Source organism: Sorex fumeus, unplaced genomic scaffold (assembly GCF_029834395.1).
Source record: "Sorex fumeus unplaced genomic scaffold, SorFum_2.1 ptg000129l, whole genome shotgun sequence".
In the NCBI taxonomy this organism is placed as follows: domain Eukaryota; kingdom Metazoa; phylum Chordata; class Mammalia; order Eulipotyphla; family Soricidae; genus Sorex; species Sorex fumeus.
The window spans coordinates 6,270,495-6,340,214 of record NW_026606186.1 but is presented as its reverse complement, the minus strand read 5'-3'; the positions used below and the strand labels follow the sequence as shown (position 1 = coordinate 6,340,214).

Below are 69,720 nucleotides of genomic sequence, written 5' to 3'. Positions count from 1 at the left end.
CCCTGGTGGGGAGGCCTCAGGGCTGTGAGCCTGGAACAGCCCCCCACCCCACCCCAGGGACTCCCTGCCGGGCAGGGAACCAAGTGAACCCAGAAAAATAGAAATGAGGGGGCCAGAGAGATAGCTCAAGGGTTAGAGCATTTGCCTCTCACATGGCCAACCTGAGCTCGATCCCCAGCATCCATATGATCCCTAGAGCCCACCAGAAGTGACCTCTGATCACAGAGCCAGGAGTTAAGTCCAGTGCATCTCTGGGTGTGGCCAAAGGACAAACAAATAAATCAAAAAGAAACCACTTTGCAATGCCACTCATTTAACCTGCAAAGGACCCGCTAGGAAGGGGGACCAGGCTTCTTCTCTATGACTCTCCAGCTGTCCCGCTGACCCTGTCCTTCCAGCCATGACTACTGCATGCTGGCCTCTGGCCTCGAAGGGCACCCTCACCCCTCAGAAGGTGATCACTTCCCTTCTGCTACTGTGGAAGCAAATTCCTCTTCAAGAAGTCTCCAAGCAGCCTGCAATCCGGATGCTTCCATCAGCATTGGGTTTTTTTCCCCCCCAGAATATTTATTCCTTTTTTTTTTAAACCAGGTAATGCTTGTCTATTTTTAACAACTCAAATATTATCGGAAGGTTTAAGAAGTGAAAGTCACAGGTATTTCCCTCCTCCGAAGGAACAGCTGTCAACAGTATGGGACATATTCTTCCAGTCTTCTTCTATGCAAATATTAATAACACACACAAACATCCGAACAATTGTTAGCATGGCAGAAGCGAAGCATAGCCTACACCTTTAAAAACAGAATTTCAACACATATTCACAACTTTGTTCCCACAACCTGCCTCTTCTTTTTAATTGAGTGCTATAAGCTGACAGTTTGGAGGCGTCCCCTCCCCCACCCCCCAGTTCCTGCGCTGAAAGCAGATCCCCACAGCAGCGAGGGGGCAATGCACCAGAATGGGGTCCCAGTTAGGGGGATTAGCGCCTTTCCCTTCTTCGTATGCAGCTGGGGATCAAACCCAGGCCCTCACACCACATCCCTCTTCATTTAATTTTCATGTTTATTTGGCCAGGGTGGGGGGGGGGTGAAGAGAGGTGGGCCTCACCCAGAAGTGCTCAGAAAGGCCATACACAGTGTCCAGGATAAAGGGTGGGCTGCAAGCAAGGGTCTTAATCCCTGTTTAGTATCTTTTAAAATGAGACCCCCCCCCCAGAGGGCTGGAAAGATGGTACATGGGTCAAGGTGCTTGCCTTCCACGAAGCGGACAGGACTCTAGATACCATGAATCATGTGGTCCTCAAAGCACCCCCAGGAGTGATCCCTGAGCACAGGAGTAACCCCTGAGCACCAGCAAGTGTGGCCCCCAAAACAAACAGAGTCCCTAGAAAGCTCCCCCACCCCCCAACTCTGCCCTCCATCTACGTGAAGTTATTGCAGAAAGACTGCTGCAGGCAAGACGGAAGCTGGGCCTCCCCACACAGCAGGCTGCCAGGACCTTGATGTCAGACTCTTCAGCTTCCAGGACTAGGAGAAACAAATGCTGTTTCTAAGCTGCCCCTCCATGGCATTTTTTTTTTTAGTGTTTATTTTTATTTTGTGTTTTGATTTTGGGCCATACTCTGTGATGCTCAGAGGTTACTCCTGGCTCTTGACTCAGGAATTGCCTCTGGCAATGCTGGGGGGAACCAGACGGGATCCTGGGGAGTGAACCTGAGTCAGTTGCATGCAAGGCAATGCCCTCTCCGCTGTACTGTTGTTCTGGGCCCTATGGCATTTTTGTCAACTGACTGTGTCACAGGTCTCTGGTAATCCAGATTAAAGGTGACCCAATTCCCTACCCATTTCATGGGTGCTTAAGCTGAGTTCAGTAATGAAAAACATCACTGTAAGTGGATGGGAGCAACAGTACAATGGGTGGCATGTTTGCCTTGCACACAGGTTCAATCCCCGGCACCACATGTGGTCCCCTGAGCACCATCAGGAGTGATCCCTGAACACGGAGCCAGGAATAACTTCTGAGCACAACTGGGTGTGTTCACCCTCCCCCCCCCAAAAAAAAGAAAAAAAGAAGCGTTTTTTTGTGGGGGGGGGGGGACGGGAGGTCACACCCGGCAGTGCTCGGGACCTCCTCTTGGCCTTGGTCATTCTTGGCAGTGCTGAGGGACCATCTGTAGTGCTAGGAATTGAACCCAAGTTTGCTATATGCCAGGCAAGTGCCCTACCCACCATCCTGTCCTCTGGTTCCTGCACAAAGGATTTTAAGGGTCCGTCAGAGATCATGCATGTTCACCAGAATATGTTCATGCCTGGATCAGTGGCTGGTTCTTAGCAGGGTCACCAGGGTCACTGTTTGCTCTGAGGGAGTCACAGGCAGTGGTGCTCAGGGCCTATTACTGATTCTGGGCTCAGGGATGACTCCTGGCAGTGCTCGGGGAACCAGATGGGGGACTGGGTATTGAACCAGGGTTCGCTGGGTGCAAGGCAAGAACCTTAACCCCGGAACTGTCTCTCTGGCCGTCAATGGATGACTTTGGTTGAACCACCAAAGGCCCGTGTTGCAGACTGGATGGAGGCCTCCAGAAATCAGCTTCTACAGGGCAAAATGTTCCTGCAAGAGAAACACCACCAGTGCAAAGCGTTTCTGGATTGCCCCATTGCCTTCTGGGAAAGATTGAACCCCAGAGATGGAATGAGTTTTCTGCACAACTGCAGGAGCACCTTTGGGAGGGGTCATGAACTTATCCCATTTGTCCCACGCAGGGTGTGGGACTCCAGGCAAGGTCCCCCCCGTTCCCCACCACCACCACCACCACCACCACCCTGCTGGCTGGAGGCGCCCTGGCCTGGTCTGAGAGGGAAAGCTAAGATCCTCCTGGTTGGCTCAGCCTCAGTGGCCGTTGCTGCGCCCCACCCTGCCCCCAGCCCCTTGGCCTCCCAGCTGCCGTGCACACAGCAGTTAAAGAGGCCTTTGAAGTCTCTGTCTGCCCCATCTGCTGGGGCATGGCCGCTCCATGCCCTCTCCTCAAAGGCAGAGCGGCAGCAACACCCTGTCTGGCTTCAGACCTGTGCTGACGTGGCCACGACAGGAGCTGGGTGGGGAGGCAGCCAGGAAGCCGGCGACAGGGAGTGGCCGGGCCTGCTCCTGACCTAAGGGTTGACTCTGTGGGTGGCTGTCCACATGAGTGTGTGGGAGCCCATCGCATCGGAGCATGGAGATGTGGTTGCCCAGCAACACAGGCATCCACCCCCGATATTCATGGGGGCACCAGGAAGTCCAAGGAGTCAAGGTGAATGGGCAGAAAGCAGCCAAGCCCCCGTCCCATGTTTAGACTGCACCCCTGCAGGGAAGATGCTGAGTCTTTTATTATTATTATTATTATTATTATTATAACTTTTTTGCTTTTTGGTTCACACCCGGCGATGCACAGGGGTTACTCCTGGGCTCATGCACTCAGGAATTACTCCTGACGGTGCTCAGGGGACCATATGGGAATGCTAGGAATCGAACCCAGGTCGGCCGTGTGCAAGGCAAATGCCCTAGCCATTGTACTATTGCTCCAGCTCGAAGATGCCTGCCTTTCATTACCTGCCATTCGTTTCACAGATGTGAGCAGAGACACGAAACACGGGGTTAAGGCGATTGCCTCACACACAGCCGACCCCAGTTGGGTGTGATCCCCCGCATCTCACATGGCCCCCTGAACACTGCCAGGGGTCACTCCTGAGCACTTCTGGGTGCTCCAGATAAGTTCATGACCCCTCCTGAAGGTGCTCCTGCAGTTGTGCAGAAAACAAGCGAAGTAAAAATGAAAATCTAAGACAGACATGAGCAAAGTCCCTGCCGGTTGCCAGTTGCCACTGCTCCTCAGAATTCCAGTCTCAGTGCCCCGTGCAGGCCTTGGGACGCCTCCGCACCCCCGTACTGGCCATTTCAGGAGGGAGCAGATTCCAGGAACTGGGAGACTTCTGTCAGGATGAGTTTGAGACTGGGTAAAATGGGCAGTTTGGTAAGTGGACAGAGGGGCTTGCCTCTAGACTGGCAATCAGGAAAGGCCGCCTGGAAGAGGTGGTAGATGAGCCAAGCTAGAATGAGAAGAGGGAACTAGCCCAGGGTTGAAGAGAATGTTCCAGGACAAAGGCCTGAGTGAGCGTGGTACAGAGAAGATCTGGACGATGATGACTTGGAACACGGGGGCACCGAGCTCAGATATGGAAGCGGAGGTAGGGGAGATAAGACAAGGGGTAAGGCATTCGCCTTGCACTCAGCTCACCCCTCTTCTATCCCTGCACCCACACTCCACCAGGAGTGATCCCTGAGCACAGAGTCAAGAGCAAGTCCTTGGGTGTGGCCCAAGAATTGGGACCAAATGATATTGGGTCTTAGAAAATACCACTGAGAGAAAAATAATGTTTTTTTTTCTTTTTGGGTCACACCTGGCGATGCTCAGGGGTTACTCCTGTCTCTGCACTCAGGAATTACTCCTGGCGGTGCTCAGGGGGACCATATGGGATGCTGGGAACCGAACCCCGGTCAGCCGTGTGCGAGGCAAACGCCCTACCCACTCTACTATCGCTCCATTCCTGAGAAATGTAATTTTTCTTAAGATGCATGCAGCAGATGTCAGTTTGATCCCTGGCCTCCTTATGGTCCCCCAAGCTCGGACAGGAGAGGTCCCTGAGCACAGAGCCAGAAGCAAGCCCTGAGCACCACTCAATCTTCCTCCAGCTGTTTAGAGCAAGATGACTGCTAGTCTCAGCCTTGCTACGCTGAATTCTGGGGTGGTCATTACAGCAGAACCACCCCCATTCTGACTGCAGAAGGACAGAGAGGCGGGGCTAGCAAGGCTGGGCCTTTGGAAAGCTGTGAGTGTGTGAGGTAATGAGTCTGCACGAAACCCACGAAACCCATTTCTTTATTTTGGGAGGATGCAGGTGTTCACACCCGGTGCTTCTCAGGGGCCACTGCTCATTCTGTGCTCAGAGGCCACACCTAGTGGGGCTCGGGAGACCATATGTGGTGTCAGAATCATTGTCATGGCAGCAGCCTCATGCAAGGCAAATGTCTTAACCCCTGTGTTATCATCTCTCTGGCCTGAAACACATTTTTTAAAAGAGAATCTTAGATCCCAGAGAGATAATCCAGCAGGTAGGGCACTTTGCTTGCACAAAGCAACCTGGCACCCCATATGGTCCCTGTCAGAAGTGATCCCTGAGCACAGAGCCAGGAATAAGTACTGAGCCTAGCTGAGTGTGGAAAGAAAGAAAGAAAGAAAGAAAGAAAGAAAGAAAGAAAGAAAGAAAGAAAAAGAAAGAAAGGGAAGAAGGAGAGAAGAGAAAGAAAGAGGAACTGGAGCGATTGCACAGCAGGTGGGGCAATTGCCTTGCATGTGGCCAACCTGAGTTCGATTCCCAGCATCCCATATGGTCCCCCAAGCACCACCAGAAGTAATTCCTGAGTGCGTGAGCCAGGAGTAACCCCTGTGCGTAGCCAGGTGTGACCCAAAAAGCAAAAAAAAAAAAGAAGAAAGAAATGAAGAAAGGAAGGAAGGAAGAAAGGGGAGGGAAGGAAGGAAGGAAGGAAGGAAGGAAGGAAGGAAGGAAGGAAGGAAGGAAGGAAGGAGAGAAAGAGAAAGGAAGAAATGACAGAAGGAAGAAAGGAAGGAAGGACAGAAGGAAGAAAGGAAGAAAGAAAGAGAAAGAGAGGGGAAGGAAGGGAGGGAGAGAGAAGGAGGGAGGGAAGGAAGGAAGGAAGGAAGGAAGGAAGGAAGGAAGGAGGAAGGCGGGAGGGAGGGAGGGAGGGAGGGAGGAAGGAAGGAAGGAAGGAAGGAAGGAAGGAGGAAGGCGGGAGGGAGGGAGGGAGGAAGGAAGGAAGGAAGGAAGGAAGGAAGGGAGGGAAGGAGGGAGGGAGGGAGGGAGGGAGGGGGAAGGAAGGAAGGGAGGAAGGAAGGAATGAGGGAAGGAAAGAAGTGAGAGGGAAAGAAGGAAAGAAGGGAGGAAGGAAGGAAGGAAGGAAGGAAGGAAGAAAGGAGAGAAAGAGAAAGGAAGAAATGACAGAAGGAAGAAAGGAAGGAAGGACAGAAGGAAGAAAGGAAGAAAGAAAGAGAAAGAGAGGGGAAGGAAGGGAGGGAGAGAGAAGGAGGGAGGGAAGGAAGGAAGGAAGGAAGGAAGGAAGGAAGGAAGGAATGAAGGAAGGAAGGAGGAAGGCGGGAGGGAGGGAGGGAGGGAGGAAGGAAGGAAGGAAGGAAGGAAGGAAGGAAGGAAGGAAGGGAGGGAAGGAGGGAGGGAGGGAGGGAGGGAGGGGGAAGGAAGGAAGGGAGGAAGGAAGGAATGAGGGAAGGAAAGAAGTGAGAGGGAAAGAAGGAAAGAAGGGAGGAAGGAAGGAAGGAAGGAAGGAAGGAAGGAGAGAAAGAGAAAGGAAGAAATGACAGAAGGAAGAAAGGAAGGAAGGACAGAAGGAAGAAAGGAAGAAAGAAAGAGAAAGAGAGGGGAAGGAAGGGAGGGAGAGAGAAGGAGGGAGGGAAGGAAGGAAGGAAGGAAGGAAGGAAGGAAGGAAGGAAGGAAGGAGAAAGGCGGGAGGGAGGGAGGGAGGGAGGAAGGAAGGAAGGAAGGAAGGAAGGAAGGAAGGAAGGAAGGAGGAAGGCGGGAGGGAGGGAGGGAGGGAGGAAGGAAGGAAGGAAGGAAGGAAGGAAGGAAGGAAGGAAGGAAGGAAGGGAGGGAAGGAGGGAGGGAGGGAGGGAGGGAGGGGGAAGGAAGGAAGGAAGGAAGGAAGGAAGGAAGGAAGGAATGAGGGAAGGAAAGAAGTGAGAGGGAAAGAAGGAAAGAAGGGAGGAAGGAAGGAAGGAAGGAAGGAAGGAAGGAAGGAAGGAAGGAAGGAAGGAAGGGAGGGAGGGAGGGAGGGAGGGAGGGAGGGAGGGAGGGGAAATCTTGGGGTTTGCTCCTCACTGAACCAGCAGAGAAACTGAAGTGTCCTTTAGCCTCTGGGGGCCCTCCAGGGCACCATATCCGTCACCTCTGTCCATCCCATCTGTCCACTTCTTTCCTCAATTGTTTCTTGGGCCGTGCTCTGAGCTGTGCTGGGCCAGGGGAGCAGAAGACTCTGAGTCAGAGATACTGAGTTGCCTCCCGTGGGGTCTGAGCCAGGAGCTGAGGAAGGGGCTGGAATCCAGCAAGCAGAGAGGCCAAAAATGCAGAATCTGCCTGGCAGGTGCCCGGTTGAGGAGAAGCAGATGCTCCCAGACGGGCTCCATGGTGGCTCTTCGCCAGGGATCGCTGGATGGAAGGCTCTGGAATTCACTCAAGGTCAATAAAGATAGAGGAGAGATGGGGTGAGACCTGAGCTGGGGAGCCCCTGGGGGGATCCCTCAAGCCCTATTTCCAAAGGGGTCTCCACTGCTGCAGGATCAGGAAGATCAGCCCCAGGGAGAACAGGGGTTACTCCTGGAGAAATTATTCCTGGTGGTGGGGCTGGAGCGATAGCACAGCGGGTAGGGCGTTTGCCTTGCTCGCAGCCAACATGGCCGATCAGGTTCGATTCCCAGCATCCCATATGGTCCCCTGAGCACTGCCAGGGGGTAATTCCTGAGTGCAGGCCCAGGAGGAACCCCTGTGCATCACCAAGTGTGACCCAAAAAGCCAAAAAAAAAAAGAAATTATTCCTGGTGATGCTCGGGGGACCATATGGGATGCTGGGAATCGAACCCGGGTCTGCCACATGCAAAGCAAACGCCCTACCTGCTGTGCTATCACTCCAGTCCCCTTTATTTCTTTCCTTTTTCTTTCCCTTCCCTTTTCCCTTTCCTTTCCTTTCCTTTCCTTTCTTTTTACTTTTCTTTTCTTTTTCTCCCCTCCCCTCTTCTCCTCTCTCCTCTCCCCTCCCCTCCCTTTCCCTTTTGCTTTGCTTTGCTTTTGGATCTGAGGCCACACCCAGTAGTGCTCGGGCTTCCTCCTGGCTCTGCTCTCAGAAGTGATGGGACTGTGATCACATGTAGTGCCAGGGATTGAACCCAGCACAGCCACATGCCAGGCAAGTGCCCTACCGCCCTGTACTACCACTCTGGTTCCCCAAAGAGATGTTCTAGTTTGTTCATCAGGTTGCCTGTGACCCCTGTGACCTTGTCACCTCCATTCTGCCTGCCACCCAGAATGCAACAAGGACCAGCCCTTCTTCTGAGCCCCCTTTCAGAAAACCTGCACACCCAGACTTTCTAAACACGTTTAACTGCTCCTTGAATAGATCTGATGTGTGTGGGCCAAGGATCTAGAGCCCTGGGGCCTGGGTTCGAGTCCCAGTGCTCCCATCTCCCACCAGATGGCCTTGGCAAGGGGGCGGGCGGGGTGCTGCCAAGCCTCACATCTCCTCTAAAATGGGGCCAACAATTCTGTCTGCACCTTACTGTATTGCAGGGAGAAAGGGTCCAAGGAGAGAACTTAACAGAGGCCCACAAGAAGGCTGGAGAGCTGAGAGCAGGGCTTGGCGTGCACAGGATGTGTCTCACAGAGGACCAAGAAGCTGCTTGACCGAAATGAGTCAGAAAGAGAGGGATAGACATAAAAAGATCGCATTCATCTGGGGGACATAAAGTAACAAAGTAGGAGACTAACACCCAAGAACAGCCGAGATAAGTACCAGGAGGTTCACTCCGTGGCGTGGAGGCCAGCTGCACATGCTAGGGGGAAAGGCAGCTCAGATAGAGAAGGGAGCACCAAATAAAGGGTGTTGGGAGGATCCTCCCAGGAGGGGAAATGCATGTCGAAAGTAGACTATGGACTGAACATGATTGCCACTCAATGCCTCTTTTGCAGACCACAACACCCAAAAGGAGAGAGAGAACAAAAGGGAATGCCCTGCCACAGAGGCAGGGTGGGATGGGGGGGATGGGGGTGGGAGGAATACTGGGATCCGTGGTGGTGGAAAATGGGCACTGGTGGAGGGATAGGTACTCGATCATTGTATAACTGAAACCCAAGCACAAAAATCTGTAAGTCTACAACTGTACCTCCTGGTGTTTCACTAATAAAAATTTTAAAAAAAAGAAGAAGAAGAAGCTGCTTGACGTTTACTCCTCGCTGGGGGTGGCAGAGGCTGCATTTTCCCAGCTGCATCATCAACCCTCCTCCCAGTGCGGGGGGCTCTATTTCCACAGCATCCCCCAGGCCCGCACAGGAGGCTCTGGGCAGGGAGAAGGGTCTCAGGTTTTGCATCATTGTGGTCAGGGCAGGCAGCTCTGGTCACCCCTACCAAGGTCCACCTGCCTGAGACCTGATGAACGGAGTGGGGGGGGGTGTCATGTTGGGGATGTTTGGGAACGTCCTGGCTGTCGGTCACTTCCAGAATGCTCCTGGTGAATGTGGGTCAAGGTTCCCCGAGGCCCAAAGGGGCCCAAGCTGGCCTGGTTGCTGAGTGCGGGGCCCAGTGCCAGGCTCCCAACTTTGCATCTGCTGTGTGTGCCTGAGCAACTCACTTCACTTCTCTGGGCCCAGGACTATTTTTTGGGAGGGGTCACACTTGGCGATGCTCAGGGGCTACTCCAGGCTCTTCACTCAGGAGTCACTCCTGGCGATGCTCGGGGGACCATACGGGATGCCGGAGATTGAGCCCGGATCGGCCGCGTGCAAGGCAAATGCTCTACCCACTGTGCTATCACTCCGTGCCCAGGACTATTCCGTTTGAAGGGAAGAGGCAAGTTTCCAGGTAGGTGTCCTAGAACAACTTACCTCTTCATTTTCTCCTGGAGAAATGCACTTATTTTGCCCAAAAGGACCAGCATAGTGGGGGGAATAAAACATTTATTGGTGGGTGCTCTGATTCTTGGCAGCTCCCAGCAGGCGGTTTAAACGCAGGGTGGAGAAGCCAGCCGGAGGATTCCTCGAGATAAAAGGGTGTCGGCATCTCATCGGCTCCCCATTGGCCTGGCGGGGACCTGCCTGCCAGCCTCAGCGCAGTGGCCAGAGGCTCAGGGCTTGGGCTGCCCTGCTAGGTCGCTCACCGGGGCTGAGCAGAGAGGCTGAGGGAGACTTTGGGTTCATGTCGTCATGTGGCTGTAAGGCCTGGGATGAATCTGTGAGATTCCGTTTCCTCGTGCTGGAAAGGGGAGGAAACATCCCCTGGTGATCACTGCAAAGGACTGAGTGGCTGGTGAGTGGAAGCCATGCAGGCCCGGAGCAGCAGGCCCAGGTGAGGAGAGAACGGGCTTGGTTCTGGGTTTCTCATCGATTCCTGCCCTTTCCTCTGCACTGGGGGCTCATGGAGGGCTGCACGCTGCATGCTGCAGCTGCGGCTCACACACACACACACACACACACACACACACACACACGCACGCACGAAGAGTCCTGTGGATCCTGCACTTTGCTGTCACCTGATGACACAAAGGGCAGTGGCCCTGGGGGAGCATTGTGAGTGGAAAGGGGGCAGCAGCTGACTGTGCCTGTCCTTCGCATGATACACTTTCAGTTTGGGGGGTTTGCCTTTGCCTTTTAATTGAGGAGGAGTTTTTGTTAGCACTGTAGCATTGTCCTCCCGTTGTTCATCGATTTGCTCGAGCGGGCACCAGTAATGTCTCCATTGTGGGACTTGTTATATTGAATACAAGTGTTTGGCATATCGAATACGTCACGGGGAGCTTGCCAGGCTCTGCCATGCAGGCGAGATACTCTTGGTAGCTTGTCAGGCTCTCTGAGAGGGGCAGAGGAATCGAACCCAGGTTGGCCAGGTTGGCCTCGTGCAAGGCAAACGCCCTACCGCTGTGCTATTGCTCCAGTGATAAACACTAAAGTGGTAGAAAAAGTAGTTTTTAAAATACTGTTTTCCTTTTTATAAGACGTAACAACTGGAGCTTTAAGAATAACAAAGTGAGCTGGAGGGAGGGCAAAAGTGGCAAGAGTGTGTGCTTTCTGTGAGAAAGGCCCTCCATGAGTACCACAGGAAGTGACTCCCAAGCACTGTGAGGCAGGAGTAAAACCCAGCACCACCCGTTTTTTTTTATTAAAGCAAGTGGTTAGAGAGATAATTCATGGGTTAAGATACTATATATGCATGTGGCCAACCCTGGTTGGATTCCCAGCACCAAAGAAAAACCAACAGCTGGGGGTATGGTGCCGCCAGCAGGTCAATCTGTACCTGTGAGGCAGTGCAACAGCAGCCTGATAGCACCTTCAGACTTCCAGATACCCCAAAAATGCTGCTGTGCCTTTGGCCAGACCCCAAAAACTTGGGGGCAAAGTTTACCAAGAAAGTAAACGGCCAAAAGTTAGGTATGTGGGAGACACACCCACAAATCACCTCTGGCTCAGCTATATAATTGGAGGCATGGCCTCTCTGGTTCCTGATCGAACTGCTTAACGGCCATGATCCCAGAGACTCAGAAGCAAATCTTGAAATCCAATGGCTTTTGGCAGAAATGCGTCCAGTCCCTGTAGTAGGTTACCAGTGCCAGGCCACCGTAGGTGGGAATAGGTTTCGTACCATGGCCTGTTCTCCCTGTGTCCTGATAGCTGTCATCCTCCAGAGACCACTGGACAGTCAGGTTTGGGCCAGCAGTGACGAGACATGTGGAGCCTCATGGGATGGGGGTGGAGCCGGCCCTTTCCTCCCCACCCCAATGAGACCCCAAGTCGCCACCCATGAATGGCCTCTCTGGCTCCTGATCAAGCTGCTTAACAGCCATGATCCCAGAGACTCAGAAACAAATCTTGAAATCCAGCGACTTTTGGAAGAAATGCGTCCAGACCACACAGTAGGTTACTGTCACTGGGCCACCCCAGCGGGGAAAGGATGCTATCCCTCCACCTGCTCTCCCTTGGCGGCTTGATGGCTGCCATCTGCCAGAGGCCATTGGACAGTCAGGTTTGGGCCCTCAGAGACATGCGGGGCCTCATGGGATGGGGGTGGAGCCGGCCCTTTCCTCCCCATCCCAACGAGACCCTGAGTCACTGCCAATGAACTGCCTCTCTGGCTCCTGATCAAGTTGCTTAACGGCCATGATCCCAGAGACTCAGGAACAAATCTCAGAACCCAACAGGTTTTGGCAAGAAATCCCTCCAGATTTAATTGTTAAAATTTTGGAATTTCAAAATCACACAGCCACTACTGCAACCGCGCGGCATCATATGTTATTCATAACCAGCAATAGAAAACAAATTGTCTTCGGTTGCCTTTTTGGCAGATCTGAGTGTTGGGGTAAAATCCCAAATACTAATGATGGGTCTGGTGTCAAAATACTGAGTGTGATAAAAGTAGAGAGAGAGTAATTTGGAAATCATCTACCCTACAGGTAGGGGGAGGGTGTGGGATGGGGGAATACTGGGGTTTTTGGTGGTGGAGAATGGGCACTGGTGAAGGTATGGGTGTTTCATTGTATGACCATGACTTAAAGCTTTGTAACTGCTCTCACGGTGATTCAATAAATAAAATTATACAAAATGGGGGGGGGGAGTAAGGTGGAGTGGTGTTCATGCACAATTCAATCAGCCTAATCAGTGGCTGAATAAATAGCAGTACTCCTAAAAAAAAAACAAACCCAACAACCAACAGTGTAAAACCATATCTGCAAATAATAGTACAGCAAAGATGAAAGGTATGGCATAGTTTGAGAGAGTGTTTTGAAAGCAGGGACAAGATGAAGGAGAATGTTAAAAAAATACCAAGCACTTCTGAGTTTTTGTTAAAAGTAGGAAAAATGGGAGTCTTTCTCATTCGGGTAAAAGGTGCTTAACAGCTTTGAGCTTTCTATTTCTTCCTTCCTTCCTTCCTTCCTTCCTTCCTTCCTTCCTTCCTTCCTCCTTCCTTCCTTCCTTCCTTCCTTCCTTCCTTCCTTCCTCTTTCCTTCCTTCCTTCCTTCCTTCCTTCCTTCCTTCCTTCCTTCTTCCCTCTCTTTCTTTCTCTCTTTCCTCCTTCCCCTTCCTTCCTTCCTTCCTTCTTCCCTCTCTTTCTTTCTCTCTTTCCTCCTTCCTCTTCCTTCCTTCCTTCCCTCCCTCCCGCCCTCCCTCCTTTCTTTCTTTCTTTCTTTCTTTCTTTCTTTCTTTCTTTCTTTCCTCCTTCCTTTCTCACCCTTTCTTTCCTCCTTCCTTTTTCTTTATTTCCTCCTTCTTTTCTTCCTTCCTTTCTCTCTCCCTCCTTCCCCTTTTCTTTCTTTCCTCCTTCCTCTTTCTTTCTCTCTTTCCTTCCTCCCTCCTTTCTTTCTTTCCTGCTTTCTTTCTTTCTTTCTTTCTTTCTTTCTTTCTTTCTTTCTTTCTTTCTTTCTTTCCTCCTTCCTCTTTCTTTCTTTCTTTCTTTCTTTCTTTCTTTCTTTCTTTCTTTCTTCTTTCCTCCTTCCTTTCTCCCTCCCTCACCCTTTCTTTCCTCCTTCCTTTTTCTTTATTTCCTCCTTCTTTACTTCCTTTCTTTCTCTCTCTCCCTCCTTCCCCTTCTCTTTCTTTCCTCCTTCCTTTCTTTCTCTCTTTCCTTCCTCCCTCTTTTCTTTCTTTCTTCCTTTCTATTTTTTAGGGCACCCCTAGCAATGCTCAGGGATTTCTCCTGGCTCTGCACTCAGGCAGTGCTTGGGAGACCAAATAGGCCGCCAGGGATCAGCCCCAGGTAAGTGCATACAAGGCAAGAGCCCCACCTACTCTACTATCACTCCGGAATCTTGTTTGTATATTTTATGCCTCCAGTTTATACTAGGTGAATTAGAAGAGAGTTAACATTGTTGCTCTGCCCTCATGCTCCCCCTAGCAATACCTGTGCTGCATGCTGGGGCATGTGGGTCATTTTGCATGCAGGCTGGGGTGGGTTGAATAGTGACCCCCACATGGATACACATGGGTGTCGGAAACTGAGAACATGATCTTATTGCACAAAAGGAGTTTGCAGGTGCAATTAAAGATCTTGAGGTAAGATAAGCCTGGGTTACCCCAATGGGGCCAGGGTGGGGGTGGTGGCAATCCAGTGACAAGCATCCCCATCAGGGACAGAAGAGGAACACCCGCCCGACCTGTGTGGGGAACATCATAGGGCACTTCCATGGCCACAGACCCCCAAATGCCCAGAGCCAGGACAGGGGGGAAGAAGAGGAAAGATTCTTCAGGGAGGGCTTCAGTCCAGCCCTCTGTTTTCATGGTCAGTTTGATTTTTCCCCTTCAATTCTTTTTTCTTCCAAAATTTTACTTAGACCCCTTAGTTTACAACGTTGTTCATACTAGCACATCAGGTCTACCGTGTCTCCATACCACACCGGACACAGTGTCGTGGACATCCACCAATGACCATCTCCCCCCCCCCCACCCCCGCCTCCCAGCCCTTGGGCAGATGCAGCGCTGCAGGCTGACTCAGGGCCTGTTAGATTGACCAATTGTTGTTCCCTTACTGTTTCTTTTCACTCCCCAGAGGAGAGACATCATTCTATATATCATTCATTCATTCTCAGCACAACACCCTCTAGATCAATCCACATGTGGAAGTGAGTTGCAGGATTTTATCTTTTTTATTTATTTATTTGGCTTTTTGGGTCACACGCAGTGATGCTCAGGTGTGTTACTCCTGGCTCTGCACTCAGGAATCACTTCCGGTTGTGCTCAGGGGACCATATGGGATGTCGGGGATCCAACCCAGGTTGGCCGGGTGCAAGGCAAACGCCCTACCTGCTGTGCTATTGCTCCTGTCCCCTCTTTTTTTTAATTGATTAAGCTATTGAATTGGCATGAACTCCACGTTACTTTTTTATTTAATTGTATAACGGTGAGATATAGTTACAACTTTTTTATGTTTGAGATTCAGTCATACAATGATGGAACACCATCCCTCCACCAGTGCACATTTTTCACCACCAATGTCCCAAGTATTCCCCCCACCACACATCGCAGTCTTCACCCTGACTCTATGGCAGACAATTTCCCCAGTACTTTCTAATTTGGGGCATTATGTTTTGCTCGAATTTTCATACCACCATTCAAGCCTACCTGCCAGGGACAAACACTAGATAATATATTTTCCATAGCTCATTTTGAATATCATGAGAGCTCATGTGGCCACGAATATAAATGTAAATTTCTAGATTGTAAATTATTGGGTTCCAGAGACATCTCTGTATGGCACTAATTCATTTTGGGTTTCAATTAGAAGTCTCTGGGTCAGGACAGTTGGTGCTGTAAAGTGGCGTCTGCAGGCAAATTGTGGGCATGACAGCCAGTCTTCTGGGTGAGTGGGGACCTGGGAAGAGACAGTCCATGTCCTCTGCCTCCATGCAGCCTGGAGATTTAGTCCTGAACCCACATACCTTGGCCTTGCTTGTGGAAGCTCTTGGTCACAGGGATTCCATCTGGAGTAGGTGGGGAGACTGCACCTGCTCCATCTGGGGTGCCCCTGTGATATTGGCTCGGTATGGGGTCTCAAGAGATCTCTGGTGCTGTAGTGTCTTCTGGGACTCGTTGCTGCTGCTATGTCTCTGAACCAGGCCTGTTAGCGTGCCAAGATGGTGCCCGGAGGCAAATTGTGGACATGACAGCCCGTTTTCTGGGCAGGCAGGGACTCGGGGAGGGACATCCCAGATCCTCTGCTGCCATGTGACCTGGAGATTTAGTCCTAGAGCTCACAAACCTAGGACCTTGCTTGTGGAAGCTCTTGGCCACTGGGATTCCATCTGAAATAGGCGGGGAGACTGCACCTGCTCCATCTGGGGTGCCCTGACGGCTTGGTATGGGGCCCAGAGAGATCTTCGGCATTGTGGTGTCATCCAGGACTTGCCTCTGTGTCTCTGGGTCAGGGTTGTTGGTTCGCTAAGATCCACATTACAAAATTTTCAGCAGATTATATCTTAGTGAGTTCCATCCTGAGACGGTGGAGTCAGGCTTGGGGTATGGCAGCAATTTTGGATTGTGGAAGCAAGTGGCTGCCAGGGATTCTGCTCGGCGGGGCATGCATAGGCCCACCTGCCCCTCCAATTCTCTCCAGTCTGCTCAGCCATGTATGGGTCTGAGTTTAACTGTGGCTTTTGATCTCTCTTGAGATTTATTTAGGGGTCTCTGAAGCGAGGCTGGTAGTAGAGTTTACTGGGTGGTGCTGGAGTTGGTTCATTAATGTCAGTGCTTCCATGTGTATTGGGAAGTGGAGGAGGTAGATCATGCCAACTATGAGAAAGCCTGGAGATTTCCAGGGCAAAACCTGCATACCAGAATTTTCAGCAGATTATATCTTGGTGAGGTTCGTCCTGAGATGGGGGAGTCAGGCCTGTCCCCTCTTTTTAATTTTTTTTGTTTATTTTTGTTAAACCCAGAGATGCTGGGTTTATTTCCAGCTCTGCATTCAGGAATCATTCCTGGTGGGACTCAGGGGACCATATTGGGTGCCATTGATTAATTCTGAGACAGCCACGGGCAAGACAAGTGCCCTATCCTTTTTAACTGTTCCTCTGGCCCCAGGGTCCCCTCCTTTTCATAGCTTACTAGTATTTCATTGATTTCATAGTCCTACTACTCTCCAGAACCTTGAGGCTGCCTATTTCTGGTTTTTCCTCCCACTTCCTGGGGAGGGGAATGCTCAGGGATGGTTCCTGGCTCTGCACTCAGAAGTGACCCCTGGCAGTGCTCAGAGGACCAAATATGGGGCTGGAAATTGGAACAGGGTCGCGGCTACCTCTCTGCCACAAACCAGACAAACGCTTTCCCTCCTGCGCTACCTCTCTGGAACCACGTTCCTGGTGTTCTAAGTCACCAATTTGGAGTGATTTGTTACAGCCGCCGCAGGAGACTAACCGAAGTTGGCTTTGGCTCCGAAACCCTCTCTGGAGTGATCCACCTGCTCCTCTCTGGCCTCCGAGTTCACTCCCCCCAGGCCCTGCGACTGCCAGAATGAAGTTACTAAAACACACGCCCGTGTCACACTGCCGTTTGAAGCCCGCATCAGCGTCAGCGCTCTGTTCCAAGTGACAGAAAACTGAACCCGAGCTGGCTGACACAGAAAGGAATGGATTGGCTCAGGCGGCCAGAAGGGCCAGCGGCGAGGGTCCGCTTCATCTCGGCTGGACACGCAGCTCCCGCCGTGTCAGTGGAACACGTCCTGCTCAGTGGTGCTGCCGTCTGCTCGGCTGGCTTTGGTTTCCAGCTCTGCATGGCAATGGGATGGTGGCTGCTGCCCCAGGCCCCTGCAGACTCTTAGGTTAGAGTCCAGCAAGAAGGATCAGAGCACTTGCTCAGGTCCATTCAAGCCCTGGCTTGGTGCCCACTGGGTTTCCAGTGCCTCCCTCCCTCCCTCAATCGCAGGAAGGCAATGCAGCGACAGGCTTGCCCTGGGGTCCCTGCTCCCTCCCCTGGAATCCAGTTCATCTACCAGGACCATAAAGACTTGGGGTGTGGGGTATTGGAGCGATAGCACAGTGGGTAGGGTGTTTGCCTTGCACGCCGCCGGCCCGGGTTTGATTCCCAGCATCCCATATGGTCCCCTGAGCACCGCCAGGAGTGATTCCTGAGTACATGAGCCAGGAGTAACCTCTGTGCAATGCCAGGTGTGACCCAAAAAGCCAAAAAAAAAAGAAATATTTGGGGTGCCGGCAGAAAGGGAGGGAAAGGGAAGAACAGAATCCTCTAGGTCTCCCCCTAAGTAGGGTAAATGCATACTTTAGAGACACTCAGAGCTGGTCAGTAGGTCCTGCCAAGGGATGCCATGCTCTCAGTCCCTGATGCCAGGCTGCCTCAGTTCCAACTTCCATCCCAGTTCCACTTACCGTCCAGGCCTAGTATGCCTTTCTTTACCCACATGCTTCTTTGCCCAGAATATTCTTGCCCCCTCCACATGCCCTTCACCTCACTCCTCCGTCTAGTCTTGGCTCAAGTAGAGGCTGTGTCTGCACCCCAGACTCCAGAGCATCCTTGATGGGCATCACTTATTTTTTTTTCTTTTTGGGTCACACCCAGCGATGCTCAGGGAGTAACTGGTTCTGTACTCAAGAATCACTACTGGGGCTGAAGCAATAGCACAGCAGGTAGGGCGTTTGCCTTGCACGCAGCCGACCTAAGTTCGATTCCCAGCATCCCATATGGTCCCCCGAGCACCGCCAGGAGTAATTCCTGAGTGCATGAACCAGGAGTAACTCCTGTGCATCGCCGGGTGTGACCCCCCCCCCAAAAAAAGCAAAAAAAAAATCACTTCTGGCGGTGCTCGGGGTACCATATGGGATGCTGGGAATCGAACTTAGGTAGGCTGCGTGCAAGGCAAATGCCCTACCTGCTGTGCTATCACTCCAGAGCCCCTCCCTCTTTTTTTTTTTTTTTTTTTTTTTTTGCTTGAAAGGCATCACTTATCAGGCTGGACTTGAACTGCTCAATGGTCTAGAAACTCTGCTTTTCCCGGGGTGGGGGTGGTCTTTGATTTTATCTGATAGATGAAGCAGAAAGACCACCTGCCATCCAAGCGCTTTATAATGAGAACTCCATTTAGCCATCTTCAGAAACACAGAACCAGGACTGGAGAGCTAGGACAGAGGGGAGGGTACTCACCTTGCACACAGCTGACCCGGGTTTGATCCCCAGCATCCCACCTGGTCCTCCAAGCACTGCCAGGAGTTATACCTGAGTACAGAACCAGGAGTAACTCCTGAGCATCGCCAGGTGTGCCCCTCCACCCTGACTGAGCCTCCTTCTAAGATAAGTTCATCTTGATTCAAGCCTGGGTGTCCTCAGGCAGAGGGAGGAATCCAAAGACTCATCGTCCCTCCTGTGTGTCCCCAAGTGGCCAAGTCCTCAGTCTCCCAAATTCTTAAACTGCCCTCACCCTGGATCTTCCTAGCCTAGAAGGGGGGGCTAGTGGGGAACCCTCAGCCCTTTGGTGTTCCCATGGTTACCCCAACACTGTTTTTCTTTTTAAAAAAGTTTTGGATCATACCCAGTGATGCTTAGGGGTTACTTCTGACTCTGGACTCAGGAATCACTCCTGGCAGTGCATGGGCGGGGGAGGGGGGCATATGGGATGCCGGGGATCCAACCTGGGTTGGCCACATGCAAGGCAAGTACCCTCCCCGCTGTACCATCACTCCAGCCTCAGCTGTTTCTCTCCCAGGTTCCTGCCTTGTCCGGACTGTTGTGGTCTTGCAAGGCAGCTGTGTATGTCCCTCTCTGGGGGTTCTTGACTGCAGCCTGTGTTCGGTCCATGCCTCTCTCCTCAGCTTTTCCTCCCGATCTGCAGTGACCTGGAGATTCTCACTTCCTCTGTCCCTCTTAGTTGCAGCCTCTCAGAGCCCCCAACCCATGGCCCTCCCATTAGCCGGCCTCCTCTCCAGGGTCCCTCTGCCCCATCCAGGGGGACAGGACCCCTCTGGGCCACCGGGGCAGAGTGGCCTTCTGCTGCCCCGAGGACCCAGGCCGCCACAGCCCCCCTTAATGAGCGCGCCTCCCGTGACACATTCATTATTCCTGTTCGGGCGCTCCGAGTCAAAACTGATTAGTTACACTTACTGCTGCAAAGATGTAATGATTTTATTGTTTATCTTCAATTTATTTTGATTAACATCTCCGTTCTTTTCATTGCAAGTGCAATTAGGTGCAATCTAACAGCGACTACTTTAATTTTGTTGAAATTAAGATGAATAAGTGACGGCTTATGGTGCTTTGTTTAACAAATAAATCATAGTTAAGAGGAGTGTATTAGTAATAAATGAAAAAAGACAGCTTAATTAAAATGCATGGAGCCAGCCTCTTGATGCACATCCAAAATCCAAGTTGGAATTCCCAAAATCGAAGGGAGCAGAGGCTTAGCAAGGTGCTGGCCACCTCATGCGCGGTGTTCAGATGGGGCAGGAGTGAAGACGGATGGCCAGGAGGCTGCCAAGAGCACCAAGTCCCTTCGGACACTCCTCAGAAGTGGCACCTGCACAGAGAATGCCACCAGCAACGCAGCTAGCAAGTGGACTAGCAAGCAAGCAAGAATTCCCACCCCAATCTGGAATTCTCTTTGCGTCCAGGGAGGCCAGGCGGGAGGGGGTGGGGGCAGGGCAACACCCCCCCCCCACCCCGCGCGCCTCCCCCAGGTTTGCCTGCAAAGGTGCTGGAGTCCTGGGAGTCCCGTGCCAAGCCGGGAACCCCAAGGCCAGTCTCTTGCTGAGTTCTCCTCCCCGCTGCTGAGAGGGACTTCCCCATCTCTTGATTTGGAAACAAAGTGCCAAAAAGTCAGCCCTGGAAAGTTTCCCGTGTGAAGTTGAAAAGCGCCCGTGCTGGAGAGAGCGGCTTTGAAGCAGCTCACGGGCCCCTTGGCAGGCTCCTGCGAGTCGGAGGCCTGGCCTCGCTCTGATCCGCCGTGCCAGCTTGGGCAGGGCTGGGAAATGGGAATTGTTTTTAAGCAGAGAAAGTCCTCTTGGAGCTCCCTTCCTTTCCTGCTCGCTTGCTCTCCCTTTGTTCTCAGCCTGCTCCTTCCGCTGCGCTCTTCACCCTCTCTTTGGCTTCCTCCTTTAAGTGAAGAGGCGCAGTCGGCCCTGGGTTCAAATCCAGGGCAAGCACTTACCAGCTGTGTAACCTCAGGGCAGTGACTTAACCTCTCTGGACCCCAGTGCTTATATCCAGAAAGGGTCAGGGCAATGGGGCCCCGGAGGCTGGTAAATACCAGCCCTGCCAGCCCAGAGAGAAAGTCCTTAAGCCTCATATGCCTCCCTCTGCCCAGGCCCTTCTGTTTCTGGCCTGGACACTGCTAGAACCTTCGGGCAACAATCCTTGTCCTCCCCTCTTCAGTCACAGACCTTCTCCTTCTTCATTGTCCCTCTGCAGAGAAAGCTGCCTCAAAGGGGACCCAGCCCCACAGCCTACCCCCACCATGTGACTCCTCCAACTGATGGCTGTCCTTGGGTTCCAAAGTATCTTTACAGGGGTGATATAGTTCAGCAGGTTGGGTACTTTCCTTGCACGCAGCTGATGCAGGTTTGATCCCCAGCCTCCCATATGGTCCCTCAAACACTGCCAGGAGTAATTCCTGAGTGCAGAGTAACCCCAGGGCATCACCAGGTGTGACCCTAAATGCCAAACACAAACAAAAATACCAGTATCTTTTCAGTTAAAAATAAAAACAAAATAGGAGACTAACACCCAAGAGTGTTAGTACAGAGATTAGTACCAGGAGTTTTGTTCCATGGCTTGGAGGCCAGCCACACATTCTAGGGGAAAAGGGAGCTCAGATAGAGAAAGGAGCACCAAATAAAGGGTGTTGGAAGGATCCTCCCAGGATGGGAGAAGCATGCTGAAAGTAGACTATAGACCAAACATGATTGCCACTCAATGCCTCTTTTGCAAAACACAACACCCAAAAGGAGAGAGAGAACAAAAGGGAATGCCCTGCCACAGAGGCAGGGTGGGATGGGGGGATAGAGGGTGGGAGGGATACTGGTACCCGTGATGGTGGAAAATGGGCACTGGTGGAAGAATGGTTGTTTGATCATTGTACAATTGAAACCCAAGCACAAAAATTTGTAAGTCTACAACTGTACCTCGTGGTGTTTCACTAATAAAATTTTTTTAAAAAATTAAAAAATAAAAGCATTTGGTGGAGGTGGGGGGGGGCGATGGTTAGCACAGAGGCTGGCACACAACTGGGGTGTCCGATTAACAGCAAAAGCCAGGACTGACACTTAGGGCAGAGGAGTGACTGTGTGTCCTTAGGGAGCACAAGGGTGGGGGTGGTGATGCCAAGGCAGTGATGCCGTGCCTGGTGGACAGGACTGACGTAGTAGGACAAGGAGGGACAGTCCTCAAGGGTGGCTGAAGGCAGAGGATTGCTGCGGGCACCCCATCTGGCTTCCTTCTCCCAGTTCAGGGATTCAAGCCAGGGTTCCCAAGCACTGAGCCCCGCCCCGAGCCCCACCCCCCTCCCCAGCCTGTCCCCTCCTCGGTGTCCCCTCCTTCCTTCTGTGGCTGCCTTCCCTCTGCCAGAGCTCTCCCCTGCCTCCCAGCCCCCACCTGCCAGCCACTCTGCCAGGAAAACCCTCCTTCCAGAGTCTGTCCCCGCTCCCTGCCCTCTGCCCCTCTGGACTCCATGCCCCACTTCAGGTCTCAGTCTAGGGGTGCCCACCCTCTGGGAGAGCCCTTCCTTAGCCCCAGCCCAGGGGACTGCCCTCCCTGCTGGTCATCACTGCGGCTCCACAAAGGCAGACACAGAGGAAGAGGAGTCTGCCTTGTAAATAAATAGCGGTGTCAGGGGGCAAGCAAATGGCAGAGGCAAGATTTTGTGTTTTGTTTGTTTGTTTATTTGTTTGTTTGGGGGCCAACTCAGCAATGCTCGGGGCTTATTCCCAACTCTGAACTCTGCACTCAGGGATCACTCCTTGAGGGCTTCGGAGACCACATGGGATGCTGGGAATCGAACCTGGATCAGTTGCGTGCAAAGCAAGCCCTCTACCCACTGTCCGATAGCTCCAGCCCCAGCAGTGACAAGTGTTTAAGGAGCATTTGTTGGCTAAATGCTACACAGAATGAGTAGCCGATAGGCGGGTCCTGGGTGCATAAGCGGGAGATCCTCTCACAGCCCCGGAAGGACGGGGGTGCGGCTCCCAGAGCCCACATCTGTCTGAAGTCACACTCCATCCGGGAAGCATACATGAAGCTTCAAAGCTGTTCATAGTGAGTGAGTGTGTATGCATGTGAGAACATGTGAGAGTGTGTGTGAGTCTGTCAGAGTGTGTGAGTGCTGTGAGTGTAGGAGCGTGTGAATGTGTGTGAAAGTGTGTGTGTGTGCATGAGTGTGAGAGTTGTGTGAATATTGGTGAGCGTGAAAGTGTGCTTATGAATGAGTGTGTGTGAGAGAATGTGTTTGTAAAAGAGTGTAAGAATATGTGTGTATTTTTCAGAGTGTGAGAATACGTGTGTGTTGGTGATAGTGTCTGAGAATATGTGTTTGTGTGAAGATGTGTACATGTTCAGGAGAATGTGTCCATGTGAGTGTGTGTTTGTGTTTGTGAGATTGTGTGTGAGAATGTGTGAGTTTTGTGTAAGTGTATGTGTGTGCGGGTGTGTGTGTGTGTTTGTGTGAGTGTGAGGTTGTGTGTAGCAGGGGGGCTATTGGGCAGAGAGGATCAGTTTCTTCCTCTCGGGCAACTGAACAGGATAGGGTACCCCCTCCACTCCCCTCCACAGGGTCACCAAGGGAAGAACCAGAAGGTGACCCAGCCTGAGATGCTGGATCCAACCCTGGGCTGTGCCCTGGATGGGGTGGACACCACAGAGGCTGCCAGGAAGGACTTTAGGACCCTAAAGGTAACCAGGACCTCATCTCCGTCCTGGCCTCTGGATACCTACTTTGGCCCTTCAAGGCTGGGACCCTGATTTTTGTGGGGCACACGTGGGACCCAGGGGATTGGGGGTGGGGGACAGGCAGCTGTCTGGGTGGCAGCGGCATCTGGGGGGTCCAGGCCCCGGGAGCCCCTCCTTGGGCTCCTACCTTCAGCGCACCCCTGCTAACCCCCCACAAGGGACCAGGGTTGGGATGGGGGAAGTGGCTTGTCGGAGGTCGGATTCCGAGCAGGAATCTCGTTTCCTAGGGGGGTGGAGGGGGGGGGGGGACAGAGAGCCCTCCCGAGGCGAGCGGGGGGTGGCAAGAAGAGAGAGAGGGGGAGAACATGGGGGGAGCGCCGGGTAAGAGAGCGGCGGGGAGCGCGAGCGGCACGGATCGAAAGAGAAACGGGGCGCAGCGCGCGCGGAGCTGGGGACACCGGGGAGCGCGCGGAGGGCACGGGGCGATGCGGCCGGAGCCGGGGGTTCGCGCGGCGCGGGGCGGGGGCCGGGGAGGGGACCCCGGGTGCCGCGGCGCCCCCCATCCCCGCCGCTCGCGCCCGCAGCCCGGCGCCCGGCGCGCACCCCGGCAGCTGGCAGCGCGGGCCGAGGGGGCGCCGCGACCGTGCAGCCCCCCGGCTCTCGCCGGCCCTGATTGATTTGTCAGCCGCGGCGACAAAACCGCCCCCCCTGATCCGCCCGCCCCGTCCCCGTCCTCGGCCGCCCGGCCGCCCGGGCCTCCCTCCCGGCTCGGCCGGCTGCGGGGCCCCGCGGCGCAGGCTGAAGCGCCCCGACACCGCCGCCCCTCCGCGAAGCCCCGCACCCCGCGGCCCCGCAGCCCCCCTCGGGCACGGTGCCCGCGCCCCCAACCCTCACCCTGCCGCTCCCTGTCAGCCCGGCGCCCCCCGCGCCCCGGCCCAGGGCCGCCAGCCGAACCGGCCACACCCGCTACAGAGGACGCGGAAAGGTAAGCGGGCGCCCCCCCCGCCCGGGCCGGGGCGCACCGGGACCCGGAGCGGGCAACCGAGGGGGTCGGGCGGGCGCCGGAGGACAGAGGGAGCCGGGAGCGGCGTGCGTGCGTCCTGAGCCCCTTCCTACGGGTATCTTTTCTGGAATTCTCTTCCCTCTCCGAGCGTCTCCAAGTTGACAGCCCCGGTTTCCTCCTTGCAGGGTCCGCCTCCTTGCCTCGGTTTCTCCGCCAGAAAAGGGGCTCCCCTCCTTCCTTCCATCCCCACTAAGCATCTGCCCTGCCCGCATCCAGGCTTTCCTCCTCTTCCTCACGCTCCCTGTTCGAAGGAGATGCTCTCTCCTTCCTAGCCGTCTTCCTGGGCCAGGCGGGACCCCCGTCCTCAGTCACCGCCTCGCCCCACTGGAGTTGAAGGTGCCGAACTGGACTAGGGGGTGGACCTTGTGCTTACTGAGGGGGTCGCCGGGGTCTCGCTCGGGCTCCAGCCCCGCGCAGCTTCCCAAGTCTGAGCCCAGGTGGACAGGGCAGAAGTAGAGACCGCACCTCGGGGGGGGGGGGGGTGTGGGGGTGGGGGGGACAAAGAGTTGGGTTCCGCTGACACTGGTATCAGCCTTTCCCTAAGCGGCAGGTTCCCAGTTTCTGGGCTGAGGGACCACCCTCCCCCACTCCTTTAACTTTAAAGTAGTTTAATGAACACAGAGAGAAATCATTTTTCCCCCCTTTTCTGCGTGGTGAGTAGTCTACAAAGAGAAAGGGGAAAGGAGGGAGCGCTTTAACTCTGATCCCCGCAATTAGTTCCCTGGGATTGGGGCGGTGAGGGGGCCAATCCGGAGCCTCGGTTCTTCAGATACAAAAGCATTTAGGTCGCTTTAGACCGGTTAATCCCGAGTCTGGCTCGGGTCTCTTTTGTTTCCCAACTCCATTGTGGGTTTTGTGCAGTTTCTCTCTGTTCCCGTGATTGACTAGCCAATGGATGGTAATTATCCAAATGTCCCCTCTGTCCTTTGACTGACTTCTCTGTATAATGGGCAACTGTCATGCATTCTGTCATTCCATATCATATTACACATATTATCATAGGAACTCCCCCCCCCCTATAAAGGAGGGAGTCTCAGTCTAAATGCTGCTGCTTTGAGAAGGAAGGACCCTGAGTAATTTGTCCTGGGCACAGTTTGGAAGACAGAGCAGGGGACCCCCGAAATGGGAGGCTGTGCAGGTAATTTGTTTTGCTGTCTGAGGGGGGGGGGTGATGGGAGGTGGTCTCTGGGGTTGGTGTTAAAAAGTCTGTGCTGGGGCGGGGTGTGGGGGGTGGGAGGCTTGGAGCAGGCTTGCCAGCTGGTATTGCTGTGACCAGACTCGTGGAGTGATTTGGACATACCATCCCGCATGCCTTATGGAGAAACTCAAAGCCAGTCTTTGGGCCCCAGAATATTTTTAAAAAGGCTTCAGGTCCTTCCACAGAGTGCTGGGCTTCCTGGCAATGCTCAGGATACCAGCCCCAGAGAATCCCCAATCCACCTCCCTAACTGTGTGTCCTTACACCCTTCTCCCTGTTTGATGCCAAGCAGGCTCGAGATGGGGAACCAACCTTATCTGTTTCAAACCCCAAAGAGCTAATGGAAAGCACTGAAAAGGGACAGGCTTTTCCAAAGATGCTTTTGCGCAGATAAACTTGGTGCCTCTTGATGCAATTGTGTGAACATCACTGAAAAGGGAGGCACGATTTATAACGAGGAGGCTTTGCAGATGGGAGACTCTGGGGTGCTCTGAATCTGTGGGCAGGACTAGCCTTTCTTCTGTTAAAATGGGGGAAAAGTGTTTTATTATTGCCATAGATATGGAGTGCCGCCCAGATGTACAGCCTCACAGTTAATTGCCTTGTTCTTCATCAAATATATGAGCAATAAATTTTCCAGAAAGGGAGTTGTGTGTGTATGTGTGTGTGTGTGTGAGGGGGGGGGGGGGACAGACAGACAGAGAGAGATAGAGAGAGACAGAGAGTACATGAGTGGATGGATAGACAAATGTTGCAAGGGAGAAACACTTAGACCACAGAAAAATGCAGACTGTTTTATGGGAAGCTTGATACAGCACTGCAAGATACTTTGAAATTTTTTGATGATCAAATATACATGATCAAGCCAAGCATGTTATGGTGTGAGGGGCACTCACGGTCAATGGCTATTGATCAAGCTGTTAAGTATTTCTGCTCACTTGTATAAATATAGATAGTTCCCAGATGAATTAAAGATTTCGATGGTTAAGAAACTGGCATTTTTTATTTCTTTGGAGAGGGGAAATGGCCAGGCAGTTGCCAAATATCCAAACCATTGATTATTTCTCTTCCCCAGAAAGACACTTTGAAAAATGGGAATCTCATTTGCATGGGTTTTCAAAAATTGAGTGAAAATATTGCAAGTGGTTTTGTTTGGGATCAAATAAGGGGGAAAAATCACTTTACTTGAGGTTTACTCACAAGCTGGCTGGGAATTTACTTCTCTCTCTGTCAATCTCTCTTCTCTGTAAGTCTCTCTGTCTCTCTTTCTCTCGCTGTCTCTGTTTGCCTTCCTATCTCTGTCTGTTTGTCTCTTTCTTTCGCTCACACACAACATAACTTTGACCTAGACTGACTGACATGCAGCTGAAGAGATGGGGAGGTGTTATTTCTGGGAGTGGAGCTTAAGGTCCTTAAAATCCTTCTAGTTAAGAACAGGGTGATCTGGGCCCATGGCCTTTCCCAATTAACTAATTTCTCACTAAGCTAAAGATCTATTTAGAAAGGTGTGGAAAGGGGTGGGGATGGAGATTTAAAGATAACCTCTAATTGGTCTGGAAAAATCCAGGCGACACCAAGAAAGCCTCTCTATTTCTCTTTCATTTTCTCTCTTCTCTTTTCTGTCTGTCGCCCTCTCCCCCCACCCTGCCTTCTAGAAATTAAAAGTGGACTTGGAAGGGAAGGGACAATGAGAAACAGTTGGGGAGGGGGTGAGAGAAAGCAAACTTTACAAAAATACATTTTATGATGCTGGAGAGCAGTGTTATTTGTAATCCTCCAATTAGCTATTTTAGAGAAGGATCATGTATAAGAAAATCAGCCTTCTCAGAGATAGGCAAAACTGAAGCATAGAGACAATTTATAGTTGTTTTGGCCTCACATCTTAAAAAGACAGAGTATAGCTTTTACATTTATTTCTATCTGCAGAAAAAAAAATCTTTTGGAGCTTAGAGCCTCTCACTGGAATGGGATGAGAGGGGGGCTCAGGCATTCCTATTGATAAATCCTCTCTGGAAGTGGAACTGAAATTGGCATCCCTCAAAACAGTTGATCCACCTAGAAATGGATGAATCAGTCCCGATTATTGGGTGGACGTGCCCTTTCACCTCATTGTGCCTGACCTATCACTTAATTAATCTCTCCCAGATGCAGAGCTGTCGACAATGCCAAAGATAAGCAGTATTTTGAACAAAGCAGGAAGCTTTTTAAAGAGCAAGGCACTCGCAGGGTAGAGGTTCCACATAATGTGTAAAATTGTAGAATCGTCAAGATTTGGATAAGGAGTTTGTTAGAGCGGTGCTGGAGCTCAGAGATAGTCCCATCATACCTAGAAAGTACCTTTCTCTCCCCAATGATAATTATAAATATTCTTGTTGTCTTTTCTTCTCCTCTCTCTGCTCTGGTTTCTTTCCTTCTGCTACTTCTCTCTCCATTCAGATTATGGCCAGTTTCCTGAAAATTGTCTTCTACTCCCCAGACTTGTCGCACTAGCTCTTGGCTTTTTTTTTTTAATATCTTTGGAGCTATGGAGGTGGTCAGCTTCGAAGGCTTTTGGGTGACAAAATATTGACTGCATTTGCTAGTACCTTATGAAGGAGGACATTTGTGCTGGAGGCACCTTGGTGACACAGAGGGACTAGTTCATTAAGTAAAAGACTTGCTAATTGCTCCTTGAAACTGTACGGAGTGAATGAAATGACTGGTGTAAAAGATGACAATTTAGGGGGGAAAATAATATATGGCTTAAAACAGAAAATGTGATGCTTTTACTCCTATCTCAATCGTCAACTATTCAATTGAGCTTCAATTAATGATAATATATGGTTCCGAGATCCTTAGCTGGCCTGACTGATGGAAGAGCTTTGTTGAATTTGGTGCAGGTGGCACTGTTTAATAAGCACAGGAAAGAGTGAATAATGTAGTGCTTGCAAAGAGAAGTAAATGCAAAATAGATCGCTCTAATTATGGCAGCCCCCAGAAATGGAGATGCTAGCTAAAATGGCCCGCTGGCTGGGAAATTCCAAACAGAGCTGATGTCCTACTGTCTTCTTCACTGTTAGGACTGATGCGGTACTTTCAGAGTCAATTCGGATGGGATCCTCTGATACAACACAAGCAGAATCGAAATCTAGGTCTGATGACTCCTCAGTGTTGGCCTGGAATGCTCTGTCACGGAGGCCAACTCTGCCTGCAAAGAAGCTGCTTGAGCACTTCTGACTGAGCAATCTGGGCTTTATTTTGTAATGTGTCTGGAGATTTTGTTTTGTTTTGGTTTGGTTTGAATTTCTTCCTGCCTGAGAGGATGGGTCTGGGGGAAATCAGAGGATGAACTGTTAGGCAACCAAATTTCCCACAGACCTGCAAGGCACTATAAAGATTTTCAATCATGCAAAGATAATCAATAGGACATTGGTTGTTTTTAATGAATAGAAGAATAAAAATGTGTGTGGAGGAGAGACCGGAACTTCTGTAGAAGTTTATGTGGAAAGGGACGTTTCTTACCTCAAGAGACTGTTCCCAAAGGCCAACAGCTGAGTTGGGCTGGTCTAAGGGAAGGATCTGTATCTTTGGGTGCCAGGAAGTGCCCGAGATGACAACCACCCTCCCCGGCACCCCCCAGTTTTCCCCAGAAATATACTGCATTCCACTTCAGTCTCAAGGAAGGAAGCTTCTAATCTCCGTGGAAGGTACAACCCTGCTAGGAGCCCAGTATGTTTTGTGATGGTAAAATAGTGCCAGCAGTAGAGAAGCCAAAATCAACATTCTTTAGCTTGGATTAAGGAAAAGCTGCATTTGTGTGGGCTCCGTGCTCTGGGTCCTGGAGGTGGGGTGAGCAGTACAGCGGTGCCTCTGGAAAAAACTGGTCCATTCTGGAAGCCCAGGAGCAGCCAAATAAAGCGTGTTCAGCCAAAAATTCCTCTTTTTGTTCTGGGGAGAATATTTACATCCCCATCGATGGAGAAGATTGTAAAGGTTTACAAGGAAACTTTTGCTTGGAAATCCAGTTTGGGGGGATTGCTGGGAGGGTTCTGCTGTCAAGAGGAGTGGCTGAAATGCCTTTGAGTGAGGCAACAATCTCTCAGGATTGAGAGATTTCCAGTCTCAAGATCATATAGAATCAAAAGTATCTCTGGGCTACACAGTCGGGAGTTGAGACACTTCCTCTGCCATGCAGTTTTTTTTTTTCATGCAGAACAGACCCCATCCTTCTTTCCAGCAAAATGGGGCTCCCTGGGTGAAGAAATGTTTTGTAGTCATTTGTGCTTTAACCTAAAAAAAGCAGTCAGATTAGCAAAAGGCCCCTTCTTGGACCAGGTAGTATTCTGGATTAGATTAAAAAGACATTTGCCTGGGGGAACTGGCTGTGGTTATACCAACTGAAGCAAAATTGACATCTTGTTGCAATATTTACTTTTTTTTTTTTTTTGCTTCCCAGGCAATTTACATCCTTGCATGGAAATTAGAAGGAGGGATGATGCAGTTAGCTAGGTTGTATTTAGTTACAATGGTTCCTTAAGAATAATCTCATCTGACAAATTTGTTTTGTGGACAATGTGCTTTTATTTAAGCAGGTCCTAGATACAAACTTTCCCCCGCCCTAATCAATAAGCGGTAAATCTTTCCCCCTGAGGTGAACAATCTCTGACCTAGTATTAATATTTCTTTTGCTGGATCCCCTGTCATAAAATTGAACATTTTGTCACCACTTTGAGAAACACTGGCAAACACCTTAAAACACATGTCACACGCCAGCAGCCCCTCATTTCCTCCTCGGGGAGTTCCTACATCTGGAATCATAATCACAGATAAAAACCTTGACAAAATTGCATCTGAGCACATTCCTCTCCGCAGTCCTTACTTTCCCATAACATTTAATACAATATTAATTCCTGCTACTGAAAGGCGGGCAGGAGGGGAAGGGCTGCCAGTCCGCATGCTTCCTGATGCATCATGTTCAAACCTGAAATTTACACTTTGCATTTCTTTTTTTTTTCTGTGCATTTAACAGGGCCCTAGAGAGAGGGCCCTGGTTAGTTCCCCAACCTATTCAGCTGAGGCCCTGAAAGTGGCTTCAGAATTGTTCAGATCGCTGCAGGGAGAGGAGGAGGAGGAGGAGGAGGAGGAGGAGGAGGAGGAGGAGGAGGAGGAGGAGGAGGAGGAGGAGGAGGAGGAGGAGGAGGAGGAGGAATTGGGTTCTTGTCTGCCTAGGATGGAGCCAACCCCTGGTCCAGGCACACAGGTGGGGCTTTAACACACAATTTAGGCTTTCCTGATTTTTGTCAATGATGGTGAGCAATGGATTTTCTGGTAAGTGTGACCAAGGCAATGAGCTGACTTCATAAAGAGGTAGCCATGCCCAAGCTGATTTGCTGCTATCTGACAGCCCTATGCATCAAAATAAAACACTCCCTCCCTTTGCTGAAGATTTGGGGAAAGGCATGGGTGGAGGTGCAGGGCAGAGATAGGGGGCTCTTCTGCCATTGCTGGGATTCAGCCTCACCCCCTTCTTTTCTTAAGATGCCTACAAACTCACATTCCTTCAAAGGAATCACCACCCCCTTTGCTTGCAATACAAACCACAGAAAGAAGGGTTAAGTGCAAGAAGCATACCCCCTCTAGGATTCCTGGGGGGGGGGGGGCGTTGGGTATGAGACAGTCAGAAGGTGGGCCTATGGCTCGGGTCCATCCCAGCCATTTCCAGAATGGAAGCAGCATCAGGGCAGAGGATAAGTGACCCCAAGGAGCTCAGCTAAGGGTGCACCCACCCGCCCTACACCCCCCCCCCACACACACACACACTTAAAAACTGTCCACATCCAGGTTTCTGGAACCAGCGGCAACCCCATAGCAGCCCTGGCCTCACTGTAGAGGGGCACAGGCACACACTTGCAAGCATGGACACACACACACACACACACACACACACACACACACACACACACACAGCCCTAAGCAAGACCCACTTTGGAAAGCTAGGAGTATAATTTGCTGAGTGGTGCAACGCAGGGCATTACACTTTCTCAGAGAATGAGGCAAGTAACCAGCCCGTGTCTGCAGCCAACAGCTTCCAGAACAAGGCCCTTTCTGCAGGCAGGCAGAGGAGAAATGCTGTTTTCTCCTCTTCCTTCTTTGCAGTGATGATCCAAGGAGCCTCCCCAGCCCCAATCCCCTACAGAGTTTCAGGATTTTCAGTACCCACAGGGTAAGGGGAGCAGAGGCACTCTTCTGGGGTCCGGAGATCGGAGATCGGCTTCCCCCACCCCTCTCCAGAATTCTACCCCGTGACTCCCAATCCGCCTTTTTCTCTCTGCCTGCGTTTTTTTCCCCTCTCGGGGAGACTCAGAGAGGCTGCAGAAATCTGGGCGCCGGCTCGCTCGCTTGTCAAGAAGCAAACTGTCTTCACATTCTCCAAAAGCAACATCCCTGCCTAGGAAGAGGAAAGAAGAGGCAAAATAAATAAAACCAGTTAATGTTGTAGTTAACTTGCAAATCAAGTAAATCTGTTGGTGCCGTATTTGAGAAATAAACCATCAGAGCGTCACAGCAAACACACACTTCTGAACGTCTTCATTTTGATTTAATGGTATATCAGCGTCAACTATCGCTTCCTCTGCTGGTACACACGGCCTGATGCCGCGGGAGGAGGGTGCCCATGTTTATCACCGAGTGAGATGACTAATTACACCTTGTCAATCACCGGCTATGAAGACATAAAACCAGCGCGCACAATGAAGGAGTCGCCCGCAGCGTCAATTAGTTGGCGATTCGGAGGTTATTGCGCGGCTCTGCTTTAGCCGCCTCTAATAACGGGCCCGAGCGCCGGGCACGGCGCGCTGATCAATCACCCTCTTTCCGCGGCGCTCGGGTGCCCCCCGCCGCCCCCACCCCACCCCCGCTCCCCCGTGTCCGCTGGGCCCGTCCTCACTTTCTCCGGGTGGCATGTGGCTTCCTCCCTCCGCGGCCCCGGCTCGGTGGCGCCTGCAGCCCCGGGAGCCCCGCGAAGTTTGCGCGCGACAGCTCCGCGAAGCCGGCAGCCGGGAGCCCCGCAGCCTTCGGGGAGCGCCGGGACTGGTGGCCCCTTTGTTGGGAGAGGCGTGGAGGGAGCGCTTTTGTTCTGAGTTAGTCACGGTGGCCGGCTGGAGGCTGCTACCTCATTATGCGCCGGGTCTGCTTGTCTGCGAGGAAGCAGATGGTGGGGAGGTAGGCAGCGGCGAGGGGAGCCAGACCTGCATCCCGTTCACCTGTCACCTCCCACCAAAAAAAAAAAAAAGCAAGTTCGAGGGATTCAGGGATTCGGTCCCCCCTTGGGGGAGGGGCCGCTGTTTCCGTTTACCTGCGGGCGCTGCGCCCCCCACCTCCTGCCTTCCCCCTCGGCGGCGGCGGCGGCGCGGCTGCTCGCACCGTGTAAATGTCACTCACGTGTCAGGATGTGTGTTTACAGCCTGTTCCTCTCCTTGTTTAGTCTCCGCGGACCCGGCTCCGTGGTTGGGTGACGTCCCTCGCCCCCCTCCTCCGCCCTCCTTTGGGTTGCGGGGAGACTACGCTAAAGGGACCGGCCTCTGAGCCCCGGGCCCGCGCACCCGCATCCCGCCGGGCGAAGGATGCGAGACGCGCCGGCGCCTCTGGAGAACCGGAGCGCGCCCCAACCGCGACTCGGAGGGCTCCATCAGGCACGCGCGGCCCTGGAATCTGGGGTCCGCCGAAGGGGCGCGTGGGAAGCAGGCCTGAAGTGTGGCGGCCTGATCACGTTCATTCCCAAGGGGGAGTGGCGGAGGGGGTGAAGAGCCGCAGAATGGGTTTCCCCCTTTCTCGGGACGAGGGCTCGAGAGTTCTGGAGTGCACCCGCCCCCTCCCCCTGCTTCTAAAGGCTTCAGCTTCTCGAGTTCTCTCAGCCTGGTTGAGCTCACCCAGGCTGGGTGCCCAACTGCCCAACTGCACCCGGGACAAACGTCCTGCCTTCTTAGAGATTTTTTTTTCTACACCTTGGGCGACCTCCAGTTGAACCCCGGTGACTCCCAGATTAGGTTTTCGTTCCCCACTTTCTTTGAAAGAAAAGGGCCCGGATGGGTCAGTGAAACAGGCTTGTGTAGTGGTGTAGGTGTCCGTGTGCCTGGGGTGCCCAAGCCCAAGTCCGCGCGGACAGGCGGGCAGGCGCGTCTGTGGGTTTATGATCCTTCCCTCGCCGCGCTGGGGCATCTGTGCGCGTGTGCAGCGTGTACATCCCGTGTAAGTTCAGGAGCTTTTGCAATATACATACAGAGGGCTTAGGTGGAAGTATCTGAGCCTGCCAGTGGTGCACGGAATAATTTAAGGTGGAGAAACAACAGCATCCACCCGCCTGGCACTGGACCTGGGCTTATGCTCCCCCCCCCGCCCCCACCCCACATACACTGGTAGCCGCACAGCAGCCCAAGCAGCTCAGATGGTATTCGAGGTTTGTATCAGCGTGTTCAGCAGCAGAGATGGACACGTGCATTTTCATGCAGGCATTAGGAGCAAGGCACATACATCTATTTCTGTCTGAAAGTTACAGATCCCATGTGGAGGCTAGTAGGGCTCAGGGCTGCCTCGGGCTGTGTTCAGGGAGAGAAACTTGCAGAGACCCATCTCTCCCCCACAAAGCAGACCTGGGAGATACGAACTGAAGTCCAAAAGGGACTTTCTCCTTCCATTTTTCTCCACCATCACTTATTTCCTAAACCCTGCCTTCACCAGACACCTACAAAGACTCTAAATTGAGCCTGAAGGGTGGGCGCTGGGGTGGCATGGGATTTCCCAGGCAGGCCAAGGTGTTTGTCCTTGAACATGTGGTCCACACCCCATGGCACCCGGGTTGCGGCATGAAGCACCTTGCGCCATGAGAGAGGCCTGTGGTCATTCAGAACTGGGCGACGTTACTGGTATCCAGAGTGGGAAAGTTTTTAACAGGAAAGAGGAGATGGAAAAGGAACAGTAAAGAAAACTTTGCTAAGCACCTACTATATAACAGACATTTTTACCTCCACAATTTTTTCCTTTCTTAGCATATCCAGGGGGGGATTTCTCTTTTTCCGCCTCCCCACATTGGTAAAGCTCAGGAACAGGCTAAGGAGAAATTAAATCTACTTGTCTGTAATTACTTTCTACCTGAATCAGCACCACTAAGATTCGAACCCATGGCTTGTCATAAAGCCCCGCTCACCCAACCCACTCTTCCAGGCCTGAGAGAGCCAGAAAGCGCTACACGCTGATCTATAAATTGGATCCTAGCGCGCAGGTAGCCAGGACGTGCCGGCCGAGCGCCCTCCCTCCCGGGGAGCCGGCGCTCCCACCCGCTCTTCCCTCCTTGGCTCAGCGGGGTCCCCAGGAGATGCTCGCAGCCCGAGGCGTGGGGCCCCGGGCCGGAGGCGGAGCTCGACGGGAAGCGGCCGACGACTCCCGCGTCTCTGCCGGGGCCTCTTTCGCCGCGGGCCGAGGGGTGTCCGGAGTGAGACCTCCTCAAGCATCCTCCGGCTACGCCTCCTTAGTATGGAGACGGCGGAGAGAGGGTATCATTTTCCCTTCGAAAGATATCGCAGGGAACTGTTGGGGAGCTTAAAAACTCCAACCCCCCGCGCTCTCCGTGCCCCCTCCCTCCAGCCTCACCCACCAGCTCCCACCCTCTCGCCGCTCCTCTCCTCCCCTTCTTCTCCCCTCCCCTCGGGTCTCCCGCCTTCCCGGAGCACGCGCTGCCAGGGCCAGGGGTGCTGGGCGGCCAATGGCGCGGCGGCAGGACGTGATGTCAGGCGCGGCTGTAGAAAAGGCGCGGACGCTTGGCTGGCGCTGACTGCGGAGCCGGGGCTGGGCTCGGCGCGCTCTTGGAGAGCTTTGCGCGCGGCTGGGCCCGCGGCCGGCGGCTCCTCCTCCCTCTCTGCTCCTCCTCCTTTTTCTCCTCCTCCTCCTCCTCCTCCTCCACCACCTCCTCCTCCACCTCCTCCTTCTCCTCCTTCTCCTCCTCCTCCTCCTCCTCCTCTTCCTCCTCCTCCTCCTCTTCAATTCTCCCGGTGGCTCGACTCGGCTCGCTGGCTTTGGAGAAACCCTTGCTCCAGCGGCCAACTGGGCACCCAAGTGGGTCGCCTGGGGCAGGGGAGCGCACCCCGGGGAGGAGAGAGGTCCAGGCAGCTGGGCCGCCGCGGGCACCTAAGCCGCTGCGGGGTGAGCCCGGACCGCAGCCGTCGCCGCCTCGGGCAGAGTTTGCGCTCCAGCTTTGCGCCCGGGGCGCCGAAGCGGGGAGAGCGATGCCCGCGGCGTGAAAGCGCCCGCGGCGGGCGCCAACCTCTGCCCTCGCCTCCCGCCCCCCTCCCCCTCCCGCCCCGTGCCCTCGTGACCCTGGCTTTGGCGCCGCCGCCCAGGCGCCCCGCGATGTAGCTGCCCCCGTGCCTCGGCGGGAGGCGTCCTGGCCCGCGGGCGCCCGAGGCCCAGAGCCCGGCCTGGGGGCGCAGCCGAGCTCGGGCGGGGCCGGGGCCGCGGTGGCGATGCACCGGGCCCGTTAGCGCCGGGAGCGCCGGGCAGCTGAGGCGGGGGGCAAGCCCTCCCGCGGAGGAGCCGCGCCCCCGGCCCCGCCGGTCCCGCCGCGATGCTGTTCCACAGTCTGTCGGGCCCCGAGGTGCACGGGGTCATCGACGAGATGGACCGCAGGGCCAAGAGCGAGGCTCCCGCCATCAGCTCCGCCATCGACCGCGGCGACACGGAGACGGTAGGCGCACACCTAGCGGGGTCCGGGCCGACCTCGGGGACCGGGTCCGGTCGGTCCGTGCCTGGCCCTCCGAAGTTTGGGACCACTTTGGGGAGCGTCGTTCGTGCGGTGCGGGACCGGGCGCTGGGGCTCCGCGGACAGATGCGAGGTCCGCAGTTCCCGGCTCCAGGGAAACCCGGATGGTGGGGCGGGCGAGGGAAAGGGGGTTCGAACAGAAATTTCAGACCCCGCGGAGGGGAAGGGACCATTTCCACCCAAGTGGGAGAGAAGTCCCAGCCGCAGACCGGGCTGGAGGGCAGACGTCTGGGGACACAACTCGCTTGGTGGGACCCTTTGGTCTGCAGCCCCCGCTCTCCACCACTCGGCCGCGGCGCTGGCGACGCTGGGAAAGCGAACCGAGCCGGAGCGCTGGGGCTCGGGCAGGCACGGGCCGCCGCTCCCCACCATCCGGCCCCCCGGGCTCCCTCCTTAGTGCGATTGCAGGGGTCGGAGAGTTCTGGGCCAGTGCTGTTCGTTGACTGCGTTCCCCCCTACCTCCTGGCTAGCCGGACTTGGCCTGGCCGGGACTGGGAGTTCAGGCTCCGGCCTGCCTCTCGCCGAGGGAGGAGGGTTCATTCGGATCCCCACACCTGGCTCCGCCGGCTCAGCCCCAAATAGCTAGTTCCTGGCCTCAGATCTCCCCTGGGACCAGATGAGCTGCCCAAGCCGGGCCCAGAAGTGACCTTTAGAGGCGGAGGCGGTGGGGAGTAGAGACAGCGCTCCCTCGCTAAGCCAGAGCAGAAGCGCCAGCGCCTCTTCTCCGGTTAAACCCACTCAGCCTGTCCGTTTGGTTAGGGGATGAGGCCTGTCCTACACCCCAGGACTCTGAGGGTGCCCCTGCACCCGAATCACCGCGTCCCAGGACCCAAGAGAGGACCCTCGCTGAGTCAGAGAGGGCCTCGACCTGCCCTGGCCTAAACCTTTGGATCCAGAGGCCCCCAAGGCCGGTCAGGTTGGGGACCAGAAAGTCTGCCGGGGCAGTTTGTATGGTGATGGGTAGTTCCTCCTCCCCTTGGGTGGATCCTTTAAGAAACAGGTTGGGGGGGAGCTTCTGAGGGGCCTGACTGGAGTGGAGGAGGCAGCCCACCCCACCCCAAGCACAGCCCCAGTCCTCCTGGGGAATCTGGGAATCGGACAGAGGAGACAGGAAGGGGAGAAGCGAAGGACTGAGCTCCCTGCGGCCAGCCAGCACGGGGCCCCGGGCCAGTGGCCGGAGGGGCTGCGTGGGAGGGCCTAGCTGCTGGGCCTCCCGGATGGGGGTTCTTGGGGGGTGGAGGAAGCGCCCCGGAGGCCCCTTGGGTGAGCAGGGCTCACCCGAGCTGCGGAGGCCGGTTTCCCCTCAGCCGCCAGGCCACAGGCTGACGGGTGCGGCCATCTCCCGCCTCCCTCCATCCGCAGACCATGCCGTCCATCAGCAGTGACCGAGCGGCGCTGTGCGCCGGCTGCGGGGGCAAGATCTCCGACCGCTACTATCTGCTGGCGGTGGACAAGCAGTGGCACATGCGCTGTCTCAAGTGCTGTGAGTGCAAGCTCAACCTGGAGTCGGAGCTGACCTGCTTCAGCAAGGACGGCAGCATCTACTGCAAGGAAGACTACTACAGGTACCCCCCCCACTGTGCCCCCACCACCTTCCCTCCAGTGCCAGGGGAGGGTCCGACCTACTGTGTGCAACCCCCTCCCACCCTTAGCCCGCCAAATTGGGTGACAACCTTTCTAAAACAGCAGTTCCTGGGGACTCTCCCAAGGAGGAGCAGTGAAGTGGAACCAGAGAAAAGTTGAAGCCCCCCCCCCCCCCACACACCATCCTGCAACTCTAAATGACCTGGGGTTGGGGGGAAGAGATCTCTCTTCCCTTTTCCTTTAGAATTTATTGGGGCAACCAGAGGGAACAGGAACAGATTCCAAATCCCCCAAACCGCAGCTGCCTGGGCTGGTGTGGAGCAAAGTTGCTTAGAGGGCTTGGGGGTCAGACTGGGGCATTTCTGGATCTTTGGCAGAGATGGGAGCGAAGACTGAGCCACTTCCCAACTCCTCGTCGGGTGCCTTGCTTCAGCCACTTGGACTTAGAGTTAGGGTATGCTTATAGGTACTCCTCCCCTCCTTCCACAACCTCTCTGGTATTTGTTCCAAAAGGCCAAGGTCTGGAAGGTTCCCTGGCGTCAGTGTGGAGGGCAAGGGCAGCCTCTGAGGAAGGGAAGTTTCTTCCCTAGTAAAGCAAACTCTGTTTGGGCGTACTCAGGCTCTGGGTATAGCAGCCGCCTTTGTAGGCAACGCAGGAAAATGATCAAGAGGCGATTTCAGGCTTGGCCCCGTCTGGGCCATCCTGATGCTGCTTCTCCCCTCCAAGCTCAGACCCACCAATTCCCCCCTTGAAATGGGGAAGTCCCCCACCCCCTAGGTAGCAGTGGCACCTGGAGGAGGGATGTGGGGGGGATACCCAACCGTGTGTCCCCACAGTCCCTCCCTCGATGGTCCCTACAGGCGGTTCTCTGTGCAGCGCTGCGCCCGCTGCCACCTGGGCATCTCCGCCTCCGAGATGGTGATGCGCGCCCGGGACTTGGTGTATCACCTCAACTGCTTCACGTGCACCACGTGTAACAAGATGCTGACCACGGGAGACCACTTCGGTATGAAGGACAGCCTGGTCTACTGCCGATTGCACTTCGAGGCGCTGCTGCAGGGCGAATACCCCGCGCACTTCAACCACGCCGACGTGGCGGCCGCCGCCGCCGCCGCCGCCGCGGCCAAGAGCGCGGGGCTGGGAGCCGCTGGGGCCAATCCGCTGGGCCTTCCCTATTACAACGGCGTGGGCACGGTGCAGAAGGGGCGGCCGAGGAAACGCAAGAGCCCGGGCCCGGGGGCCGATTTGGCAGCCTACAACGCCGGTGAGTGCGAGGCGCACCAGTAGCCTCCGTAGGGCTGGGGGCTAAAGTGCGCGCGCCTCCGCGGGCCGCCCCGCGAGCGAATCGCGGCGTGTTGCGTGTGTAGAACTCTGGGCCCGGAGCCCCTAGCACCCGCCCCCACGGGCCCTCAGCCCCGCGAAATTTGGGAAAAGGCTCCTTAGACGCTCCACACGCCGCCGGCCCCGCCGGCCCCACGTTCCCTGAGCTGCAGCCGGTGGAGAGATGCGTTAGTACCTTGCTGCTCCGGGAAACTGAGCGGCGACAATTGAGCAATTATTTTTATTTTTAAGCGGCGCCTGTTTGGTTTGAGCCTTCCCCCCTCTTTTGCTGAGCCCGAAGTGCAAGGCTACCCCAGGCGCGGCCGCGCGCTCCAATGGGCTCTGCGCCCCTGCGCCCGGGGAGGCCGGTCGGTCGAGGGCCGGCCGAGATGGCCCCGGCTCAGGGGAAATGCCCGGGACTGCGCGTCGGAGGCCGGGCGCGCGTGCTGCTCGGGCCGGCTCAATCGGTTTTCCCGGGCTCCTTCCTCCGTGTTCCGGGCGCCAGCGGGTCTCTGGGAGCAGAGGCCGACCCTCGCAAACCGGCGCGCTGGCCTGAGACCCGAGTAGGCCCGGTTTAGCGGCGGGGCAGGGTGGAGGAGTTTTTTTTTTCCCCTTCTCTCCCCTTTTCTTCTTTGCATTTCCGGCATCTTTGAACCCCAGGCCTTCCCCGGACAGGCTCAGCCCCCTCCTGGGCCCCTCCCCGCCAGGGACAGCTGTGGATTTTCTGGGACGGGGCACTTGGATCCCTCCACATCTGCCCGAAGGCTGTACAGCCGGCAGAGGTTTGTCTCTGCCTGGGCTTCTGAGCAACAGAGTTTATCTGCATTTGTTTTCTTTCTCTCGTTGGTGTTGGCGACGATTAGATTTTGTTCTCTTTTGCCTTTTACCTTCTGAACGAGTGGAAAACCCAGCTTACCCACCCGGGACTGTGCGGGGAGCGGGCAAATATCGGGGCTTTTACTCTGACCATCTGTGCTGGCTGGGGGAGGAACGTGGGGTGTGGCCCAGAGTCCCCAGTTCGCTCCAACGAAGTTGCTTGTTAGGTGGTGGCTGCTGGCAGGTCGGAGGTCGATGATTTGTTGAGGGATGCTGCTCCCTAAAACTTCCATCCTTGCACACACCTCCTCCCCCTGAAAACAGACCAGAGTCCAGTCCAGATTTCCTCCAACAAAGCCTGCTGGGCCATGGGGTCGATGGGTGGGGGATGTCACGTTGCCCTCCCCGCCAACTCAGGCCCAGGCCGGCGTGGAGTGGAGAGGGAGCAGGTCTGGAGAGGTATTTATGCTTTTGCTGTGCCCCTGCCTTGGGGTGGGGGTGGGGGGACACAGCGCCCGCCTGAGGCTGAGATTCCACAAGGCGTTTTCCACTCGGGCCATCTCTCCTGCAGGAAGGGGGTCTCTTTCCTTTGATCCCTTTCAGCTCCTTTCCTTCCCCCTTTCCGCCATCGCTGCATGTGTCCCTGTGTCCCTCTGGCGCCTTCCCCGACTTGGAGTCAATCTCTTCCTGTGTCCTGATTTGGGGGCTTTTGGGTGGGGGCTGGCATAGAGGTGCATCCCTGGTTGTGCTGGGTCCAGCCCAGCCTCTCCAGGTCTGTTCTCCTTAGTCCCCTCTGGCCTGAGATGAGACCGTGAGGGCGGGAGGGAGAAGTGTGTGTGTGTGTGTGTGTGTGTGTGTGTGTGTGTGTGTGTGTTGGGGAGGGTGGTGGTGTGGTGGTGGGGAGACCTTTGCTGTTGCTGCTGCTGCTGCTCTGGACCAGCATGTGTCCGTGCTGGGAGCCAGCGCATTTCTGACTCCCAGGATGAGGGTCCCCACACCTCAGGGCCCAGACACACACAGGCTCCTACAAGCCAGGGGGAAACAGTGTCGTGGAGAGCTGAGGAGGGGGCTGTTGTCCCTGTGCTCAGTCCCCTGCGGGAGCCATGGGGGCCATGCGGGTCGGGAAGTTCTTTGGGGTCGGGGCCCTCCTCTGGCTGCCCCAGTTGTCTGAGCACCGAGCACTGCCGGGTCCTGAGGCAGCACAGAAATCTTCCCCCACCCCCACTGCAGCTGCCTGCCGGCCAAAGGCCAGGGTGGCAGTGAGGGGCCCGAACTGAAGTGGGGTTCTCTCGGACCCCCCAGACCGCAGGAGTCCAGCCCGGACTGACTGACGGACTGACGATGCCCGAACCTCCCCCAGTCCTGGCTTTGTGTGTGTGTGTGTGTGTGTGTGTGTGAGTGAGTGTGTGTGTGTGAGTGTGTGTGTGTGTGTGTGTGTGTGCCTGGTGGCGTAATTACTGATTTGATTCCAATCCATTATTTAGACAATTGAACCTACAATCTCGTCTTTAGTAAAATGAGGCGAAGTCAGATTTGATTACAGGTTCAGTCCCAGCGACAAGAGCTCGAAACCCGATGGGTTAATAACAGATCACGAGTAAATTATTCATGATTTTACGAGCTCTTTAGCTCCATTGAATCGGCCTAATTGAGAGGAAAAAAAAAGGGGAAAGAGAAAGCCGGGTCTTCCCCTCCCCTCGGCCCCTCACTCCTCCCCGGATTCGATCCTGGAGAATCTCCACCCACCCGGGGCGACAGAGTAAGGAGGACTGCGGGGCCTGAGATACCAGCGGAACCTGGGTCTAACTGCTAACACCCCCTCCCGCAGCGCCTTGCCTGGCTGAGTCCTACCTTGTACCCCCTTCTCGTCCACCCTCCTCTCCTGGTGCTTCTTTTCCCTTTTTCTCCACCCGGGATTTTAAAGCTTTGGAAAAGGCCTTGGGGCCCCTGTCCCCATCCTGGGGCGTAGGGATTTGGTTTCCTAACTGGACCCTCCCTCACACACCCTGTTTCTGAGCCGGCCTCTCCCCTCAGCCCCTCCCGGCTGCGGACTGGCTTTGTGACAGCCGGCTGGCCGCCTTTCTTTCCCTCCGTCTTTTTTTTTCTTCCTCAAGCTCTGTACATCCCCCCCAACCCTTTTCTCTCTCTTCTTTCACCCTCTCTCAGTGGCCTCGTTCTCCCTCGTCTGCTCTTTCTGCCTACCTCCCCTGAACCTCCTCCCCCTACCTCTAGGCCTCACTCAGGCCACGTCCCTTGGGTGCATGGGGCGCCGGGGTCCCCACGGAGCTCATTAACAGCAGCAAGACCCAGGCGGGGGCTGGGAGGAGGGATGGGGCCTGAGATCCCCCATGGGGAGGACCGCCCCAACCTCCCCTCCCCCCCATCTCCCCAGCTGGGGATTGGGGCTGAGGAAAGCGTTGCTCCCTGGAGGGGTGGGCAGTTTCCATGAATCCCACTTGCTGGCAGTCTCGGGGCCCCTGTCAATTGCCCGACCCCTGCTCTTTGCTCTGTGCAGGAGCGCAGGCTGGGCGGGGAACTCAGGTGCCTGGAGGGAAGGACCCTGACAAGGTGTCGCTGCTCACACTCAGGGTTCTGCAGACTCTCTCTGGAAGGGATGGAGCGGAGCTCCTGGGAGAGCCGCAGGACTTCTGCGTAGTGTTCCCAACAAAATGTGGGGTACCCAGCTCGACATTCGACGTGCGGGTAAACAGCCAGTGCATCAGCAGCGTCAGTGTGTCCTGGGAAGTCTTTTAAATAACGTCCCGGGCAGCCTTTGCATTTTAAGTAACAACACCTACAATGTGGGTATATGTGGATACTGTGCGCTTGAATATTTGGTAAGCCACCAGCCAATATTTAGATTCCTGTGTAATATTTGAGACATTCTCAGGCTCACAAAATTGTCTCTTCTTTACCTAAAATTCGAATTTAACTGGGAACCCGCATTTTTGTTGTTTGGCTCAGTCGTGCAGCTTTATTATGGGCAGGCGATGGTGCACCGATGTATTCTCAGTTGCCCACTTTAGGGGGGCTGGATTTTTCCCCTAGGAGACTTTGCCTGAGGTCAGACCTTAGGTACAGGGTGGTTGGGGAGATGTGTAAGGCTCTTGGCATGGGGTCCTGCAAGTCTCCATCACTCACCAGTTTGCCAAGCAACTGAGGCGGAGTGCATTCCATCCCTATCCTCTCTACACGACCCCCAAAACACACACCCTCCTCCGCTCAACTTCCAGGTCCAGGTAACCTGGGACCCCTCCTGGGTGAGGACGGATGCCCCAAAGAGTCTTGCTTCGCCATTGCCTGCCTTTGGTGTGGTGGAAGGAAACTTGGCTCAGCCGCTAGAGAGTTGGGCTGTCTGCATGTGACTTTATTTCCCTGAGCTTTAGTTTCTCAATCTCTAAAATGGGATGAATACTGGCAGCATCTCTTGCCAGAGCAGCGAAGGTTCCAGGATGGATGAGGAGTCTAAGGCATCTCTAAGGTGCCGATTACATGTTAATTTCTTCCTCTAGCCTCCTTCCCTTTCCACTTAGAACCTGTCACTCTGATTTCCGGGGAGTGCTTCCCTCCCTTCCTCATTTGCCCCATTTGTAAAGCCGGGGAAACAGCTGCTCTCCAGGGCAGTGGAGAGGATTAAAGATAAAATTCAATGTTCAACCTTCAGTTCAGAGCCTGTGCAGCCTCTCAACGGATCTTTGGGGTGTGGGAAGAGATGCGAGCAACTGGAGAGTGAGTGTAGAGACATTAGCACCTTACAGGTGCCTGTCCAGACACTGAGCATGGAGGTGGAGATGGTAGGGAGACGGGAGGGAGACGGCCCACATCCTCATCCTCAGGGAGCTCCAGAAGGAATCGGAGGAGCCTGGGCCTGAAGCTCCCTGGGGTGCCACTGAGTCCCTGGTCTAGTCACTTCCCTTTCTGAGTCTCAGTTTCAACTTCTGTTAAAAAAAAAAAACTAAAAACGGTGCCTGGTTCCCGAAGATTGTTTGGGGGATTCAATCCAGTCAGAACCTTTAGCACATCCTCTCAGTCAACAAGCCATCGAGTGGAGACTGTTGGCATTACCATTGTAGGTGGTTGTGGTGGCCCAGAATGACTTGGCGGCCTCGAATCCAGCGTTTCCCAGCCAAGGCACGAGGGGCAGGGGCTCTTTCTGAACCTCACCTTTACAAACCGGGGCTTCTGCCTCGCCCCGGGGAGAAGGCGAGGGGGGTTAGACTCTTGCGGCACTTTTGGCGCTGGGTGGGTCTGGAGATTCACCCGCATCTCCCTCTGCGTCTCCTCCCCAGCGCTGAGCTGCAATGAGAACGAGGCGGAGCACCTGGACCGGGACCAGCCCTACCCAAGCAGCCAGAAGACCAAGCGCATGCGCACCTCCTTCAAGCACCACCAGCTTCGGACCATGAAGTCTTACTTTGCCATTAACCACAACCCCGACGCCAAGGACTTGAAGCAGCTCGCGCAGAAGACGGGCCTCACCAAGCGGGTCCTCCAGGTCAGCAGGGCTGTGGAAGAGGAGAAGGGTTGGAGGGTGGAGGGCTTGGGACCTTCTGCCCCGCGCTGGCCTTTTTCTCTAACAGTTTCTTCCTTCAACTCAACTCTCTAATCTGCCCTCCCCGACTTCCCACCACACACACACACACACACACACACACACACACACACACACACACACGCACGCACGCACGCACGCGCGCACACACTTTATCTTGTCTTTTTCAACCTGTGCTCCTCACTTTTTTGATTTTGTAAATGTGTATTTCCAGGTCTTGTCCCCACAGCTGCTTTTCTTTCTTATAAACAATCCTTAGTTGTTACTTATTACTCAAGCAACAGGAAAATAAGTTCCTGCTGCTATTAAAAAAAATTTAAGCATTTCAGATAAATTCACACCCCGCTCTCCCTCTGCCCCCAGCCCCTGCCTGGGACATGTGTCCTTGCTCTTCTCCTTCCGTCTCACTGACGGATTCTCTCTTTGCACAATTCTTGATTTTTCTCCCGTCCCTTTGTCATCCTCCAAACTCTTCCAGAAGCAGGAAGCAGGATTTGGTACCCAGGGGAAGGGGGAGTGTGCTGGGTCCTGCCGGCAGGAGTCTTGAGGGACTAGTAGTCAGGTGGCTCTGAAATTAAGCACTATCTTCTGAGGGAGCCTCTAGAATTTTCGGGAGAATGCCCACTGCTGTCTGTCACCTCCAGGATGCTCAAGACCCCAGTGTGGACAATCCCAGATTCTGAAATGACCCAAGCTTGGGGCACCCTCTTCTCAAATCCTTTGACTCCTTCCCTGAACCTGCTTTGTGGTCCTAAACTTGTCCCTAAGCTGCAAGGGGCCCTGTTTTCCTCATAGGTGATGTGCGTGTCATAGATTATTTCTACTAAGGCTGCTTAAACATTTTCCACTTGTGACTCCTTTTCACCTGAGAAATTTTTATGGGAGCCTGGGTATACAAAGTAGGTATGCAAATCGAACACTTACTGATCCCTGATCGTAAATTAACTTGAAAACGATGTTTTCATGACTCCTGCCTTGAGTTACGCAGTAGTCCCCGTGGAGTGGAGCCCACAGTTTACAGAGCGAAACTCTGCATCTGAGACTAGAGGATCCAGGGAGGCTATGTGAGTGTCCGCCACAGAGACTGACAACTGCTCCGTGGATGGATGATTAACTGGAATAATTATCTTGTTAATTAATTGAAATTAGCATGAATCATGACTCCGGTTGCTGAACTGCAGTTTCGTATTCTTTACACTTTTTTTGGCAGGGGTGGGGGGTTGATGTGGTTTGAGCCACGCCCAGCTGTGCTCAGAGCTTACTCTTGACTCTGAGTGCAGAGATCATTCCTGGCCAGGCTTGGGGCACTTTGTGGGATGCCCTTCCTGCTGTATTATCCTGCTGCACAATCCCCGCCCCCAGCCCCCATTTGGTACTCTCTTCAGGTGGGACATCATCTCACCAAGTTATTCCTTGAAGAGTGGGGTGATAGGGCTGTCAGTGTGCATTTTGGGGCTCCCAACAAGAAAGGGAGGGGTGTAGATGGTGGGACTGAGTCCAGCCCAATCTGACTTGACCCACCCTCCATGCCCAGGTCCTGGGGGACTGTGCACTGGGGTAGCAGAGGGATGTTTGACACAGAAACGCCAAGGGTGAAGTTGAAGTCTGTTTGATTTCCTCCAAGTTTTCTTGCCAGTCTCTAAGCGGGGGAGGGGGAAAGCCTTTGGTGGGATGATGGTGGAGGCAGGGCAGGTACTTGGATGGTGAGGTCCTGGGCCACTGCCTACACCCAGCATGCCTCTAGTGGGTCTATGGAGCTGCTTTGTTTCCAGAGAGCTTGGTGATGTAGCTGATGGAGGTGAGGGCCAGCCAATAGGGTACAGATGCGCCTCTCTGAGCCTGCCTCGTCTTATCTGGGCTTAGGAGGTGGGCATTGCTAAACTCCTGGAGGGAGGGTTAGATCTGAACCCCTCCGTGGTGGCCCCCAGGTATCTCACTGGAACCTGGAACGGCAGCAGCTCCTTTACTGTGGTTGGGAGTCACATTGTCTCCCTTCCCTACACCTGCCCTTCCAATGTGGGGCAGGTAGTCAGCCCCCTGGAGCCTCAGGGCCTGGAGCAGGGGCTTGGAGCCAGGCAGAGCGGGTTCTGGAAGGCCTGGGTTGGGTTCTGTGTCTCTTCTCCCCGGTTGGGTGTCTGGGATGGCACTGTCCAGCCATACTGGTGGCATTTGTAAATGGGCATCATCGTGGCCCACAATTACCCAGATCCCAGGGGTTAGTGAGTGCCAAGAGCTGAGGTGGAGGCAGAGCCAGCCTCTGCTGCCAATGGGGAGGTGGCAGGCTTGGGTTCCTGATTTAGGTGCCAATGTAGTTCCCAGCATGTTCTCTGCCATTCTTGCCACTGACCATGCTGGCTCCTGGGGACACAAGAATGAGTGAGTGGACCACAACTGTGCTACTTCTACTAACCACCATCAGTGCGCCTGTATACCAGGTGGCCAAGACATTTATTTGTTGAGCCTCACCGTCCTCATTATCCATCACTGTCCATCACTGTCCATCACCCTGGGGGGCAGGGGCATCGTGGGAGAGAGCAGTTCCAACTGGTATCCGTCTGCCCAGAGTCAGACTTGGCTAGTGAAGGGCACCCCCCCTCCCTGCCCCTTCCCTTGAGGGGAACTGTGCGTGCTCCCTCTTGGCCACCTAGCACTGAGGAGCTCTAAGTGTGACTGTCACTTAGGACCCCTATGTTGAATGCCCACTGCTGTCTGTCACCTCCAGGATGCTCAAGACCCCAGTGTGGACAATCCCAGATTCTGAAATGACCCAAGCTTGGGGCACCCTCTTCTCAAATCCTTTGACTCCTTCCCTGAACCTGCTTTGTGGTCCTAAACTTGTCCCTAAGCTGCAAGGGGCCCTGTTTTCCTCATAGGTGATGTGCGTGTCATAGATTATTTCTACTAAGGCTGCTTAAACATTTTCCACTTGTGACTCCTTTTCACCTGAGAAATTTTTATGGGAGCCTGGGTATACAAAGTAGGTATGCAAATCGAACACTTACTGATCCCTGATCGTAAATTAACTTGAAAACGATGTTTTCATGACTCCTGCCTTGAGTTACGCAGTAGTCCCCGTGGAGTGGAGCCCACAGTTTACAGAGCGAAACTCTGCATCTGAGACTAGAGGATCCAGGGAGGCTATGTGAGTGTCCGCCACAGAGACTGACAACTGCTCCGTGGATGGATGATTAACTGGAATAATTATCTTGTTAATTAATTGAAATTAGCATGAATCATGACTCCGGTTGCTGAACTGCAGTTTCGTATTCTTTACACTTTTTTTGGCAGGGGTGGGGGGTTGATGTGGTTTGAGCCACGCCCAGCTGTGCTCAGAGCTTACTCTTGACTCTGAGTGCAGAGATCATTCCTGGCCAGGCTTGGGGCACTTTGTGGGATGCCCTTCCTGCTGTATTATCCTGCTGCACAATCCCCGCCCCCAGCCCCCATTTGGTACTCTCTTCAGGTGGGACATCATCTCACCAAGTTATTCCTTGAAGAGTGGGGTGATAGGGCTGTCAGTGTGCATTTTGGGGCTCCCAACAAGAAAGGGAGGGGTGTAGATGGTGGGACTGAGTCCAGCCCAATCTGACTTGACCCACCCTCCATGCCCAGGTCCTGGGGGACTGTGCACTGGGGTAGCAGAGGGATGTTTGACACAGAAACGCCAAGGGTGAAGTTGAAGTCTGTTTGATTTCCTCCAAGTTTTCTTGCCAGTCTCTAAGCGGGGGAGGGGGAAAGCCTTTGGTGGGATGATGGTGGAGGCAGGGCAGGTACTTGGATGGTGAGGTCCTGGGCCACTGCCTACACCCAGCATGCCTCTAGTGGGTCTATGGAGCTGCTTTGTTTCCAGAGAGCTTGGTGATGTAGCTGATGGAGGTGAGGGCCAGCCAATAGGGTACAGATGCGCCTCTCTGAGCCTGCCTCGTCTTATCTGGGCTTAGGAGGTGGGCATTGCTAAACTCCTGGAGGGAGGGTTAGATCTGAACCCCTCCGTGGTGGCCCCCAGGTATCTCACTGGAACCTGGAACGGCAGCAGCTCCTTTACTGTGGTTGGGAGTCACATTGTCTCCCTTCCCTACACCTGCCCTTCCAATGTGGGGCAGGTAGTCAGCCCCCTGGAGCCTCAGGGCCTGGAGCAGGGGCTTGGAGCCAGGCAGAGCGGGTTCTGGAAGGCCTGGGTTGGGTTCTGTGTCTCTTCTCCCCGGTTGGGTGTCTGGGATGGCACTGTCCAGCCATACTGGTGGCATTTGTAAATGGGCATCATCGTGGCCCACAATTACCCAGATCCCAGGGGTTAGTGAGTGCCAAGAGCTGAGGTGGAGGCAGAGCCAGCCTCTGCTGCCAATGGGGAGGTGGCAGGCTTGGGTTCCTGATTTAGGTGCCAATGTAGTTCCCAGCATGTTCTCTGCCATTCTTGCCACTGACCATGCTGGCTCCTGGGGACACAAGAATGAGTGAGTGGACCACAACTGTGCTACTTCTACTAACCACCATCAGTGCGCCTGTATACCAGGTGGCCAAGACATTTATTTGTTGAGCCTCACCGTCCTCATTATCCATCACTGTCCATCACTGTCCATCACCCTGGGGGGCAGGGGCATCGTGGGAGAGAGCAGTTCCAACTGGTATCCGTCTGCCCAGAGTCAGACTTGGCTAGTGAAGGGCACCCCCCCTCCCTGCCCCTTCCCTTGGGGGGAACTGTGCGTGCTCCCTCTTGGCCACCTAGCACTGAGGAGCTCTAAGTGTGACTGTCACTTAGGACCCCTATGTTGTTGGGGGGTGTCAAGCCTTGGGAATACCAGACCACAGTTTCCTCCAGATCCCACACAAATCTTTAACCTGCTCACAGTTCGGCTGCCCACAAGTAGTGGCAGTTGGCAAAGTTTCTCTTTCCAGCCACACGTCTACTTTATCATTTTCCTACTCATTCCCCTCAACCCCCCCCCCCCCCCCAAGGCCTCACCTAGCAGCTGACCTGGGTCAGTCCCCTGGAGCACATATGGTCCCCTGAGCCCTGCTGGGTGTGATCCACAGAACAAGGAGTAAGCCCTGAACACCACTGGGTATGGCCCAAAAGTGGGGGGGGGGGGGGGCTCGGCGAGGAACAGAAAGAGAGAAAAGCGTGTGCTCCAGTTCTTAGCACCATCACTCCAGCCCGCCCTTTCACAATTTACAGAGGAGATGCTTAAGGTAGAGTGGAATTATGTGATCTCAGGTTCCAGCTGGCAGGAAGTGGCAAACCGGAGGCCCCCTCCCAAGTGTGTATCTTAAATGCTGATGGGTCAGCTAGGGAGTTGGGGTCTGGGCAGGCTCTCTGCTGGTGGGTGGGTGATGGGCTGAGAGCAGACTGTTTCAGATCCTCTCTGACTTACCCGCAGGGCGATGGGGAGGGCTTTGGCTTGCCCCCTCTGGACCCCTTTCTTTGTCTGTGAGGTGGGGGGTAATGCTTTCTTCCTGGAGGATGGTTAAGGATTGAGATTGTGAACGGGGATGTTCCATCACGGTGCCTGCTGGTCTAGCAAGTACCCATGATACTGCCACTCATCCTATGTCTCGACCAGCTTAACAGTCAGAGGCCTGGGGTACCCACTTTGGGTTGGACAGGTTGGGGTAAAGTTCTGTTGCTAGAGGTGGCAGATGGAGCAGGATGTGCGCTCACATTCATATCTACACACATAGGCAGACTTCTTGGCAGTCACTGACCCTGTGGGGCCTGGGTTGCAGCACCCTGCAGAAATTTGGAGTCAGCTGATGCAATGTCTAGGCCAGTGCTCTTGAGCCTTCTTATGCCTGTCCTGCAGACAGGTCAACAGGCCAGCAGTTAGAACTACTGAGGCAAAATAGTGCTTTTTAAATGTGGTGTGTGTGTATGTGTGTGTGTTCGCAAGTGTGTGCGCGTGTGCACGTGCTTTCAGGGCGTACTCCTGGCTCTGTGCTCAGGGATCACTCCTAGCAGTGCTTGGAGTGCCAAGGCTCAAACCAGCGTCAGCTACATGAAAGATAAGTGCCCAAACCTCTGCATTTCAATTTTGCTTTTGTTTTGGGACCACACCTAACAGTGCTCAGAGCTTACTCCTGCCTCTGTGCTCAGAGATCACTCCGGGAGGGACTTGAGGAACACTGTGGGTGCCAGGAATCGAACCAGGATTGGCCACGAGCAAGAAAAGGGCCCTACCTGTGTCATCTCTCTGGCCAGTCAGTGGTTTTCCACCTTTCTACCCTTGCAGACCAGCTCTGCTCCTCTGCTCTAGACTAAACTCTTCTGCTTACTGGCTGTGTGACAGGGAGCAGGAGACTTCATCTCTCTGAGCTGAAGTGGCCCCAACCCTATAAGGGGGATGTCACTTGAGCATGACGAGGAAGAAATGAGATGACAAAAAAGGCTCAGTTTCTAAAGTATAATGTAGGGACTCAAGCACGTTAGTTTTATAAATATGTGTCACAGCATTCAGCCTGCACATGCTTGAGAACATTAACTGTCCTCCCCCTGCTGCCTGAGGGGGAAGAGTAGAGGGGTACCCTGAGAGCCACAGTAGGAAGTGATGAAGCCAGGAGCCACACCCTCGTGATCCCAAGCTCTTTCTGGTCCAGCTCAACATGGGGCTGGAGACTGGTTGAAGAAACTTTGTTACATCTACACAATGGAATACTATGCAGCTGTCAGGAGAGATGAGTCATGAACTTTGCTTATAAATGGATAGACATGGAGAGTATCATGCTAAGTGAAATGAGTCGGAAAGAGGGGGACAGACATAGAAAAATTGCACTCATTTGTGGAATATAAAACAACATAACAAGAGACTGATACGTAAGGGTAAGCAGATACACAGGACAGGTAGATTGCTCCATAGCTGGAAGCCTGCCTCATAAGCAAAGGAGATAAGGCAGCTGGGACAGAGAAGGGATCACTAAGAAAATGATGGCTCGAGGAACCAGCTGGGACGGGAGATGTGTGCAGAAAGTAGATAAAGGACCAAACATGATAACCTCTCAGTGACTATTGCGAACCATAATGCCCCAAAGTAGAGAGTATGGGGAATCATGTCTGCCATGGAGGCAGGGAGAGGGTGGGAAAGGGGGGGTATACCAGGGATATTGGTGGGGGAATGTGCACTGGTGTTGGGATGGGTGTTTGATCATTGTGTGATTGTAACCCAAACATAAAAGCTTATAACTATCTCATGGTGATTCAATAAAATTAAAAAAACATAAATGAATAAAAATAAAAACATTGGGCTGGCAATACCCAGGAGACACCAGAGAATGCAGCATAGACTTGGTAGAAAGGCTGGAGCAATAGTATAGTGGGTCGGGCATTTGCCTTGCATGCAGGTGACCTGGGTTCAATCCCCAGCATCCCATATGGTCCCCTGAACACCACCAGATGTAATTCCTGAGTGCAGAGCCAGGAGGAATCCCCGAGCATCACCAGGTGGACCCGAAAACAAAAATAAAATAAAATAGCCCATATTTTTTTTTAAAAATAAGGAAAGGCAGGAATTCTGTAAAAAGCCTTCAGTACGCAAACTCATCACCATCTACAGCATGATAGCCACTGCACTTCCTTTTCACTGGCAGGCAAGATAGCCAGAGACAAAATGGCCCTTGACCCTTGGTCTGGTAAGATGTGGAGTTTCACCTATGTGTGGGGGCTGTTCCCCAGCAGGGCACTGAGATCTCTGAGTCCTGGGACTTCCTTCCTGGGAGGGCCCAGGGAGCCGAAGAAGTAATTGTAGAGTGCCCTGTGCTTGTATGGGAGAGATTATTGATTTAGATGGCTGAAGGGCTTTTATTTTTTTAATTTGGGGGACCACTCCTGGCAATGCTCAGAGCTTAGTTCTGGTTCTGTGCTCAGGGATCATTTATGGTGGTGCTCACAGGACCATATGCAGTAACAGGTGCCTTACCCATGATACTATCACTCCAGTGGATAGATGAGTGAAGTTCCTGAGTGATCTTGAGAGAAAATACATTTTGACCACCGACAGCTAAAAAACATTTCGGGGGGTGTGGGAGACATTCCTGGCAGTGTCCCTGGGCTCCTCCTACTCAGTGCTGAAGGGTCACTCTTGGCAAAGTCCAAGATTAAACCCAGGTTATCTGGGTGCCAAACAAGCCCTCCAACTCTTTGAACTACCTCTCCAGCCCTGAAAACATTCTTCAGATGGCCAATTAGTGGTCATTAACCTGTGTGAGAGCTCAGAGCTGAGAACTTGAACTTTACTGTTTGTTCAGACCCAGCAAATGGACTGGCCTTGTGTCGTGTGTTGGGCAGGGCATAAGCCAACGAGGACTCAGCTTCAAGCCACTGAACAGCCCCTCTGGAATGTGCAATCCAGATGTGCAACATCTGGGTTTGTCTAAATAATTAAAATGGCGATAAGGTTAATCCCTGAGCATTTTCTGTGTATATGTGATAGTGCATAATTTAAAAAAATAGCCTTTTAAATGATTCCAAGACCAAATAAGTTTGGCAAGTGCTTAAGATGGCCTGTATCTTTCTCTTAGAGACCGGAACACGTTCATATTAATACCATGAGTGAAAACTCTCAAAAACTCACAACTTTGTCTAATCTGACATTTCCCAGATTTATTTAGCTACTGAACCCTTATTTATTTTTTGACAACGATGATATTGCCAGAAGGAAATGCACTGGGGTGCCGTGAGCTTTTTTGCATTTAACAAAGAAATCATCGGGTTGGCTTTCCCCAAAAATGGGGGTGAGTGTTATCCAAGGCCTCAGCGCCATGCCCCCTTCCTCTGCAACCCGGGGAACCCTGCCATGCGTGTTTCCACAGGTCTGTGGGGAGTCTCCTACCCGAGTCATGGACATTTGAGACTGGCTGGGATTTCAGAGCAGTTGCCTGCCTCTGGCCTGCTGATTGGGGGGAGCTGAAACCCAGAGAGGGACAGTGGTTTGCTGTGGGCCTTACAGCAAAGTAGTTGTGGATCTGGAGTTGTGGCATGGGGCTCAGCAAGTCCAGTCCAGGACCCGGGATTCTGCATGTTCTAAAGAAAACTTGTTTTATGGGGCTGGAGCAGTAGTACAAATGGCGTTTGCCTTGCACCCAGGTCTGATTCCCGGCATCCCATATGGTTCCCTGAGCAGCACCAAAAGTAATTCCTGAAACCAGGAGTAACCCCTTAGAAAAAAAGGAAAATAAATTAGTTATGAGCGCATATAATAATAGCACTACCATACAGATTAGTTAGAAAGCTAGGAGGAGAAACGTCCTTATGAGAGTATGGGGGGCTGGAACGATAGGACAGTGGGGAGGGCACTTGCCTTTCTCATGGCTGACCCAGGCTCAATCCCTGGCATCCGGTATGGTTCCTCAGACTTCCCTCCCCAGTGCTCTCTGAGCACAGAACCAGGAGTAAGTCCTGACTATCGCCAGATATTGCCCCCAAATGACCAACCAAACAGAACAGGAAGCCAGGAATCTAAGTGTGCAGTTTCGGGGTTACGCAGTGGGTCGGGGCCCTCTCCTGAGACTGTTTCTCAGTCTGCTCTCCCAGGCTGTGGATGCTGCCCCCCAGGCCGTGTGCTGCCCCCCAGCCTGTGGGTGCTGCTTCGTACCTGCCCTGGACCTACCTGGCGCTTACGAGCGAGCAGTGGTGGGGTGTGGGGCTTTTTATGAAGTCATGATTCCTGTGAACCTTGGTTTTGGACTCTTCTTTTTCTCATGTGACACTTGTCACATTCCCTCTGTGGCTATGAGGAGGGCTGTCAGGACTTGTATTGCCCAATGGCAGGCTGCGTGGGCCATCCCAAGTTTGGGGCTAGGAGAGAGTCCGCCTGTGGCTATCCCTGGGCAGGGAACGTTTGTCACTATTCTCAGAAACCTGGTGGGCGGGGAGGAGGGGATTTGCCTGCACAGTGCATTTCCCGCCCTCCCCCACAGCACCCCCTCCCCACTCCTGTGGATGGGAATCCCCAGCAAGGGACTTGTGAGGACACTTGCAGGACCAGCCCATGCCCCATGGAGGGCATGAGGTGCGTGGGGCTGCCCTACCTCCCGGGGTCCTTTGAGCAGAGAGGGCCAGAGTGGAAGAAGGCGCCATGAGCACAAAGCTGCTGCTTCCTTGTTGTCTGTCAAAGCCCCAAGAGAGGGCCAGTCTGCTGGTAGTCTGCCCCTCCCTTGCAGATGGGGAAACTGAGGCAGATGATGGACGAGCCCAGGAAGGCTGACCTGGAACAGAATCAGGACTGCAGAGCCCACTCGGTGCCAGAGAGTGCTGTGCCGCCACGGTGCCTTAGTGTCTTCACTCATTCATTCATTCATTCATTCATCCATGTATCCATTCACTCATTTGTCCACTCGTTCATTGGCTCCTTCATTCACTTTTTCACGCGTTCGCTTGCTTGTTCGCTCGCTCATGCCCTTTTCACTCTTCAGTTGTTCCTGCGCTCACTCACTCACCCACCCACCCACTCATCCTCGCACTCCATCCTTCACTTCCCTCCCTCGCTCTCGAGCTGACTCACTGGGGATTATGTGGTGAGGCGAGCACAGACTCTGTATGGCAGACAATCCTGGTTTCTCATCAGCATCACCTCCGGGTGACCCTGGGCTAAGAGTGTCTGTCCATCATCCCTTGAAGCTTCTGAGGGTTGGGGATCCGTCAAGTGGGGATATGGTCCTTCCCACTCGGAGGCTGATGGCCGGGAGACACTGGCCGCATGTGGGAGGTGGCCGGGGGCCTGGCATGTCTGTACTTCCTCATAACCCAACTGTTGCCCCCAACTCTCGCTCTGAGCCTTTGTCTCCACCAGGCCCTGTGCCATGGCTCCAGGGACTTGAGGTGACTCAGTCAGAGGCCCTGCCCCAGCCGCCTCTTAGGAGGGGCATTTTGAAGGCTGGCAGAACCCCGGGAAAGGTGGAAAGCTGGGGTGAGGTCCGACACCACCCCAGCAGCCGGGGGGTTGGGCCGGTGGCTGGTTCTCACTCTCTCGATGATGGTGTCATGGTTTACAAAGTGTCATTGTACCAGGGAAATCCAGTGGCAGGTGACTGCTTCCAGGCCCTTTCCCGCGGGCCCCCAACTCCAGCCACTCTGGACAGTCAGACCCTGAGGCTGAGGCTGGGGGCCCTGTCAAAAGGGACCCGAAACTCGAGTCTCCCTCCATGGCCAGTTGCTTCCTCCCTCCAAGGGCCTTAAGGGTGTTGCCATTGCTTTTCTCCATCTGCCGTTCCTTGGGTCCATGGACAGAGATGCCCTTCCTCTAGATTTTTGCAGATGAGGGGTGGGCACCCTCTTTTCCCCCCACTTCAGGAAGAGGACATGGAGGGTGGGCTTAGAAATCAAAAACTTTTTTTTGCTTGGATCACACCTGGCGATGCTCAGAGGTTACTCCTGGCTCTGCACTAAGAATTACTTCTGGTGGTGCTCGGGGACCATATGGGATGCCAAGGATCAAACCTGGGTTGGCCACGTGCAAGACAAACACCCTATACCCACTGTGCTATTGCGCAGACCTGAAATCAAAAAACTTTTGCCAGGACCTGAAGAGGTCCTGGATGGGCCTTGGCCTCAAGCCAGAGAATATACTCTGTCTTCCATGCAAGAGAGGGTGCACTGGGGTAGGGGGTGGGAGGTGTGCTTCATTTCCCTTACAGGGTCCTTATATGCCCCTGATTCTGTCAGTTAGACCCACATTGTCTCAGACCTGGAGAAAAGACAAGTTTGCGGTCATAAGCTCCGGGAGCCGGGAGGGGAGAGGCGTGGTCCCCAGGGGAGGGTGGGCCTTGGAGTCAGCACCCCTACCCTGACCGAGACTGCTGGGAAGACACAAGACACACACATCTGGAAGTGTGCAGCTGGGCAGCCCCAGGTCAAGCCTGCCCCGCGGTCCTCAGTTTTACAGGAAGATGTGGCCGCTGTCTTCATCACGGAGAGGGACGTGGGGGTGGGGGGACTTGCATCCCCCACGTGAGCGTGTTGTGTTGGGGTACACATCCCCCTCTCAGTGTGTGAAGAAGCCTGGATTTCTTAGCCTTGCTCCAAAGCCCTTCAAGGACCTCCAGATGCAGCCATTCCCAGTGGCTGCTCATTTTGGGGCCCTGGGGGCCAGGCAGGATAGTTTTCCTGGTGACTTCACATGTACATGCGGGCTCAAGCGTGGGATGTGTGTGTATGTGTGTGTGTGTGTGCGTGTGTGCGTTTTAGTGTGTGTGCATGTGTGTGCGTGTGTGCGTAGTGTGTGTGTGCGTGCGTGCGTGCGTGCGTGTGTGTGTGTGTGTGTGTGCGCGCGCGCGCCCCGTAGGGAAAATGAAACTAAGCCCTGACTCTGTCCTCGGGGTTCTTTCTACACGAGCTCGGTTCTAATAGCACCAGCGGCCCCCTAATGCCTGGGACAGGCCCTCGGGACAGGGAATCTGCAGGGCACCCCACCAGGGCCTCTTCCTGCTCTGTCCGCCCTGACTCTGACTCCCGGCACTTCTGGTCCCCGATGGCTTCTCCATCCCACAGGGACCGGGAGTGGGATCTGTATCTCCTTCCTCTTCGTAACTCCACAGATTCCAGTGTGTTCCTCACATCACTCTAGTATCTCCCAGAAATACCGGAAATACCAGAAACAAAACACTGTCATAATGACACGACAGGAACTTCTGGGATCTGTTGTCTGCTTAAAGGCAACTGCAGAGAAAAATGAATCTGTCAACGTTCATTAAAAATGATGAGGATTTGGTTTGTGCATGTTTTCTGGCACTGCACAATCTATAGAAGTGCAACATAAACATTTTTTAAAAACTTATATTCATTTTATTTTTTCATTTTAATTTAATTTTTTTTCCTTTTTGGGTCACACCCTGTAATACTCAGGGATTCCTCCTGGCTCTGCACTCAGGAATCACTCCTGGTGGGGTGAGGCACCATATGGATGCCCAGGATTGAATCCAGGTCAGCCGGGTCGGCCACGTGCAAGGCAAATACCCTCTCCACTGTACTATCACTCTGGCCCCTCATTTTATATTTTATTAGCACTGTAGCACTGTCCTCCTGTTCATCGATTTGCTTGAGCGGGCCCAGTAACGTCTCCATTGTGATACTTGTTACTGTGTTTGGCATATTGAATACCTGGGTAGCTTGCCAGGCTTTGCCGTGCAGGCGAGATACTCTTGGTAGCTTGCCGGGTTCTCTAAGAGGGGTGGAGGAATCGAACCTGGGTCGTCCAGGTTGGCAGAGTGCAAGGCAAATGCCCTACTCGCTGTGCTATAGCTCCATCCCTGTATTTTATTAATTTTATTATATTTATAGTCTCTGGATCTTGGCCATTGATGGGATTACATGGTGCCGGGGGCAGTTGGTAGGTGTAACTGTCTAGCTACTGGAAAATGGGGGATCTGGGTGAAGGAGGCCCAGTCCTGATCCGAGCAGGCATGGAGATCTCAGCCCCGGGTCCCGCACACCTGGGTTCCTCTGCCGGTTCCTTCATGCATGAAGCTCGTCCGAGGGTGTGGAGAGTGGCCTTGAGCATGGCTGTGGCTGGGTTCTGGAGGTCTTCAGCTGCTGGGGCTCTGCTCAGGGTGGGGAGGGAAACTCAACCTGGCAGCCGAAGACCTCCCCGCAGAGACTCTAAAACAAAGCTCCCAGAGGAGAGCAATGCGGAGTCTCGTGCCCCTGAGCCTGGCTGTCTTCACCAGGGCCCCTCTTGTAGTCTAGTTCTCCCTCTCAGGGAACCTGGCAAGCTACCTAGAGTATCCTGCCTGCACGGCAGAGCCTGGCAAGCTCCCGGTGGCATATTCGATATGCCAAATACAGTAACAATAATGGGTTTCATTCCCCTGGCCCTGAAAGAGCCCCAATGCGGCACCGTTGGGAAGGTTAAGTAAGTAGAGGCTGCTAAAATCTCAGGGCTGGGACGAATGGAGACATTACTGGCATCCACTTGAGCAACTAGCTGAACAGTGGGATGACAGTGATGCAGTAATACAGTGATTAATTTTATTGGGAAACTTATTGGGGCAACATCCAGCGATGCTCAGGGACTATTCTTGCCTCTGTGCTCAGGGTCACTCCTAGTGCTGCTCAGGGGACGAGGTGCAGTGCTGGTGACTGAACCAGAGACAGCTGCATGCCAGGCATGTGCCTCACCTGCTGTACCAACCCTTGTACTCTTTTGTATATATACACTTGATTATATTGATTTACATTTATTTGGCTTTGGGGCCACACCCAGCAGTGTTCAGGATTATTTCTGGGTCTGAACTCAGGGATTCCTCCTGGTGGAGTTTAGCAATCTAACCCAGGTCAGCTACCTGCAAGGCAAGTGCCTGACCTGCTGAACTATCTTTCCAGCCCCTTTATTTTAAATGTTCACATAATTTTTGTCATCATATTTTTATAGCAGAGACTTTTATAATTCTCCTGTTTCCATGCATTTCCACGCAAGCATTTCTTATGTTTGTGGAAATACAATGTTAGAGACATTAAATCTAAAAATTAAAAAAAAATTGAAATGTAACATGAAGGGGCCTGGGATGTGTGGTGCAAGCCTGAGAGCCCAGACTTTGCGTGCCTGAGGCCTGGGGTTTGCGCCCCAGAACCACACCCCTGCCCCCCCCCCCCCCAGCAGTGCTGGGTGTGGTTTTCAGCAGAAGTAGGCCAGAAAAAGAAAAAGAAATTGATGTGAGTCACATTTTACATGGACAACTTTCCAGTAGCCACATTAAAAAAAAAATAAAAAGCAACTGGTAAGATAAATATTGAAATCATTTACAGTTCTGTGAGGAGGGCACTGGCCTTGCATGTGGCTGACTCAGGATCCATCCCTGGCATCCCATATGGTCCCCAATGCCTGGCAGGTGTAATCCCTGAGCATTGCTGGGTGTGGCCCTCAACCTCCCCCACAATGTTCAAACCACCCACTTTTTTTTTTTTTTTTTTTTTTTTTTTGCATTTCTGGCTATTAACCCTCATGCCTGATGCAAGCACTCTACTGCCAAGCCACATTTCTGGTCCAGGTGAAGATGAATTTTAAGAATCTTTTTTTGCATCAGAGAGCAGCCCATCAGGAGGCCTGGGCTTGATGTCTGTCCCTCATAGTCCCTTGACTGTACACCACTGGGAATGTGGCCCCCCAATCCCAGTCTGTCCAAACCAGGACCATCTCAGTGTGTCACCAGATGCAGATGGGGAGCTAGAAGTTTCTTCCTGCTCACAGCCAGTCTTTGGAGTGGTTGTGCTTTCACCCCCAGGCGCTTGCACTGAGCACATCACCAGGGCTCCAGAATACCACGCACAGAGCTCGTGGCTCCAACACTGATGCCTGTGGCTCTGGCTGGAGTCTCCGGGAGCGAGGCAAACCCACTCGGGGGTCCATGCTTGGAAACAGCATCTTTATTTCCTTAAAAACCAAACATTGGGGCTGGAGCGATAGCGCAATGGGTAGGGCATTTGCCTTGCATGCAGCTGACCCAGGTTCGATTCCCAGCATCCCATATGGTCCCCTGAGCACCGCCAGGAGTAATTCCTGAATGCATGAGCCAGGAGTAACCCCTATGCATCACTGGGTGTGACCCCCCCCCCAAAAAAAAAGAACCAAACACTGGGGATGTCAGAGAGATAGCACAGCGGGGAGGGAGCTCGCCTTGTACGTGGCCGACCTGGGTTCGATCCCTAGCATCCCATATGATTCCTACCAGCTTGCCAGGAGTAATACTTAAATGCAGAGCCAGGAGTAGCCCTTGAGCATCACCGGGTATAGCCCTAAAATAAAATAAAAAAAAACAAACAAGAAAACAAGAGTCAAGCATCTCTCGCCCAAAACCGTCGTCTCCCCTCCGGGTGTACCCATGAGTGGGGTTAGGAGATGTCCCCAAACCCTAACCTGCCCTTCTCTCTTTCTCTCTCTCTCTCTCCCCATGCAGGTTTGGTTCCAGAACGCCCGGGCCAAATTCAGGCGCAACCTCTTACGGCAGGAAAACACGGGCGTGGACAAATCCACGGAGGCAGCGCTGCAGTCGGGGACGCCGTCGGGTCCCGCCTCGGAGCTCTCCAACGCCTCGCTCAGCCCCTCCAGCACGCCCACCACCCTCACAGACTTGACTAGCCCCACTCTGCCAACTGTGACGTCTGTCTTAACTTCCGTGCCTGGCAACCTGGAGGCCCACGAGCCCCACAGCCCCTCCCAAACGACTCTGACCAACCTTTTCTAATGACTCGCAACCGCCTATCCCCCCCGACCCCCCCGGCCCTGCCCTCCGCCCCAATTTCTTTAAAAAAGAAATTATCTTTAGTTGAATTCCAAGTGTATTTTAAAAATAGAGGCTTTGAGCAACTAACTAACCACATTTAGGATCTCGCCTGGAAACAGGAAGGAAAGAATCGTGTATCCGGTTTGCCCAGTGGCGCCGCCCAAGGAGTTACTTGGAAGATCTTTGGCAACACAACATTTGTGTCCCTGTACAGTTTTGTGGACTGAGCGAGGAAAAACAACAACAACAGCAACAACAACAAGCATTTAAGTTGGCTGGAGCTTCTGTATTTTCAAAGACTGCCACGTGCCTTAGGAATACTGTTCTGTCTCCATACTTTGGATGACTTGTTCATTTTTTTCTCTCCCTCTTTTTCTCTCTGTATATTTATGACCAGAGCAAAAATGTAAAAAAAAGAAAAAGAAAAAAAAAAGAAAAAAAAAGTTTGTTACTTTGAATAGTCCTAAAAAGAAAAAAGAAAAAAAAAATCAACCCCCTCCAACGGTCGCTTTGTTGTTTTAGAATTTTAAGGTGGAAGTCTGTTCGAATATCAGAATTTGTAAAATCTAACCAGTAATAAAACCACTTATTGAAACTAAGTTGGTGCTTCTGCCATTTTGTCACGTATGAAATTCTTTTTTGTTTGTTTTGGGGTCACACTGGCAGTGCTCAGAGATGACTCCTCGCTAAGTGCTCAGGGATCACTCTTGACGTTCTTCAGGGCATCATATGTGATGCCAGAGATCCAACCCTGGGTTACCATGTGCACGGCAAGTGTTGTACCTACTGTACTATCTCTCTGGCCCCTGGCATGGAATTCTTAGAACTTTAGTCAGTGTTCAGGGCCGGGGGGGGGGGGGGGGTGCTCAGTGGCAAAGCACTTGCCTTGCATGTGTGAGACCCTGGGATTTGATCGGGCACCAAAAAATGAAATCCTAGATCTTGTTTCTGTCTACCACCTATTAATTTACAAATACGTACCGATGATACTGTCCACGGGGTCCTCGTCTATGCAGGCTTTGGGCTGGTTGTCAAGCTCCAGAGACGAAATACACCTAGTCCTTGCCCCAGGGCTTGAGAGGGAAGACAGAGACCAACAAGAGGGTCGGGTGCGGCCTTGGACCATGCCTGGCTGCGCACAGGGCTGATTCTGGCTTTGTGCTCAAGGATCACTCTGGGCAGGGCTCAGAGACCACATGCAGTGCCAGGGATTGAACCAGGGTTGGCCCTGTGGGAAGCGCCTAATCTGAACAGTCTTCCTGACCCTAGTTTTTTCTTCCTTCTGATCGCTCCTAGGAGCACTCGGGAATCATGTGCTGGGTAGGGAAACCTGTCATGCATGCTCTCAGCCTATCTCGAGCTGTTCCGCAAGGGCGCATCCTAACAGGATATGCAGAGTGCAGAGCATTCGTTCATTCATGCATTCATGCACTCAAATATTCGGTAAGCAGGCCGTGCAGGGTACCTGTGATGCAAAGGTCAAAAACCATGACCCTCACCTTTTCCGCACTGCTCGGGGGGCCTGGACGTTGTGCCAGGTGGTGAGGGACCTTTCCCCTTGGGGGAATGAAGGCAAAAGGTCACCAAAAAGGCTCTGTACATTCCAGTTCCTGAGAGGTGACACCAAAGTCTCATCCGCAGGAGGGACAAGAGCCAACGAGCTCGATTCCTTTCCCGAAGCTTCAGGTGACTGCAGAGAGCCAGAGCCGACTGTAGAGGCCAGCGTACTATAGAGGCCAGCGTACTGTAGAGGCCAGCGTACTGCAGCTTGGCTTCACCTGCCACTCACGCTCTAGGCACTTCCTCCCTCACTGGGTCTCCCTTTCCTCTGCTGGAACATGAAGAGGATGCTCTTCACTGACAGAGGGTGGGCACAGAGCGGTGGTAGGATGGGACAGGCCCACTGTGGATCAGAGGCTCAGCAGATTTTATTTTATTTTATTTTTTTATCAAATCACTGTGAGCTACAGTTACAAAGCTTTCATGATTGAGTCTCAGTCATACAATGATAGAACACCCATTCCTCCACCAGGGCACATTTTCCACCACCAATGTCCCCAGCATCCCTCCTGTTCCCTTCACCCCTCCCCCTGCCTCCATGGCAGACAATTTCCCCCATACTGTCTCTCTCTCTCTCCTTTTGGGCATTATGGTTTGCAATACAGATACTGAGAGGCTATCACGTTTGGTCCTTTGTCTACTTTCAGCACACATCTCCCATCCCGAACGATCCCTCCAACCATCATTGTCTTAGTGATCCCTTCTCTATCCCAGCTGCCTTCTCCCCCAGCCTGTCATGAGACAAGCTTCCAACTGTGGAGCAATATTCCTGCCTTTGTGTCTGCTGTCCTCGGGTGATAGTCTCATATTATGTTATTTTATATTTCACAAATGAGTGGGCTCAGCAGATTTTAGTAAGTGACAGATGTCCCACGAGGTGGAGAGCAGGAAGAGGTGGATCCAGGCTTTGCTTATTATGGCTGACCACCTGTGGCAAAGGTGGAGTCTATTCATTGGGCATCTTTGAGGGTGGGGGTGTCTACATCCAACACAGTGCTTGTATGTATGTGGGGGGGGGTCACTGCTGGCAGTGTTTGGGGGATCTCAGGGTGCCAGAGATGGAAGCCAGGCCTCCTTTCTTCAAAGCCTGCATCCCAGCTTCCTGCTGGCCCCTCCAGTGGGCACCTTGCTGCCTTTACATTCAGCCAGTCCCGAGACAGTGTGCTCTGACGTGCTTCCTGGAGGTCAAGCTCCAGGAAAAAAAATGCTCTCCCTCGTCCCAGTGGCTCAGCCCTTTGGAGCCCCAGAGGGAGGGACAGAACCTGCAAGAAGAAGTAGCCAGCCCAGGTTGGGCATGGAACAATGCGGCCAGGATAGGTGGGCAGGCACCATGGGTCTCTGTCCCTGCCTGCCGCTGGGGTGTCCACAGGGTGGAGGGGGAGAGGGAGACATGCATGGGGTCCACAGTCTGCACTGACCCCCTTTCCGATTTGTCAATCCCACAAAACCCCCAGGGGTCTTCCCTTGCATAGATACTACGCAAGTGGCCAGACGTCGGGAAACATTTGCCAAGCAACGCTGCCTGCCAAGTCCTGGGTGGAGACAAATAATTTCAGTCAGCTCCGCCTGGAGGATTCACCCATCCCGATCCAGGAGCCGCTGAGTCCCTCCAAAGTCTTCCGTGGGCCCCTTGCCCTCTTCCCCTCCTGGGGAGCTCCTGCTCTGACTTCAGGTTCCGTAGATTCACTTCATCTTGATCAATGCATTTTTGCCCAACGAATTCAGGATTGGTCCAACTTGCCCAGGGTCGGGAGTCTGGAGTGGGGGAGCCAGGATGTGTCCCACCAGCACCCACGGACCCGGAGCCACACAGCAAAGTCGGGGGGCGTGGGGGTTCCCCTGAGAGCCTCCATTCCCCTCCCTGCCAGATAGGATCTGCACTTGCTGAGACAATGCACATGGCGGGCTGGCCCCTGGACAGCCAGACGGCTGCACCCCAGACAGGTCCGCAGACACACACGGGGACCTCAGGCAATGGGGCTCGCCCCAGACAGCCTCACACAAAGGCACACACACACATGCACACACGCTCACAGACAGACGTAAACAGGCCCAGGCGCTGGCAAATGCATCTGACAGACACCCCGAGACCCCACCCCCCACCCCACCCCCGCTCCCCCCTCGCGGGGAGCCCAGGCATCATCCGCTCCTGCGCCCAGACTCCCCCGCAGAGCCTGGCGGTACCCCTGCTCAGGCCTGGACAGGGCCCAGTTCGATTCTATCTCTTCTGTCAGCACTGCCACCCAGATGGGGCCCGGGGGTCCCCCACCCCAGAACCAGGGCCTGCTGTGGGGGCGGAGATGAGGGGTCATGGGGAGGCAGAGGCACAGATTCCCCCCTCCCCGTTTTCAGCTGAGAGGCATCCCGAGGGAGAGAGCCAGAAGGAAAGTGACAGAGACAAAAAACAGGGGACAGGTAGAGAGTGACTGCTGGGGTGGGGGAAGAGACAGGAAGGGACAGTGCAGAGACAGTAAGGAACAGTGCAGACACAGGAAGGGACAGTGCAGAGAGACAGGAAGGGACAGGGCAGAGACAGGAAGGGACAGTGCAGAGAGACAGGAAGGGACAGTGCAGAGAGACAGGAAGGGACAGGGCAGACAGGAAAAGACACTGCAGAGACAGGAAGAGACAGTGCAGAGAGACAGGAAGGGACAGTGCAGAGAGACAGGAAGGGCAGGGCAGAGACAGGAAGGGATGATGAGGAAGGGACAATGCAGAGGTGCGGGGTCAGGAAGAGGCCACAGGGAAGGACCCGAGCAGGGCAGACAGTGTGTTCAGAGAGGGAGAGAGAGGGAGAGATGGTGCCGGCAACACTGGGAGTGCAGCCAGAGAGACAGGGACCCTGGGAGGCCAGGCATGAGATGGACACTTGTAAATCACAAGTTCTTTAATTAAAAAAAAATAAATAAGGAAATATAAAAGAAGTTGAAGTAGGTGCCCTAGAAGCTCTGGAGGCGGTGGGAGGGTTGAGGCAGGGAGGGCCCTGGCACACACATGCCCAGAATCACCACACAGAGGCCCTGGGGAGCTTCCGCCCAGAGCTGCACCTCAGAGCCACTCCGGCTGCTCCCCCCAATACCTTCCTCAGGGCCGGGACATGGCCCAAAGGGCTGGCATGGGCTTTGCACGCATGCACGAGCCCGAGGTCCATCTTGGGCCCTGAATGGTTCCCTGAGCCCCATCCAGAGCCGACGCGGAGCCCTGAGCTGGGAGCAGGGTTCCCGGGGGAACTGCAGCGTGGCCACGAAAGGACACTGAATCTCCTGCACCAGAAATGCCCTTCCTGGCTCCCCAGCCCTTGCTGGGCATCTCTTAAGAAAGATTTTCTTTCACGGAGATTTTCAAATGCAGACGGCACAGAGGAATGAGATAAGGCCCAGGTACGCACAGCACGGCCTCTGCCACAGTTGCCAAGCCTCCCCCCCCCGCCCAGTGCCCCCTCATTTCTTGCAGCATCTTAACCTCTTCACCCCAATGCAATGAGAAAGATGCTAAGGTATTTCTTGGCTCAAGGTCCGCATCCTTGGTTTTTTTTTTTTTAAATATTTATTTAAATTGGCTTTTGAGGCCACTCCCGGTGATGCTCAGGGCTACCTCCTGGCTCTGCACTCAGGTATTACTCCTGGCTGTGCTCGGGAGGACCCTATGGGATGCCGAGGATCGAACCCGGATCGGCCACATGCAAGGCAAATGCCTTCTCCGCTGTGCTACCAATCCTCCCCCACTTGGGGATTTCTGACAAGCTGCCCGCAGGGGTGACTGTCCCTGGCCCCATCATTTGTAGGGTGTGCAGGGGGTACGTTCAGAGGGGGAAAGGGAGATCTTGGGGAGGTGCTGAGGCAGGAGCCACTGGTCCAACAGGATTCAGGGGCCTTGGTGGTGTCTGTGATGAGGTGCCGGTGGACCCACGCGTGCCTGGACATGCTTCCTGGGAAGGGTGATGGAGACTGGGAGGCAGGCAGTGACTGGTGAAAGGAGTAACTGCATGTACAAAGGCCCAGAGGTCCAGCTGGTCGCAGCACTGGGAGGCCAAAGGAACTGGAGCTGGAGGAGGAAGGCCGGAGTGTGGGGTGGGGCGGGAGTCAGCCTGAGTCGGGGCCAACGGAACCAGGACAGTTCACGGAGGTGCTCACAGGCCCTGCACACACATTTGGTCTGTGGGAACCAGGCTTGGATTCCCCCCACCAGCCTAGTTCCCCCCAAGAAGCAGCAGGTTGTTCTAAACATCCCAAATCAAGCCCAGAACTCCAGGAATGAGAGGGAGAAGTGAGATTCTGTGGTCACTGTCTGACCTAAGGAGGCAGAAGAGGCAGAGGTGGGGCCAGAGCGATAGGACAACAGGGAGAGCATTTGTCTTACAGGCAGCTGACCCTGGTTCCATCCCTGGCATCCCCTATGGTTCCCTGAGCACCGCCAGGAGTGACTGTTGAGTGCAGAGCCAGGAGTAACCCCTGAGTATCTATCTCCAGGTGTGGCCCAAAAAGTCAAAAAAGAAAAAAAAGAAAAAGAGGTGGAGGTGGGCTGGCTGTGGGGGTGGGAGCACCCCAGTGGGGATGGTGGGGTTCTGCTCTGAGCTGGGGAGGTGTGGGGCGCAGAAAGGAAGGGAAGAGAGCGGGATCAGGAGACACCCCGGAACACGAAACACGGAGCAAGAGCCCAGACCTTCCCACTGACCGGGGGTGGGAGGGGGAGGGTGGCACAAATGAGGGAGACTGGGAGGGACCCCCACACCCCGCCCGCCGCCTGTGGGGAGCCCAGCTCCCCTGTGCATGCTGGATCAGTGCGCGCTCCCGTGGGACCACCCATCTCTGGGCTGGGTGCCAGCCAGGTGCACCCCGCTGGGTGGGCGCCTGCCTGGGGGTCCGGCTCTCCCTCCCCTGCAAAGGGCCATCTCCCACAGTGCGCCGGGTGCCCCCTTCTCGGTACGCTCCCGGCGCCGCCCCCCAGACCTGTCGGATGGCCCCAGGACCCTGGGGAACCTGTGTCAAGTCTTGCCTGCAACTGTGGGTCCCCCCCACCCCAGGGTCTCGGGCCTCCCTTTTGCCTGAAGGACCCCAAGCACAGGCCTCAGAAACCCCCACCCCCGGCGTCGTGCGTCCCGGGCAGAAACTGTGTCCGGCCAGCCGGGCCTCGGCAGCCCGCTGAGGGCCCCCGGGGAGCAGGAGGGGGGTCCCTGCGGGGCCAGCGTGGGGTGCGCTCGGTTCCGGCGGCCCGCGCGGCTGCGGAGGGGGCGGCAGCCGGATCTGGCGGGCGGGCCTGGGAGCTGAGACATCCTGCGGGGGCGCCCGCCGGGGTCTGCGGGCCAGGCCGGCCGGCCGCGCTGGGCACCAGGAGCCCCCGCAGGGCCCGAGCGCGGGCGCCCCCTGGCGGCACACTGAGGCGTGGCCGCCGCCGGCGCCCCAGCCCTTCCCGGCGGGGGGTCCTTAGCCAGCAGAGGGGTCCCCTGGGGCTCCCTACTGGGTGCCGGCCACTAGGTCAGGCGGCGCTGCGTACTGCTGAGGGCCCCGCAGGCAGTGGGGGAGCACAGAGCGGGGTGCGGTAGCGCGCAGCAGGTGCCCCACGATGCCCACCTTTCCCTTAGGCACTCCTGTGCGTCTGGGGCAGGTGAGGGTGCAAGGGGGAGAGGCTCCCCGGATCCGGGCAGGGGCAGAGTGCGGGTCCCAGCGCTCATCCGGGCTCCCAGGGCAGCAATCTGTCCCCCAGTGGCCTCCAGGAGGAGCCTGTGCTTGTGACTGGTGAGTGGGTGGGTGCCCATGTGGTGGAGAGAGGGGTGTGGGGGAGGGAGAGAGAGGGGGAGGGAGGGAGAGGAACAGAAAGGGAGGGAGAGAGGAAGAGAGAGAGAGAGAGGGAAGAGGGAGAAGAGAGGGAAGAGGGAGAGGGAGAGAGGGAGGGAGAGGGGAGAAAGGGAGAGAAGAAAAGGGAGAAGGGGAAGAGAGGGAGAAGAGGAGAGAGAATAAGAAGGAAAAAAAGAGGGTAGAGGGAGAGAGAGAGAAGGGAGAGAGAGTAGAGAGATAAAAGAAGGAAAGAGAAAAAGGGGAGGAGGGAGAAGGGAGAGGGAGGGAAAAAGGGGAGGGGGAGAGGGAGAGAGAGAATGGCAGAGGAGAAGGGCCTGGTGAATCTGGCGCTTTGGTGTTGCCGGTTGGCATGGGTGTTGCCCTGGGGGAGTCTGTGGGCGCTGGAGGGGTTTGCCTGATCACGTGCATTCAGAGCTGTGCGGCTTTGTCTGTGTGATCAGCAAGGATGTGTGTTGAGGTGTGTGTTCAGGTATGTGTGTGTCCGGTTGTGTGTGTGTGTGTGTGTGTGTTCAAAACAGGGTGTGTGTGTGCATGGCTGTGTGGGGATGCAGGTGGGTGGGGAGGGGGTGCTGGGCTGGGGGCTTCTGCACTGCTGACCCCCCTGGACCCTACTTTACTGCTCCCTCCTACCAGCAGACCCTGGCTTGGAGCTTTGCGTCAGGGAGAAGGGCCCAGACCGGGCCACCAGCGGGGCCTGAACCTGGTTCTCCCACTGCCCCGGGTGCTTGGCCAGGGCTGAGGCCTGCAGCGGGGGTGGGCCCAGTTTCTAGGCTGGGCCGCGTGGGGCCCAGGACACAAAAGGCCCAGTGTCTCCCCGCCTCCCCTCCTGGCCCAGCCCTGCTCTGCCGGGTGGTGTCCAGCGGCTGGTGGCGGCCCCAGTGTGGGACCCACCTGCCCCGGCGCCCCACGCGCTCCCTCCCCGGGCGCTCTGGCACATTCAGGCTGCTGGCGCCAGACCCCAGCTGGCACCCACCCAGGCCCAGAGCGCTTCGGCTTGTCTTGCTGAGAAGGGATTGATGAGTAATTAAGATCATGATGATAGCCACACAATATATTAATAGAAGCATCGCGATGGCGGCTGCTCCCGGAGCTCTGGCCACGGGGCCTGCTGGGTGCTTCCCGCAGATCCTGGGGTGGCAGGCAGGGAAGCCGCATGGTTAGGGCAGTGTAGGGCCCTGCCGTCCTCCTTCCCAGCAAAGCAGCCGGGCTGTGTGTCACGTGTCTCCTGGCTCTGCCTCAGTGTCCTCGCTCTGAGACTGTTATATGGGTTTTGTTTGACTCTTGGCTTCTCTTGTTCGTCTCCTCCTGTGCCCGATGTATGAATTAAGCTTTATCGTTGGGTGTATAGAGGAAAGACTAGCATACATACACGGGCACCTCCTAGCATTCTTGGAATGCACCCTTGCACCCCTGGGAGCAAGGTGGGAAGCAGCAATACCTAAGCTCACTTACAAACCCTGCCTGACACCGAGAAAGTGACAGGTATTAGCTCTTAGTTATCCCCTGGGATGACAGAATTCCCTGGTCACCTGGGCAATGGACACGTATGCCCATTTCTCAGATGAGAGAATAGAGGCTAGGCCGTCTGCCATAGGTAATAGAGCCAAGCTGTGATGGGGATGGACCCGACACTGGGCCTGCTGC

At 54.2% G+C, this 69,720-nt stretch overlaps 1 protein-coding gene across 2 annotated transcripts; it reads left to right on the top strand.

Moving 5' to 3' along the window:
- Positions 1-23,935: 23,935 nt before the first annotated feature.
- LHX2 (LIM homeobox 2) lies at positions 23,936-61,314 on the top strand. Of its 2 annotated transcripts, none has more exons than XM_056138671.1 (5): positions 23,936-24,180; positions 37,608-37,810; positions 38,691-39,094; positions 44,256-44,461; positions 60,395-61,314. In XM_056138671.1, exons 2-5 carry the CDS (start codon positions 37,611-37,613, stop codon positions 60,680-60,682), a joined length of 1,098 nt encoding a protein of 365 aa, XP_055994646.1. In that variant the 5' UTR covers positions 23,936-24,180; positions 37,608-37,610; the 3' UTR covers positions 60,683-61,314. The 2 variants fall into 2 exon arrangements, with proteins under 2 accessions (XP_055994646.1, XP_055994645.1); XM_056138670.1 differs by lacking the exon at positions 23,936-24,180 and adding an exon at positions 35,957-36,170.
- The last annotated feature ends 8,406 nt before the right edge of the window (positions 61,315-69,720 follow it).

What these genes read in the sequence shown, in the direction of transcription:
- LHX2 (XM_056138670.1), top strand. Translation starts at nt 36,051, where the DNA reads ATGCTGTTCCACAGTCTGTCGGGCCCCGAGGTGCACGGGGTCATCGAC. An exon ending in ACCGCGGCGACACGGAGACG is followed by an intron (nt 36,171 to 37,607) that starts GTAGGCGCACAC and finishes CTCCATCCGCAG; the next exon opens with ACCATGCCGTCCATCAGCAG. An exon ending in TCACCAAGCGGGTCCTCCAG is followed by an intron (nt 44,462 to 60,394) that starts GTCAGCAGGGCT and finishes CTCCCCATGCAG; the next exon opens with GTTTGGTTCCAGAACGCCCG.